The 72,089-nt window shown below is 45.0% G+C and overlaps 1 protein-coding gene across 1 annotated transcript; it reads right to left on the reverse strand.

Moving 5' to 3' along the window:
- Positions 1-35,876: 35,876 nt before the first annotated feature.
- On the reverse strand, positions 35,877-51,668 carry LOC134910804 (olfactory receptor 2B6-like). The gene is made up of 3 exons (XM_063919187.1): positions 51,470-51,668; positions 50,491-50,638; positions 35,877-36,573 (listed from the first exon to the last, which is right to left on the reverse strand). Exons 1-3 carry the CDS (start codon positions 51,666-51,668, stop codon positions 35,877-35,879), a joined length of 1,044 nt encoding a protein of 347 aa, XP_063775257.1.
- Between the last annotated feature and the right edge of the window lie 20,421 nt (positions 51,669-72,089).

The following is a 72,089-nucleotide window of genomic DNA, read 5'->3' on the forward strand; positions in this document are numbered from 1 at the left end:
AGACGTAATACTGATGGTAGATTTGAACTATCTGGAGATTAATTAGCAAATGTTACATGTGATACTGCCAGGTGAAATAGGGTTTTAAACACACTAAATGATCACTACTTACTTCAACTAATCGAGAAACTAGGTACAATGTAATCTTAGACCTGGTATTAACAAACAATGGGGAAATGATATCAGATATTATAGTAAGGGAGCCCATGGGAAACAGAGACCACAATATGGTCACTTTCAATATCAGTTTTCACAAGTAGCCCTATATAGGCTCAACTACAACTCTAAACTTTAGCAAAGCCAACTTTGCCATGATGAGGGAAGCTTTAAGGGACATTGACTGGGAAATTTTGTTTCTAGGCAAGAATACTACAGAGAAATGTGAGGTATTAAAAGCATTGCTCGCTAGCTATACTCATAAATTAATTCCAATGGGCAGTAAACGAAGGAGTAATAACTCTAAACCAATGTGGCTTAACAAAAAGATTAAGAAATTAATGGCCAAAAAGAGGCGATCATTCAAAAAGTATAAATCAGATGGGAAAGCTGAGTCATTCCAGTACTATAAGAATTGCGACAAAATATGCAAAAAGAAATCAGAGCGTCTAAATAGAAACGGAAATGCTAATAGCAAAGGAAAGTAAATCAAACCCCAAAAGGTTTTTTTTTAAATACATCAATAGCAAAAGATTAAAAAAGGAGAGTATAGGCAATTTAAAAGGTGAGTTGGGCTTCCTAATAAAAGCCGATAATAACATACCCGAAAAATTTAATTAATTTTTCTCATCTGTATTCACAAGAGAGGACCAGATGGAGGGATTAACGCAAAACCTCAGCAATGATAATGTCCCACTGCTAAATGCTCATTTAAGTGAGGAAGTAGACTGTGGCCGATTAAAAAAAAATAAGATTAATAACTTAAGTCACCTGGTCCCAACGGAATTCACCCAATGGTTCTCATGAAGCTACACTCTGAATTAGCAAGACCCCTATATTTGATTTTCACTTACTCACTTGCATCAGGCATGGTTCCCAAAGACTGGCGTATAGCGGAAGTAGTGCCAATATTTAAAAAGGGAAGTAAATCTCAACCAGGTAATTATAGACCAGTAAGCCTTACATCTGTAGTGGGGAAAGTATAGAAAGGTATTTTAAGGGATAGAATACAGGAGTGACTTGAAGCCAATAAGGTTATTAATAGGAACCAACATGGATTTGTGAAGGATAGATCATGTGAAACTAACTTAATAGGCTTTTATAAAACAGTTAGTGCGAACCTAGATCAGGGTAATGAGGTGGATGTAATCTTTTTAGACTTTGCTAAAGCTTTCAATACAGTACCTCACATGAGAGTTACCTATAAATTAAGAGAACTGGGGCTAAGAAGCACAATATGCACTTTCGTTTGAAATTGGTTGAAAAATAGGGTGTAGCAAGTGGTGGTACTGTAAATGGATTTTTTTGTTAATGGACTGAAGTACTAAGTGGTGTACCACAAGGGTCTGTACTTGGACCACTATTGTTCAACATTTTCATAAATGATCTAGAAGTAGGTCTAGAGAGCATGGTGTAAATTTTTGCAGACGATACCAAACTGTGTAAGGTTATAAATTTGGAGTCTCTTCAGAATGACTTATATAAACTGGAAGCATGGGCATCAAAATGGAGAATGAGGTTCAATATAGACAAATGTAAGTTAATGCACTTTGGTAGCAAGAACAATAATACTACCTACAGTACATACTAAATGAGGAAAAACTAGGGGATTCTGTACTGGAAAAAGATTTAGGTGTTCACATAGATAACAAACTTAGCAGTAGTACCCAAAGTAGGAATGCAGCAAATAAGGTAAACAAGGTATTAGCATGCATAAAGCGGGGAATTGATGCAAGGGATGAGAGTGTTATACTCCCATCATATAAATCGCTAGTAAGGCCATATCACAATTATGGGCACCATACAGTACTACAAAAAGGATATCCTGGAACTAGAAAAGGTTCAGAGATGTGCGACCAAATTGATTAAGGGGATGGAGACGCTCGAATACGAGGAAAGGCTTGCTAGGCTAGGCATGTTTACACTGGAAAAAGGAGATTAAGAGGGTACATGATTAACATTTACAAATATATAAGGGGACAATACACAGAGCTAGCAGGGATTTGTTTTTGGTAATATCAATACAAAGGACACATTGGGGGTCATTCCGAGTTGATCGCAGGCTGTTTTCGGTCGCTGCAATGAGGCAAAAAATCGGCACTTCTGCGCATGCGTATGCGCGCAATGCGCACGCGCATCGTACTATTACAATGAACGATGTAGTTTCACACAAGGTCTTGCGAAGCATTTCAGTCGCACTGCTGGCTGCAGAGTGATTGAAAGGAAGAGGGCGTTTCTGGGTGGCAACTGACCGTCTTCAGGGAGTGTTAAAAAAAGACGCAGGCGTGTCAGGAAAAATGCAGGCATGGCTGGGAGAACGCAGGGCGTGTCTGTGACATCAAAACAGGAACTGAATGGTCTGAAGTGATCGCAAGCGCTGAGTATGTCTGAAGCTACTCTGAAACTGCACAATTTTTTTTGTAGCCGCTCTGCGATCCTTTTGTTCACACTTTTGGTAAGCTAAAATACACTCCCAGAGAGCGGCGGCATAGCGTTTGCACAGCTGCTAAAAACTGCTAGCGAGCGAACAACTCGGAATGACCCCCATGGACACCTGCTTAGGTTAGCAGAGAGGAAATTTCGCACACAGAGTCGGAAAGGTTTCTTCACAGTAAAGGCAATGGGGGTAATTCAGACTTGATCGCAGCAGCAAATTTGTTAGCAGTTGGGCAAAACCAAGGGCCTAATTCAGAGTTGATCACAGCAGCAAATTTGTTAGCAGTTGGGCAAAACCATGTGCACTGCAGGGGGGGGGGGGGCAGATATAACATGTGCAGTGAGATTTAGATTTGGGTGGGGTGTGTATAAACTGAAATCTAAATTGCAGTGTAAAAATAAAGCAGCCAGTATTTACCCTGCACAGAAAGAAAATAACCCACCCAAATCTAACTCTCTCTCTGCAAATGTTATATCTGCCACACCTGCAGTGCACATGGTTTTGCCCAACTGCTAACACATTTGCTGCTGCGATCAACTCTGAATGACCCCCCATGTGCACTGCAGGTGGGGCAGATGTAAACGAGATATATATATATGGATAACGATATATATATATATATATATATATATATATGGATAACGATATATATATCTATATCTATCTATCTATCTATCTATCTATCTATCTATCTATCTATCTATCTATCTATCTATCTATACACATACTCAAAAGTCGCAGTACGCCCTTTTGTTTAAAAAACTGTGCAGGAAATGGGAAAATTGAATACTCTAGAAAGGTATGGGTGAGTTTTTAAGTTTTTGAAATGGAAAGGGTGTTGTGTAACATGTCAACTCAGAATTTGCTGAAAAGTTTATTGCTGCAAACAGATTTGAAATAGCAGTTATGGTTCAAAAGTTACAACACTTTTTTTGTTGGAATTTCAGGCTGAACTGTTCTCCATAAAGGACAGTCATTTAATGTGTTCAACATGTTGTCCCTCTTGGTCACCACAAGTTTGAAGGCCAAACTACATGCGTCTGCCTGGGTCATCCTCTGCTAGGTACTGGAGTAGCTGGATCTTGAATGGAAGCCATCGATGGGCATGAAGTATGATTGATGACTGGCTGATTCCACATTCTGCTGACAAACGTTGTGTGCTGCGTTGTGGGCTCTTCACGAAGGATGCCAAAACCATTGTTGAGGTTGTCTCATCAGTAGCACTTTTTGCTCGACCACTCCGTGATTTGTCAGCCACAGTCTGAGTTTCTCGGAATTTGGAAATTAGGCACCTGACAGTGTTATGTGAAATTGGAGGTCTTTCTGGGTGCCGGTTGTTAAAATCTGCAGCTATGAGACGGAAACTTCGTTCTCCAGACATCAAAATGACCTCAATTCTCCTCTTTTGTCTAAGCCATCTTCAGTTAACTGCAACAAAAAAGTGTTGTAACTTTTGAACCATAACTGCTATTTCAAATCTGTTTGCAGCAATAAACTTTTTAGCAAATTCTGATGTTGTTTGACATGTTACACGACCCCCTTTCTATTTGAAAAACTGACTTAGATTCAAGATGGACAATTTCAAGATGGGCCCATGTTCGGTACATACCCTAAAACAGGGCAGGCCAAACCGGTCCTCAAGATCTACCAACAGTTCATGTTTTCCAGGTCTCCCGGGGATCTGTAGAATTGTCAGTTTGGAATGAATGCATCACATCTTAATTAGTAATGACTACACCTGTGCTAGGTGATCTGGAAAATGCGAACTGTTGGTAGATCTCGAGGACCGGTTTGGCCAGCCCTGCCCTAAAAGATAGCCCACCTCACCCATACCTTAATGGAGTATTCAAGTTTCCCATTTCCTGCACAGTTTTTTAAGCAACAGAGTGTACTGTGACTTTTGAATCACCCTGCACAGTATATATATATATATATATATATATATATAGGGTTACGGTGGATAAATCATGCACAATAGTATAAAAAATATTTTAAAAAAATATATATATATATTTTTTTATGAATAGACGTAACGGCTACACATTCACAGCAGTTAAAATTAGTATTCAAAATATTACAGTATAGGAGATCACTAACAGGTTGAACTCGATGGACAAATTGTCTTGTTTCAACCTCAGAAACTATGGGAATCATTCCGAGTTGATCGCTCGCTGCCGTTTTTCGCAGCATAGCGATCCGGCTAAAAACCACCTGTTCTGCGCATGCGTATGGGCCGCAGGGCGCACGCGCCAAGTAATTTCACACAAAACTAAGCAATTTTACACAGGGGCGAACGACGCTTTTCAGTCGCTCTGCGTGATTGACAGGAAAGGGGTGTTTCTGGGCGGAAACTCAGCGTTTTTAGGGAGTGTGCTAAAAAACGCAGGCGTGCCAGGTAAAAACGCAGGAGTGGCTGGAGAAACGGGGGAGTGGCTGGGCGAACGCAGGGCGTGTTTGTGACGTCAAAGCAGGAACTAAATGGACTGAGCTGATCGCAATCTAGTAGTAGGTCTGGAGATACTCAGAAACTGCAGGAAAAGATTTTCGAGCAATTCTGCTAATCTTTCGTTCGCTATTCTGCTAAGCTAAGATACACTCCCAGTGGGCGGCGGCCTAGCGTTTGCACTGCTGCTAAAAGCAGCTAGCGAGCTATCAACTCGGAATGAGGGCCTATGTTACTATGTTACTATGTATGTTACTATAATGGGCATGTGTTTGAGATATTGGAGGATATGTATTAATAGGTTTTTAAGGAACTAGCGGAATTTAGGTGAGTTTGCTGCTAGACTTAAAGCATTAGCTACAGTATAAGGCAAAACCAGCCTTATAACTAATTGCCCCTTTCAATTTATTAACAAGCTTGCCAAAATCTGTTAGAACCCATTAAAGGGACCGTGTGATCATACTTGCCTACTTTTGAAAACTAATTTCAGGGAGATTCCAGGCGTCAGCAGAATACGCCGCACAAAGCGTGGCGCGCCATTGAAGGGGGGTGTCATGCTGCGCCCAATGTGCGTGTTGAGGACTACCTATAGGAGTAATTATTGCCATTCAGGGGTGTGTCCTGCAATGGCGGGTGAAAATTAGTACTAAAAGCAGCACAGAAAAAAAAAAAGGGTAATACTATAGGTACACTAGAGTTATAATACAGGTGAACTAAATTATGATACCGTGTACATTTCTGAGAAGAAACGGACAGTATATTACACATTACACCCAGCATATAATACATTATATTATACACAGCCCCCGCCCCATATTGTACCCAGTACCATATTACATTACATTATACACAGCCCCACTCCCCTAAATTACAGCCAGTACACCCAGTACCACTTAACATTACATTATACACAGCCCCAGTCAGTGCCTTAACTAGACATTTTTTTTAGCACTGTGTGCAAGAAACAGCATCGGTGCCCCCCTATAAAAAACTGGGCAAGTGTGTGCCGTAGGCGAGTGCGCGCCAAAAGTTTAGGGGCGTGGCTTCATGGGGAATGGCGTGGCCACAGAGCTCCCTTTTGCAGATTACGGCAGGCAGAACTCCATTTTACACATTACGGCAGGCAAAGTCCCCATTTTTACACAGTGCGGCAGGCAGTCCCCTCCCCCCCCCCGCCTTTTTTTTTAACTTACACACTATGGTAGGCAGTCCACCTTATTTACACATTATGGCAGGCGGGAGAGAGAGAGAGAGAGAGAGAGAGAGACTCCCCTCTGACAAGCCGGCATGCCTCTCCTCTTCCCGCCCTATGCTGCACTCTTCGCAGAACAGGGCATTGGGGGTGGGCTGGGAGAGACGTAATCTCTCCCAGCACTTAGGAAGGGAGCGGAGGAGGAGCTGCAGCGCTGCCTGGCTACCTAGGTGAGAGTAGCAGTGATGGCGGGGGGAGGAGGGCCGGACCCCACAGTGCGACGGAGCGGCCAGGTGGGTGTTGCCGGTGGTCCTGCGCCTCCAGTGGCACACACCTTGCACAAGTACCATATTACATTACATTATACATAGCCCCAGTCCCCCATATTACAGCCAGTACACCCGGACCCATATTACATTAAATTATACACAACCCAGAGGCGGAACTACCGGCAGTGCAAGCAGTGCGTTGCACTGGGGCCCGCCTCTGTCCAGGGGCCCAAGCATGTAATGAGTCAAATTGACTCATTACATGCCGCTGTGCGCTGCAGGCAACCGCTGCCCGCAGCGCACAGCCGCCCGGAGAGGCGAGGAGCAGCGGCACGGACGGGGGAAGTGAAGGAGGGAGCCGCAGCAGCGCTTTGTTACTGGTGGAGGCGCTGCTGCTGCTGCCCCTCTGCTTCACTATAGGCTGTCTTCCGAGAACAGCCTATAGGGAAGCAGAGGGGCAGCAGCAGCAGCGCCTCCACCAGTAACAAAGCGCTGCTGCGGCTCCTTTCTTCACCTCCGTCCTCCACCTCCTCTACTGCCCGGGAATCGTCTGACGCGGCAGCACCGAGGAGCCTGAGCCGGCGGAGAGGGTAAGTATAATTCTTCTTTCTTTCTTTTTTTCTTTTTCTTTCTTTCTTTCTCTTTCTTTTTTCTTGTGCCTGCCTGCCGCTATGTGTAAAAATGGGGGACTGCCTGCCGCTATGTGTAAAAAGGGGAATCAGCCTGCCGCTATGTGTAAAAATGGGGGACTGCCTGCCGCTATGTGTAAAAAGGGGAATCAGCCTGCCGCTATGTGTAAAAATGGGGGACTGCCTGCCGCTATGTGTAAAAAGGGGAATCAGCCTGCAGCTATGTGTAAAAATGGGGGACTGCCTGCCGCTATGTGTAAAAAGGGGAATCAGCCTGCCGCTATGTGTAAAAATGGGGGACTGCCTGCCACTATGTGTAAAAAGGGGAATCAGCCTGCCGCTATGTGTAAAAATGGGGGACTGCCTGCTGCTATGTGTAAAAAGGGGAATCAGCTTGCCACAATGTGTAAAAAGGGGGGACTGCCTGACGTAATGTGTAAAAAGGGGGAATCAGCCTGCCGCAATGTGTAAAAAGGGGGGACTGCCTGACGTAATGTGTAAAAAGGGGGAATCAGCCTGCCGCAATGTGTAAAAATGGGGGACTGCCTGCCGCTATGTGTAAAAAGGGGTAATCTGCCTGCCGCTATGTGTAAAAAGGGGTAATCTGCCTGCCGCAATGTGTAAAAATGGGGAATCTGCCTGCCGTAATGTGTAAAAATGGGGATGCTGTCTGCCGTAATGTGTAACAAGGGCACGCTGTCTGCCGTAATGTGTAAAAAGGGGACGCTGTCTGCCGTTATGTGTAAAAAGGGGATGCTGTCTGACGTAATGTGTAACAAGGGCACGCTGTCTGCCGTTATGTGTAAAAAGTGTACGCTGTCTGCCGCTATGTGTAACAAGGGCACGCTGTCTGCCGTTATGTGTAAAAAGGGCACGCTGTCTGCCGTTATGTGTAAAAAGGGCACGCTGTCTGCCGTTATGTGTAAAAAGTGCACGCTGTCTGCTGTAATGTGTAAAAAGAGAAATCTGTTCGCTGTAAGGTGTAAAAGGGTCTCTACCTGGTGTAGTGGTGCTACTGTGCGGCGTAATTTGAATAATGGAGACTACTGTGTACAGTTTTATGAATTGGTATTATTTTGTGGCCACACCCCTTCCCCACGAAGCCACGCCACTATGTATTTTTGCGCGCGCCTACGGCGCGCACTGCCCCTGTTTAGCATGCAGGGGTGGGGCTCCGATGCCATTTCTTGCACACAGTGCTAAAATGTCTAGTTACGGCACTGTTGCTAGGTATCCATTTCTCTGGCCCTGAGCAGGTCCCCCTCACCAGATCCTCTCCAGGGGTGAGGGGGTGGACTTGGATGAGATGTGTGTGGGGGGGGATGTGTGTGTGTGGGGGGCCCAAAGCATTTTGTCGCACCTGGGCCCACCGCTCGCTAGCCACTGACACAACCTACACAGTCCCCACAATATTACACCTGGTAGCACATTACACTTCATACAGTCCTCCTCCCCCATATCACAGATCGTACACAGCACCATATTACATTATATTATATACAGTACAATCCCTCCCCCCCCCCCCAATATTACACCTGGTAGCACATTACATATCACACAGCCCCCTCCCCCTTATTACAGAAAGTATCATGTAACATTATATCATGCACAGCACACACACCCCTCCCCCGACCACATTATACACATCCCCCCTTTCTCATAAAACCCCCAGCACGTACAGCACCCACCTGGCTATTGCTGCTCCTTCCTGTGAAGAGCAGGAGGCGGGGCTGGGACAGTATGGTGGAGGGGGGAGGCAGCAGCACTGTGCAGGCACATGAGGAGGAGCAGAAAGAGGTAAGCTGGGCAGTGTGTTACACGCTGCCCTGTGAGTGTGGTGGGCGGGGCCAGCAGCAGGGAAGCAGAGCATTGGCTGTCAGTAGACCAGCTGCTCTGCTGATCATTCTCCTGCCTCCGTTCAGGCTGCCGGCTCTGTGTGCACAGCAGGAGGCAGGACGGCCACCACGGCTCTGACCTCTTACGTGCAGGCCCCGCCCCCCCGCATTTCCGGACTCGCGCATGCGCAGTCTGGATTTACAGGGATCTAATTAAAAAACCGTGAGGGCAGGCAAGGGCTGCGGGGCAGCGGGAGGCTCATTGAAAAATCGGGAGCCTCCCGCTGAATGCGGGAGGGTAGGCAAGTCTGCGTGTGATTCAGGATACTGTGGCCCAGAAATAGTCATCAGGTTATATGTGCTGTACAGCCCCTTTGTGCAGTGCATTTCATTTCAATGCCAATGGTTATCAGGAACTATTGTTAATGGCGCAGTGATTGGGATAAACTCAGTGATCAGCTGATTGGGAGCGGGCCAGTTGACGCAGTAAAGCTCCTTTATAGTCTGGTCCCACTGAGTCTTCAGCACCAGTGATGGTCTGAAGTACTCCTGTCTGGAAGCATAACCAAGAAATTAATGATCCTGCTCTTAGGGGCCAATTCAGTAAGGATAGCAAATTCTGCCCGCATGCTGGGGGCCGCACAGCACTGGGAAAGGCTGCCCAGCATGCTGACCGGTGCCTCCCCCCCCCCCCCCCCCCCCGCAACAAGCAGAAATTGCGAACGCCTCGCAATTTCTGCTTGTCAGCAGAAACTAAGGATGACTCCTGTCGGCGCAGCTTAGCTGCGGACGCAGGAGTCCCAGCACCATCTTACCTGTCGCGACGGCTGCGTGTGATGTCACGCAGCCGCCGTGACCATGCCCCCAACACGCCCTCGACACACCCTCTTTCGCCCCGTACCGCCTACCATTAGGAACGCCCCGACCCCGCAACGCACCGTTTCCTCCCTGGATGCGGAGCGCTGCCGCCCCGCGACCGCCTCTGCCTGATTGACAGGCAGAGGAGATCGCATTTTCTGCGGCCCCCCTCGCAGAAAGTGCGAGCGCATGCGCAGTATGGCCCACTGCGCATGCACCCGCGGCCCCTCCGCAAAAGTTCCGGTTGGATCACGATTTGCGATCCAACCTGAATTTGCCCCCTAGTCTTGTCTGATTTAACCTTGTCTACAATCAAAGACTTATATATTGGTCACAGTTTCTTGTTGAGAACCATGTTTGGATTTACCTTGTCTGTCACGACTTCTGAACCTGCTTATTACCTCTGAATGGGGTAAATGTATGAAGCAGTGATAAGAGTGGAGAAGTGAGCCAGTGGAGAAGTTGCCCATGGCAACCAATCAGCATTGAAGTAACATTTATAATTTGCATACTATAAAATTATACATTATACATTGGTTGCCATGGGCAACTTCTCCACTGGCTCACTTCTCCACTTTTATCACTGCTTCATACTAGAGATGAGCGGGTTCGGATTTACTCGGTTCTTTTTGCCAGAATTATCGCCATTTCTTTTTTTCAGGATTTTTCTTATTGGCTAGCCAAAACACGTGATGTCTGATAGCCAATAAGGAGATTTCGAGTAAATCCGGGTAAACTAAAAACGAACCCGTTCATCTCTACTTCATACATTTACCCACATGTCTGCATGCTAATCTGGATTTCATGTCTGCTATTTGTCTCCGCACGTGAAACAATACTTTCTCCATCATCACAGACCGCTGCAGGTTTTCAGGGAATTCTGGTTAACCATCTCCCATCACAGCAAATACTACACAGTTTAACAAACCAAACACTTCAGCAACAGGGACAGACACTTTTGTGACCTTCTGAAGGAATACCAGTACTTCCTGGATGTCTTCAGTAAACAAGGGGCCGACGCCTTGCCTCCGCATCGAAGTTGGGACTGTCCCATTGACCTGGTACCTGGCAAGGCTCCACGCAGGGGTCTGACCTATCCTCTTTCACACCCTTAGACGCAAGCGATGTCTGAGTATATCCGGGAGAATTTGAAGAAGGGTTTCATTCGTCCTTCTATCTCTCCAGCTGGGGCAAGTTTCTTTTTTGTTAAAAACAAAGACGGGGGTCTGCGGCCCTGTATAGACTATAGAGGTCTCAATGAGATAACAATTAAGGACAGATATCCTTTGCCTTTGATCCCAGAACTATTTGACCAAGTGAAAGGGGCTACTGTATTCTCCAAATTGGACTTACAGGAGGCCTACAATCTGATACGCATTTGCTCAGGAGACGAATGGAAGACAGCGTTTAATACCCACGATGGGCATTCCGAATACCTGGTAATGGCCTTCGGTCTGTGTAATGCCCCAGCAGTCTTTAAAAATTTTGTTAATGAGAGTTTCAGAGACCTCCTTAACAAGTGTTGGTGGTATATTTGGACGATATTCTAATCTTCTCTAGGGATCTATAGACCCATCAAGAGCAAGTTAAGGAGGTTCTGACCCGTTTAAGGAGGAATCAGTTATTTTGCAAACTTGAGAAGTATACTTTTGTAAGTGTCCTCGATTTCATTTCTCGGTTATATCATCTCGGGATAGAAGTCACAGATGGACTCTGCTAAAGTCCAGGTGATCCAGGATTGGTCGCTACCTGCCACCCTTAAGGGGGTTCAGTGTTTTCTAGGATTTGCCAATGTCTACCGAAAATTAATTAAGAATTATTTGTCCATCATAGCACCCTTCACTGCATTGACTAGAAAAGGAGTAGATCCCACCAAGTGGTCTCCGGAGGCGTTAGAAGCCTTTTCATAATTAAAGAAAGCCTTCATAAGTGCCCCCGTCCTCCAACAACCTGATCTCGGTCGGCCATTCCTGGTCGAGGTTGATGCATGCTCTGTGGGTGTGGGAGCAGTTTTATCTCAGCTCTTTGAGAACCAGAAAGTCCATCCCTGTGCATTCTTCTCGCGAAGGTTTTCTCCCGCTGAACAGAACTATGCTATCGAAGAACAGGAACTGCTGGCAATTAAGTTAGCCTTCGGGGAATTGAGGTATCTGTTGGAGGGAGCTCAATATCCGATTTTGGTAACCACGGATCACAAAAATCTCTTATACTTACAATCAGCTCAATGTCTGAACCCACGCCAAGCAAGATGGGCTCTCTTCTTTACTCGCTTCAGGTTTAAACTCAGCTACCGGTCAGGTTCACTTAACAGGAAAGCCGATGTGCTCTCTCATTCTCTAAGTTCTGAAGAATCCACCGATCATTCAAGGGAACAGTTTATCTTGCAACCCACCTCTTTCTCAGCAACTCGTACGTCTCCACTTCCCCCACCTGGAAGAACTTTTGTTGCTCCGAATCTTCGAAAGAGACTCCTTACATGGGCTCAAACCTCACCCTTTATGGGCCATGCAGGAGGTCTAAAAACTCTCAAGTTCATTCAGCGCTCCTACTGGTGGCCTCACCTCCAAACTGATGTTCAAGAGTTCACAGCTGCCTGTCCCAAGTGTGCCCAACATCCAACATAAAAGTCCAAAAGGTTCTCCATCAGGTTTACTTCATCCACTATCTGTGCCACAAAGACCATGGACTCACATCTCTATGGACTTTATAACCGATGTACAGATGGGTCCACGGTTATCTTGACTAGTTTTCTGCACCTAGGCACAACATGACTTATTAGCATAAACCCTTCATCTATTGTTCTCAGCTGCAATACAATACAGAGAACAATACAGCAGGGGATTAAGTCATTACAGCAGGGGATTAAGTTCGACTGGCCAGTCTCAGTTAATCCTATTAAAGGTTAAGGTAAACGTGGACCAATCTGTAGCTGTCTCTGTAGGATGAAATACCGTTTGGGTCATAGTTGATCGGCTCTCTAAGATGGCACACTTTGTCAGTGCTTCAAGTTGCTTACTTGCGTAAGGTGCTCTAGTTCTGTGCCCCCAGGTTGCCTCAGGTTGCTCCAGGTGCCCTGGTTCTGGTTATTATCTTTTGCTGCAGCAGTCCCATTGTCCTCAGCCCGCCTCTTCTCGTAGAGTGCCCACTGGGACCCTAAACCGTAGAGGAACCCCGTGTGCTACGGTGACCTCCGCAGTCTTCAGTTCTTTAAAGGCAAAGTTCTTCAGCCTCGTCTTTCAAGCCACAGTTCACAAGTCCGCAGTTCATTATCTTCATCCTCGTCTTTCAAGCCACAGTTCACAAGCCTGCAGTTCTTTATCCTCAGTCATGTTTTCCTAACTACAACTCAGTGGCTTTTAGCTCTGCCTACGTCTTCCATTGATCTCTTGTCTCATGAGAAGGAACTATATCCAGCCCCCTCGTCTTCTTCATCCACAGGCAGACTCTTCCTCGGGCAAATCTCAGTCGCCGGATCCTCATCTCCAGGTGAGTGTGACACCATGACGTCCTGGAAATTCAGGTATTTACAGAAAGGAAGATGCAGGGAATAGTGTGCATTAAAACCATATCTACTATATCTCTCAGAATGTGCTAAACTCTCCGCGTGTTCCAGAGAAGAGGATTATCATGAAGGGTAATCGGGATATCATGATCTTGAATGTGAAGAAATCTAGAGGTGCCTATGTTATCTAGAAATTGAGATTCAAGTGAAGTATTTGTACACACATTTGTGCCATGGATCCAATCAATTAAATAGCATATCTGAGCTGCATGACTATAAAGTACTAGGTGATTCATCGCGCCCTACGGGCGCTCTTCACACCGTCGTTAAGGGCTACGCCCCGTTAACCTCTGCACGCCTTTGAACATACGCAGGGCGGTAGATAACAGAATCAGAAACGCAGGGCAGTATAGAGGGCATACAGAAATGGGTTCCGGTTGAGATAAAATAGAGAGGCGTAGGGGGAGAGAAAGGGAATGTACAGAAATGCTGTGCGATCGGTAAAGGATAGGGAGAGGCAGGGTGGTAGGGAGAGGATAAAGAGAGGGAAGGTGTTAGACAGAAAATACCGTTGCAAGGGGCTACGATTCATTATCCCCTGCACGGGCTTCAGCTGTGCTATAATTGTTATTATATGGAGTATTACCTGTTTTTTTTTATGGCAGTGGGTAAATATTGTAAGGGGGGAGGGCGTGCGATTGTCAAGGGGGCGTAGGCCTTTGTGAGGGCGTGCAGAGTGGCCGCAGGGCACAATGAATAACATAGTGTAGAGTGTAGTATATATTGCTAGTGTCTGCATTATGAAGTACCAGATGAGTAACAGCAAAGCACTGTAGATAAGATACGAAGGTGCTGTGGCCACAGGTAGCAGAGCTGCTTATACACACAATGGCCACAGGTAGCAGAGCCGCTTATACACTCAATACCCACAGGTAGCAGAACCGCTTATACACACAATGGCCACAGGTAGCAGAGCCGCTTATACACACAGTGGCCACAGGTAGCAGAGCCGCTTATACACACAATACCCACAGGGGGCAGAGGCGCTTATACACACAGTGCCCACAGATAGCAGAGCCGCTTATACACACAATACTCACAGGTAGCAGAACCGCTTATACACACAATACCCACAGGTAGCAGAACTGCTTATACTCACAATACCCACAGGGGGCAGAGCCGCTTATACACACAATACCCACAGGTAGCAGAGGCGTTTATACACACAGTGGCCACAGGTAGCAGAGCCGCTTATACACACAATGCCCACAGGTAGCAGAGCCGCTTATACACACAATACCCACAGGTAGCAGAACCGCTTATACACACAATACCCACAGGTAGCAGAGCCACTTATACACACATTACCCACAGGTAGCAGAACCGCTTATACACACAATACCCACAGGGGCAGAGGCGCTTATACACACAGTGACCACAGGTAGCAGAGGGGCTTATACATACAATGGGCACAGGTAGCAGAGCCACATGTACACACATTACCCACAGGTAGCAGAACCGCTTATACACACAATACCCACAGGGGGCAGAGACGCTTATACACACAGTGCCCACAGCTAGCTGAGCCGCTTATACACACAATACCCCCAGGTAGCAGAGGCGCTTATACACAGTGCCCACAGGTATCAGAGGTGCTTATACACACAATGGGCACAGGTAGCAGAGCCACGTGTACACACAATACCCACAGGTAGCAGAGCGGCGTATACACACAATACCCACAGGTAGCAAAGCCGCTTATACACACAGTGACCACAGGTAGCAGAGCCGCTTATACACACAGTGTGCACAGGTAGCAGCGCCACTTATACACAATGGGCACAGGTAGCAGTGTTGCTTATACACATAATGGCCACAGTATTAGTGTTTCTAATTAATCCAATGTCCATTGGTAGCAACTATACTCACAAAAGTTTGGGGGGTTTGGAAAGGGGGTGGGTTCAGTGAGGTTCCTATCCGTGGGAATCACTTGTAGCGGCTGTGGATGGTGATTCGAGGTGCTACGTGTGGTGGAGGGTTGGGTGTGGGAGGGGGTCCAGAGGTGTTGTGGGTGGCGGAGGGGTGGGTGCAGGGGCATGGATGGCGTAAAGGGTGCAGAGGTCCTGTGGGAGGGGGAGGTGTAGAGGGGGCGCGGATGGGGAGTGTAGTTGCTGTTGGTGGGGGAGGGGTGGGGGAGGGGGACTGTGGATGAAGGATGGGGTATGGAGGTGATGTGTGTGTGGGAGGGGCGATGTAGGGGTGTGCGTTTGGAGGTGCAGGGGGGGTGAGCTTAGGTGATGGGTTTCAGAAGTGCTGTGGGTGGGGGAGGTGTGGGATGGCACGGATGGGGGATGTAGATGTTGTGGATGGGGGAGGGGTGGATGCGGGGGAGCTGTGGATGGGGGAGGGAGTCCAGAGGTGGTTCGGGTGGTGGTCCAGAGGTGTTGCGGGTGGGAAAGGGGCAGGTGTGGGAGGTCCGCAGATGTGGAGGGTGCCTGTAGATAATGCGGGCGGGTAGGTGCTGTGGTTGTGGGAGTGGCGGGGGTGTTGCGGGTGGGGTACGTGATCTGGATGGGGTAGGTGATGTGGATGTGCGGTAGCTAGGGGAGGGGCGGGTGCGGGGATGGCACGGATGGGGGAGGGGGTCCGTGGGCGCTGTGGATGAGTGAGTGGTGGGTGTGGGGTTACGGTGGTTGTAGTGGGCCAGGTGTGCTGCTGCAGTGGGTGGGGGAGGGTGCCGGTGCAGGGGTACCGCAGTTGGGGTAGGGCGGTTGGTGCAGCTGCAGCGGGTGGGGGAGGGGCGGGGGGTGCTGCAGGTGTGGGAGCTACGGGTTGGGGCGTGAGTGCCGCGGGTGGGAGCGGATGTGGGGGATGCGTTGGGTGCCGCAGGGGGGGCCAGCGGGTGTTAGTGCTGTGGGTGGGGGAGGGGGCAGAGTGCCACGGGCGGTGCGGGTGTTGGTGCTGCGGGTGGGGGAGGGGGTGGAGTGCCACGGGTAAGTGACGGGTGGATGCCGCGGGTGGGGGGCAGATGCGGGTGGTTACCGCGGGTGGAAGGGGGGGCGAGTTGTGCCGAAAACGGGGGTCGGTACGCGAAGCCACGCCCCCTTCCACGAAGCCACACCCCCTTTTCACCCGCAACCGCGGGTAAGTGACGGGTGGATGCTGCGGGTGGGAGAGGGAGCGAGAGCAGCTGCCAGTGCTCAGCATGTCCCCCTGAACTCTGCAGCAGCCGCTAGGCTGTGAGGCGGGTAGTGTGAGTTCCGCTCACAGTCAGCGGCTGCGGTGTCACCAGAGAGAGTGTACAGGGAGAAGGGAGACAGGGGACTGGGCGGAGATGGGGAGGGGACTGGGCGGAGAGAGGGAGGGGACTGTTCCTGGCCAGATCTGTGCCTGTGACTCCGCCCAGCGTTACGGGCACAGAGTCACAGACTTGAGCAAATATATAGGAGATAATATCGGGGGAAATTAATTCCAGCATTTGATCTGGTTTGGCACAACTTAAATAAGCTGATATGAGACCGTTTCCCTTCCCAAATAAAGGAGCGAAATGAGCGTTAATCTGTTTAACATCTTTTTGGGTAAGTAAGAGAGGTTAGACAAATAGAGTAATCTGGGAAATGTCATCATTTTAATCAAATTTCCTCTGCCCAGATACAGTATGAAAGAGACAAATGCTGCCACCCCTTAAGCCCTAGTAATATTATACTTACAGTATATAAGTCCGCAGGGCTCCTACTGTAGTTAAAGTTATACCCAAATAAGTCAAAGAAAAGGAGACCAATATTATGGGAACTGAGCTCCTCTCTTGGGAATTAGAACTACCCGGCCCTAAAAACATACCTACTGATTTGTATGCATTAATCAGCAGACCAGAGATGCCACCATAATTGCTGATTTTATCCATAATAAGTGGTAATGAGTCCCGGGGGTTATTAATGTATAATAGTAAGTCATCCGCAAAGGTGGAAATTTTTAATTTGTGGGAACCAATGTGGATGCCCTGGAAGTCAGGCCAATACTGGAGAACCCTCAATAATGGATGGAGTGATACGTTGAAAAGTAAGGGAGAAAGAGAATTTCCCTGACGTGTGACTCTATACATACATTTACAAATACTCAAACCATTAACCAAAAGCAAAGTGGCTGGAGCACGATAAAAAAAAAAGAAATTCATCGAATGAAGTCTGAGTCTAAAGCTCTATATTCCAGTATAGAAAACATATGTGGCCAAAGAACTCTGTTGAATGATTTATGTGTATCTAGACTTAGTAGCATACTATTCAAATGAGAACATTGCACTGAGGATACCGTCACTGCAATCATTGACATAATAGCTAGTACTGAATGTCTAACAGCTACAAAGTCCAGTTGGCGGTTCGTTAGCAAACTCAGCAAGATTATTTGCAAACGATTGGCCATGATTTGAGATAAAATTTTGAAATCTACATTCAACAATGTAATTGGCCTATAGGAACCAAATAACTGTGGTTCACTGCCTGGTTTTGGTAATAATATTGTGTGCGACTCATTAAATGTGGGATAGTGAGGAGAGTCCCTGTATATTGTCTGATAAAGTGAAAGGATGTTATCATGTAATATTTAGGGGTGTGCGCCGAGCCAGTTTTTGGGTTTTGTGTTTTGGTTTTGGATGTGTATCTCCTTCGTGTTTTGGCTCTGTATTGTTTTTGCCAAAACCGCCCTTGCGGGTTTTGGTTTTTGGTTTTGGATCTGTATTTTAAAAAAAAAATCATAAAACTGCTAAAATTACAGAATTTGGGGGTGTTTTTGTTCCAACCGTATTATTAACCTCAATAACATTCATTTCCACTCATTTCCAGTCTATTCTGAACAGCTCACAATGTTGGGGGTCATTCCGAGTTGTTCGCTCGCAAGCTGCTTTTAGCAGCTTTGCACACGCTAAGCCGCCGCCTACTGGGAGTGAATCTTAGCTTATCAAAATTGCGAACGAAAGATTAGCAGAATAGCGAATAGACACCTCTTAGCAGTTTCTGAGTAGCTCCTCACTTACTCTGCATCTGCGATCAGTTCAGTGCTTGTCGTTCCTGGTTTGACGTCATAAACACTCCCAGCGTTCGGCCAGACACTCCTCCATTTCTCCAGCCACTCCCGCGTTTTTCCCAGAAACGGTAGCATTTTTTCACACACACCCATAAAACGGCCAGTTTCCGCCCAGAAACACCCACTTCCTGTCAATCACATTATGATCACCAGAACGAAGAAAAAACCTCGTAATGCCGTGAGTAAAATACCTAACTGCATAGCAAATTTACTTGGCGCAGTCGCACTGCGGACATTGCGCATGCGCATTAGCGACTAATCGCTCCGTTGCGAGAAAAAAATAACGAGCGAACAACTCGGAATGACCCCCATTGTTTTTATCCAGTTTAGGGCAAAAGGTTGCACCGAGGTAGCTGGATGACTAAGCTAAGTGAGAGAAGTGGGTGACACAAACACCTGGCACATCTAGGAGTGGCACTGCACCCTTATGTTGTATATTAAACAGGAAATGCAAAGTTTAACAAACCAATCATTTCAGCGATAGGGACTGTCACTTGTGACTGAAATTATTGGTTTGTTTGGAACCCACAAAACAAGCTGGCAATGGGCAGTGCACAAACTGACTTTAGTACTTTAGATAGGCACGCTGTCGTCATCGTCCTCCGATTCCTCACCACCCATCAGTGTTTACATCCTCTTCTTCACAGACTATTAATTCGTCCCCGCTGGAATCCACCATCACAGGTCCCTCTGTACTTTTTGGGGGTAATTGCTGGTAAAGGTCTTCCTCATGGAAGTTGTAATTTATTTTGATGAACATCATCTTTTCCACATTTTGGGGAAGTAACCTCCTACACTGATCGCTGACAAGGTTCTCGGCTTCGTTAAAAACTCTTTTTGAGTACACACTGGAGTGTGGACAACTTAAGTAAAATAAAGCCAGTTTGTGCAAGGGCATCAAAATTGCCTCTTTTTCCTGCCAGTATTGAAACGGACCGTTTGGATGCTAACACTGAAATAGTCGTCAACCATTCTTTCAATGGTGATAGCATCATATGCAGTGACAGTAGACATGCCAGTAATTATAGGCATCTCCTTCAGTCTGGACCAGATGTCAAAACTTGTTCCTGACTGATCTGCATCATTGCCAGCGGGTCTCTTAGGAAAATTTTGTTTTTTCCTCGCAGCCGCAGTTGCCGGAGAAAATGAAGAAGGAGATGTTGCCATGTCACATTCCGCTTGAGCTGACAATTTTCCCACCAAAAGCTCTTTGCATCTCTGCAGATTTGTGCCCATTGGAAGAAAGACACAACGTATGACTTAAACCTACAGTAGGATCAAGTATGGTCGCCAAAATATAGAGCTCTGATTTCAAGAGATTGACGACTCTTGAATCCTGGCAAAGTGAATGAAGATCTTCATCTATAAGTCCAACATACTTAGCGAAATCACTCCATTTAAGCTCCTCCTTCACTTTCTCCAGCCGCTTTTGCAAAAGCCTGATGAAGGAAATGACTGAACTAACTGGCAGTGTCTGAATTAACTTCACATGTGGGAACTTCAAAGGGTTTGAGAACCTTGCACAACATGGAAATTATTCTCCACTGCGCGTGACTCAGGTGCATTCCCACTCCTTTCACTATGTCATAGGTGGATGTGTAGACTTGCTGCTCCTCCATCCACTGAAGCATATAAAGGGTAGAATTCCACCTCGTTACTACCTCTTGCTTCAGCTGATGGCAGGACAAATTCAATAGTGTTTGCTGGTGCTCCAGTCTTCGACACACAGTTGCTGAATGTTGTAAATGTCCACAAATTTTTTTGGCTACCGACAGCATCTCCGGCATGCCCCTGTCATTTAAAAAAAATTCTGCACCACCAAATTAATTGTGTCAGCAAAACATGGGATGTGTTGGAATTGGCGCAGATGTAATGCTCTCACAATATTGGTGGCATTGTCAGATATCACGAATCCCGAGAAGAGTCCAAGTGAGGTAAGCCATTGTGCAATGATTTCCCTGAGTTTTTCTAAGAGGTTCTCAGCAGTGTGACTCTTACCGAAACTGGTGATACACAGAGTAGCCTACCTCTGAATGAGTTGGCATTTGTGAGATGCTGCTGCTGCTGTTGGTGCTGCTGAAGGCAATACATCTACCCAGTGGGCTGTACAGTCATATAGTTTTTAGTTTGCCCTGTTCCACTTGTCCACATATTCATGGTTAAGTGTACCGTGGGTACAACGGCATTTCTGAAGACACTAACAACACTTTTTTTAATGTCCAAGTACAGGCTGGGAATTGCTTGTCTAGTGAAGTGGAATCTAAATGGGATTTTGTACCGGGGACACAGTACGTCAATCAACTGTCTAAATCCCACTGCACTAATGGTGGATACTGATAGAGGAATGTCTAACACCAGCATAGTTGTTATGGCCTCAGTAATTCACTTTGCAACTGAGTGACTGATGTCATACTTCATCTTCCATGGATTGTTGAACAGTCAAGTGTTTTGTTAAACTACAAGTAGTCTTTCTGGTCCTCTTCTGCGATGAAGATCGACTCCCAGCAGCAACAGCAGCAGTAGGCTTAGCACTCAAGGATCCTCGGGAGAAATTGGATACAGGACTACTTCTGATCCTGATTGAGGAGGAAATTGACAATGAGGGTGTTGGTGGTGGGGATTGCAGGCGCTTGGATCCAACAGAGAAAAGGGAGCTAGGTGTCACTGGACTGGTTATGTTCTTATCCAAAGTTTCTGAATGTTTCAACAACTTGTGATGTATGTGCTACAAAAGTGGCATGACAGGGAATAGGTTCCTAGGTGGTTACGGTCCCTACCTCTACTTACTACGGCTTTACAAAGGCTACATATGGCTACACCGAAATTGTCCGGGTGTGGGGAGAAAATATTCCACACAGAAGAGGTTGATTTTTTTGTCTTTTGCCCATGCATGACAGTGGGCTTGGTTTTTATACCATGGGCAACAACTGTCTCCACTGGAGCCTTATTTAAACAAAGCACATCCCCATCATCAAAATCCTCATCGTCAATATTCTCATTAGCATAGGAAATAGAATAGAGAAGAAGACACTTTTTCTGGGCACTCTTTTATTGTGAATTAAAATATACATTTTATTGATGTGCATTAAAACATTTAGGGGGTCATTCCGACCTGATCGCATGCTAGCTATTTTTTGCAGCGGTGTGATCAGGTCAGAACTCTGCAAAACTGCACATGCGTATGCACCGCTATGCACAGGCGCGTCATACGGGTACAAAGCGGTTCGGTGCTGGGCAATGGATTTAAGGAAGAATCCATTCGCACAGCCCATCGCAAGAAGATTGACAGGAAGAAGGCGTTTGTGGGTGTCAACTGACCATTTTCTGGGGGTGGTAGGGAAAACGCAGGCGTGTCCAAGCGTTTGCAGGGCGGGTGTCTGACGTCAATTCCGGGACCGGACAGGCTGAAGTGATTGCAGCGGCTGAGTAAGTTCAGACCTACTCAGAAACTGCACAAAACTTTTTTGTAGTGCTCGGCGGCACAAGCTTTTGCACACTTGCAAAGCGAAAATACACTTACCCATAGGTGGCAACTATCTGATCGCAGCGCTGCAAAAAATAGCTAGCGAGCGATCAACTCGGAATGACCCCCTTATTACAGTATCATCTTCAGTAATTTGTACAAAGTAAAAGATGAAAAAACAATCAATGACAGACAGGTAGTGCAGGTAGTACAATCTGAAAATATATGTAGCTTATTCACAATAAGTTATGGATTGTACAAGTTGTGAAAAAATTGGTGAATATGTCAGCCAAGGATATCTATGATTTTCAATTATGGACAGTGTAAGTGTCCTGTTAATCATGTATTATATCCTGGCTGTATTGCTTGTCATAATGGTATCTTTATATGAAATCAAGCATCATAAAACATACATTGGCGAAAATATTATCTGGAAAATTTGTAACACCATGAAAAAATAGCCTTTTGGGTGATTGATAAACTCTCAAGACTAATTCTAATGACATCCTAAAGAGTCTGTGTCTTATACTTCAATTGGTACAAAGAAAGCTGGGTAATGGTTTAGCAATTACTAACATCACCTCCTATAACTATATAGCATTTTTCATAAACACATGTTAAAATAGAAAGGAGGTCTGAAAAAAGTCCCACATGGCTCATCCCCAATTCTGCTGTCCCCTTGTGTGTCACAATGGACAGTGAACAAGAGAATGAGAGTATGGGAAATGAGCCAGAGGTGAGTGAGTGCTTTTGTGCTGCAGCTCACACAGACAACCCTGTTGGTATAACTGCCAGCGCAAGGTGATCCGGTGGGTACAGCTCAATGAGAGTCCCTAAGGAAATAAGAGAAGATAGGTTATAGGTATAGGGGTGTGCACTGAATATGCAGTTTAGTTACAAGCAGATATACAGTAGATAGTATTTGGTTATATAGCAGACAGGGCACCCAGGGACTGATACAGCAGACAGAGCTCTCAGAGAGAGCACCCCTTTTAGATACAGCAGACAGGGCACCCCTTTTTCAGATACAGCAGACAGGGTACCCCAGGACTTATACAGCAGACAGGGTACCCCAGGACCTATACAGCAGACAGGGCATCACTGGACTTATACTGCAGACCGGTCACCCCAGGACTGATACAGCAGACAGATCACCACTTTCAAATACAGCAGAGAGAGTACCCCTTTTAGATACAGCAGACAAAACACCCGCCACACGCCACGTCAGACCCAGTACTGAGACGAACACGTCCGTCCGATACACTCTCCAATGCCGGAGTGAAGATTGCCTAGCTTGTTTATGGGATTTCAATGTATCATCTCCTGGAGCCAAAGAGTATGCAGCAAAACTAGTGGAAATACCTGCTCTAAGACAGTTATATCTAGCCACAGATGCCTTCCTTTATTTTTAGCTACAGAGCCTATTCTAAAGCCCCTCATACCGCGTTCAAAAGCTCCCAAAATATAAGGGGAGAGTCCCAATGTTCAATGATGTCGTCTACATATTCTGCCCATTATGCATTAATAAAAAGCTTAGGGGGACATTTACTAAGCAGTGATAAGAGCGGAGAAGTGAGCCAGTGGAGAAATTTCCCCATCAACCAATCAGCAGCTCTGTATCATTTTATAGTATGCAAATTATAGATGTTACTTCAGTGCTGATTGGTTGCCATGGGCAACTTCTCCACTGGCTCACTTCTCCGCTCTTATCACTGTTTAGTAAATGTACCCCTTAATCTCTTAAGAAGATAACATTGACGGGACTCTCCAGAGCTGGTCCGCAGAGGGGGCATGTGTGAAGATCAGTACCAGTGAGACTGAAGCATAGGGGGTAACTCAGACTGGATCACTGCAGTGGCAGCAATTGCAGTATGAAGCCCTTTGTGCGCCCTGCACATGCGCACGCCAGGAGGGCACAGTGAGACGCTGACAGCATCTCAGGTCTGTGATCGCCTTTGCCTGATTGACAGACATAGGAGGTCGCGGGCAGGAGGGGGCACTAGAACGCCATTGTTGGGGTGCGGTCTGGACAACGCAGGCGTGACTAGACCGTTGTGGGGGTGAGCAGCTGCTGCGACCCGGGACACGGTGGGTAATCACTTGCCAGCGTAGCTAGGCTGCACAGGCAGGGAGCTTCTCAGTTGGTGCAGAGGCATCACCACCGTACGATGCTTTTGTACCTGTGCAGTGGGGGGAGGGTCTGACATGCGGGGCGGACTAGCCCTGTGCTGGGCGTACCCCCGCATGTCAGAGTAACTGATCGTAGATGTGCTACATTTAGCACATCTTCGATCAGATCTGAATTACCCTCATAGTCAGAAATTATAATATTGTGTAACTTCGCGTTAAGGAGATTATTTATTAAGGTATCTGAAGTAATGAGACAAATCTATTCTCAAAAAAGTACGGTGTACTCCAGAATGAAAAGTGTAAGATTTGTCTGAGGATTTGAGTAATCGCCATGGGTCTGATGATAACCGTAGAACTGGAGTGAATGTTGAAATTACTTTCGCATACGTCCTAGAGGATGCTGGGGACGACATCAAGACCATGGGGCACAGACTGGATCCACAGGAGACATGGGCACTCCAAAGACTTTTCATTGGGTGTGAACTGGCTCCTCCCTCAATGCCCCTCCTCCAGACCTCAGTTTTAGAAATGTGCCCAGGTCGATGCACTCTGAGGAGCTCAACTGAGTTTCTCTGAAAAGACTTATGTTAGGTTTTTTATTTTCAGGGAGATCTGCTGGCATCAGACTCCCTGCTTCGTGGGACTGAGGGGGCAGAAGTAGGAACCAACTTCCTCAGAGTTTCATGGCTCTTCTTCTGGCTGACAGGACACCATTAGCTCCTGAAGGGAACTGAATACTAGCTGCGGCTATGTGCTCACTCCCACAGCACGCCGTCACCCCCGTCACAGAGCCAGAAGTCAGAAGACAGGTGAGCATGAGAAGAATGATCTTCATTCAAGTAAGTGACGGCTAAAGGTACCGCGCGGATGGCGGGAGCGTAGCGTGCCATGTTGCCCACACATACACAGGCACTGCAGGGTGCAGGGCGCTGGGGGGGGGGCACCCTGGGCAGCATGAAACCTATGGAAAATGGCATAAATAGGGGGCATAAGTTGCTGAGGCACAGTCCTACCCCCGCCAGTATAAAAAAATTACTTCAGAAAAGCTGAGGAGAAACACACCATGGAAGAGTGGAGCTTCCTCCTCAGTCAGCCAGCACACTGCTCAGCGCCATTTTCTCTCTCTCTCCTCAGGCTGCAGAGACAAGGCTGGTCCTCCTCCACTACTGAACAAGTATCAAGGTGCAAAACAGGGGGGGCCACAGTGAATTTGGTGCTATATAATTGTGTGATTAACATTATAAAAGTGCTGAATGTCAGTGGGCATTTTGTGTTCACAGACATTGTGAACTGGCAAATCCCATCTGTGTCCCTCTGACAGATTTTACTGTGGGTCTGTCCCCGTATAAGTCCCGGAGTGTCTGTGGTGTGTTCTGCACGTGTGTGACATGTCTGTGGCAGTGAACTCTGTGGAGACATGTTAGGGACACAGAGGTGTAATATGACACCAAGAGCCTTACTGGGTGAAAGGTTAAATGATAATGTGAATCATATCAGTAAGAGGTTGGTTGGACTGAATCTCATACAGAAAATGAAAATAATCTGTTGAAGATGTGATTTTTAATAGTTCTGCCTTTCATCCACAGGGACCTTTCTGGGTCACATACAAATTTGCATAAGTAGTACAAACTGATACCGACACGGACTCTGATTCCTGTGTCGACACTAGTGATTCCAGGGGAATAGGTCCTAAGTTAGCAAAAAAAGCATTCAAAACATGTTTTAGCTATAAAGGAGGTGTTAGAAGTTACGAAGCCCCCTCTTTTACCACAAGGAGAGGGTTTACTTTAGTAAAGAAATAATGTCATTTTCCCTCCACCTCAGGTCTGATTTAACCTGAAAGAATTTTCAGATTCCCAAAAGGAATTCAGGCAGCTTACCTTTTTCCAAAAAAGGTGGGAGTCACCCTGCATTTTAGACAGGTCCCTGTCATAAAAGAGAAAAGGTGTTTCTCCTTGAGCCTGGAATGGCTTCACTTAAGGAGCCAACATACCGCAAGTGAGTGAGGTGATTTATTGATGTGGCCAATGGGACACTACTTAGGCCTACCATTGTCTGTGAATGGGTGAGTAGTGCTATTGAAAAGTGGTCAGAAAACTTGTCATTAGACATTAACACAATAGATGTAGACGAGATACTCCTAACCTTAGGTCATATCAAAGACGCTGCTGCGTACGTACTAGAATCCATGAAATATATTGGTTTCTTGGGATCAAGAACCGTTACCATGGCAGTATCGGCTCGGAGGGCGTTGTGGATTCGCCAGTGGAATGCTGATGTAGATTCCAAAATTCAATATGGAGGCTCTCCCGTATAAAGGTGAGGCCTTGTTTGGTGATGGGCTGGATGCGTTAGTCTCGGCGGCTACCGCAGGTAAGTCGACATTCTTGCCTTATGCTCCTACACCGGCGAAAAAGACACATCACTCTCACATACAGTCCTTTCGGCCCAACAAATACAAAAAGGCCAAAGGTCTCCCCTTTTTTTGCAGGTAGGGGAAGGGGAAAAGGAAAGAAATCCGCAGCGTCTCCCGGATCGCAGGAGCAGAAGTCCACCCCTGCTTCTGCCAAATCTGCAGCATAACGCTGGGGCTCCCTTGCGGGAGTCCGCTCGGGTGGGAGCACATCTGAAACTTTTCAGCCAAATCTGGATTCAATCTGGCCTGGACCAATGGGTAATACAAATAGTGTCCCATGGGTACAAACTAGAGTTTCAAGACGTCCCCCCTTGCCGATTTTTCAAATCGACCTTGCCAGCTTCTCTTCCGGGAAGAGAGGCGGTAACAACGGCAATTCAAAAACTATGTCAGGATCAGGTCAGTGTCCTGGTACCCTTGGCACAGTAAGGAGAAGGTTTTTTTATTCAAGCCTCTTCGTAGTTCCGAAGCCGGACAGCTCGGTCAGACCGATTTTAAACCTGAAAATCTGAATCTCTACCTGAAAAGCTTCATGTTCAAGATGGAATCCCTGAGGGTAGTGATTTCCAGTCTGGAAGAGGGGGACTTCATGATGTCAGTAGACATAAAAGATGCTTACTTGCATGTTCCCATTTATCCTCCTCACCAAGCTTATCTGAGATTCGCAGTACAGGATTGCCATTACCAGTTTCAGAAATTGCCGTTCGGACTCTCCACGGCACCGAGGGTATTCACCAAGGTGATGGCGTAGATGATGGTCCTCCTTTGTTAAAAAGGAGTCAATATAATTCCTGATCTACTGATTAAAGCGAGATCCAGGGAACAGTTGGTGCAGAACATCGCACTCTCCCTGTCAATACTCCAACAACACGGTTGGATCATGAATTTTCCAAAGTCGCAGTTGGAACCGACGACAAGATTGTCCTTTTTAGGGATGATTCTGGACACAGAAGTACGGAGAGTATTTCTTCCAGTGGAAAAGGCTCCGGAAATCCAGAAAATAGTCAAACAAATATTGAAACCAACAAGCGTGTTGATCCATCAATGCATTCGGTTGTTGGGGAAAATGGTAGCGGCCTACGAGGCCATACAATTTGGCCGATTTCATGCCAGAGTATTCCAGTGGGACCTGTTGGACAAGTGGTCCGGATGCCACCTACACATACACCGGAAAATAATCCTGTCCCCCAAAGCCAGTATTTCGCTCCTGTGGTGGCTACACAGTTCTCACCTACTAGAGGGACGCAGGTTTGGGATTCACGACTGGGTCCTAATAACCACGGATGCAAGTCTCCGAGGCTGGAGAGCTGTCACACAGGGGGAAAGCTTCCAAAGAAAATGGTCAAGTCAGGAAACCTGCCTTCACATAAAGTTCTGGAATTGAGAGCCATTTAATCGGCCTTCTACAAGCGGTACATCTTCTTCAAGATCCCGTGCAGATCCAGTCGGACAATGTAACACAATATATATTTCCCTTTTTACAGGTACTATATATGCAGGTGGGTAATTATTCCAATCAATTATAATTTATACTTTTTAGATATATCCGCCTGTATATATAATTTCAGGTGCAATATAAAAAAAAATAAAAAAAAACACTCTTACTAAGAACTGGTCACTTAAAAAGGTTTATAGACTTATAAGCCGCTCCCACATGATACTCTGAAATTGTATCAATATAAAAGCTATAATCCTATTGAGCATATATATATATATATATATATATATATATCTCTGAGAGCGCTTTTGTCTTTTAACCATTTATTATACAATAAAATACAATTGACTTTGCATTAATCAATTACCATACATAAAATATCATAGGGCTAGTTTTGCCAATCTGTATATGGGCCTGTTTGAAGACACGCTCATATGGCCAGACATCCTTGGGGCGGGCTTGGTGCTCTATGGCAGATACATAGATGACATGTTTTTTATATGGGAGGGTGATACGAGTTCGGCAAGAAGATATGTGGAATCCTTGAACCAGAACTCATTTGGTTTAAAACTCACGAGCACAATTCACGAATCTAAAATTTCCTTTCTGGATATTGCTCTAGAGATAAAAAATAATAATATAATTACATCCACATATAAGAAGGAAGTAGATTGTAATAAATTCTTGAACTATTCAAGTTGTCATTATCAACCATGGCTCAAAAACATACCCAGAAGCCAGTATATGAGGCACAGACGAAAATGTTCAGAAATTATGGATTATAACCAACAAGCTCATAATCTGACCACGGCTCTTTTAGAACAAGATTATCCAAAAGATATTTTGGAAGAGGCAGAAGTACAAGTAAGAGCAACAGATAGGAAGTCCCTGCTATTGACTAGTAAAAGTAAATCTAATAGTTTGACTAATTCTAAACTAAACACTGAACTTCGGTTTATAACTAAATTTAATTCTAGCTCAAGAGAGATAAAACAAGTGTTTAAGAAAAATATGGCTATTTTGAGGGCTGATAAAATATTAGCACCTCTATTGGAAACAGAACCTCAGATAGTCTTTAAGAAAGCCAGAAATCTACAGAGTTTTCTAACACCCAGTCATTATGTAGGTCCAACTCTAGCTAGGAAAACAGATGAAACTTGGCTTAGTTCTATTCCCTTGAAAGATGGATGTTTTAGATGTGGTCGTCTAGGATGTATAACATGTAAATATATAGGACATAGAAGTACACAATTTCACTCTACTACATACGGTACGGATTTTGAAATCAGGGGACACATTGACTGTAATGCCACGTATGTGATTTACTTAATAACCTGCATATGTGGCATCCAGTATGTAGGTCGAACTACACGGAGATTAAACACAAGATTCTTAGAACATAGACAAAATATTAAGAAAGGCATAAGAACCCACAGCTTGTCTACACACATTAAATTTAAACATCAAGGGAATATGGATGGTCTCGTGATACACGGTATTGAGTTTATACCAGTCACCGCAAGAGGTGGTGATAGGTTCAATTGTCTCTGTAAAAGAGAGGCGTTTTGGATCTTTTCCCTTGGTTCACTATCGCCGTTAGGGCTTAATGACAATATAGAAATGAACAATATATGAGATATGCTTATTCATAGAAAAATGTGTTCTACCTGATAATATCTAAAAAAGAGTTCTGGTAAATAACTTGGACTGTATATAAAGTTTGTTTACTCTACTTACAAAAATCTTATTAGTGTAGAGGTCATAATAGATATGTTCATGACAGGAACAGCTAATAATTATAACCCTGTTAGATCCCTAGAAAATCGAGAAAGAAAAAACCTTTTGAGGGCCAAGTGTGAAACACACTCTGCTATATATGGCCATGAATATTATAATAATAGACTAAAGTGGATTGTTGGGTGTGATTTTAACCCGGGGCGGCGTGGTGAGAGCTGGTTGTTTGTCCGCTTGGCCACGCTCTTTCTAGTAGAATTATTAGTTAGTTATGTTCATCTATTTCTCCACCCTGATGATATTGTTTCTGTTCTGTTTTATTCAATCAATGGATCTGTATAGTTATGGAAAAATGTGATTCACTTGATAATATCTAAAAAAGAGTTTTGGTAAACAACTTGGAATTATATTAGTCTGTTTACTTTGCTTCTAAAAACGTATTAATATAGAAGCTACAATAGATCTGTTCTTGAGAGTAATAGTTAATAAATACAAATTTGTTAGATCCCTAGAAAATTGAGGAAGAAAAGTTCTGGAGGGTTAATTGTGAAATACACTCAGCTATATGCGGCGGTAAGACTAATACTATTATAATATAACAACAGATAAAAAGAGCTGCTGGGTGGGATTCGAACCAAGGCTGGCGGGGTGGGAGCCGGTGCTTCTGTCCGCTGGGCCACGCTCCCTCTGATAGATTTGTCAGTTTGCTATATTCATTTATCTCTTTACCCTGACGATATTGTTTCTTTTCACGTGTTGCCATTATATATATATATATATATATATATATATATATAAAATTAATTATTAAAATGTATATACTGATGGTTTTATTATGATTATAATTAATATATATTTTTTATTGTTCTGTAAATTTTATAAAAGTAAGTAAGAAATACAATAGGAAAAAAAAAACACCTATGTATATATAGGTATTATGGAGATTTGTCCCCTTTGAATTGTTGTAAAGAACATCCAGCTGGTCACTAATGAAGTGCATAAGATATCTACATACACCTGTCTCCTATAATTAACAAATTAAATCAAATGAAATCGATTGGAGGAGACTAGTTTAAATAGGATGGTGCCAAGCACTACTGGATACCTTCTGAGGAAACCGTTATAAGGACACAACGGAGAAACGCGTTAAGGATAATCCACTATTTGGGCTTTTGAAACACCTGCACACCTGGGACAGTGTCTTCACCTCTGAGCCGCAGTGGAAACACTGAATATTTTCCCAGTAAGAGAAAGAACTGAGCGGCACATAACGAGGAGAGGCTTGGCGGCGTGTAGCTGCAGCCGGACACCGCCGCGCATACCTAATACACCGCTGACCCCGGCTGGGGAATGAAAAGGTGACTGGTTCCGGAAAATAAGCGACTCCAGCAAAAGGTATATCCAGCGGCGTGCGACCGCAGCTGGGCACTGCTTTTTTCTGGATATATACATCCAAGTGTGTGACTGCGGTGAGGTGAGAATCTACTATCTATAAAACATCTATATTTGGACAGCTGTCCTAACAATTGTGCTATAACAAGGACTATAACCCTAGTTTCCACAATTTGATGAAGTGAAATGCACCATTGTTCCATAGTCTGCATATAATTTTTAAAAACAGAATCTAGGAACATCTACAGATTTTGGAATATATGGTACAAATATACTCATTCATATAAACAATCTACTGGAGAGACTTTCTAATTGTTCAATCTGATCTATTTGTTCAATCTGGACTTTTAACATCTCAAGTTACAGCAGTGGAAACTAAAAGGATTTAAAAGTATCTTTTCTCATTTAAGTAACAGCTGGCTATAGAATTGAAAGCAATGATTGCTTAATGAGAGGATACCATATATAGTCCTAGAATATAGTATATTATAGTGTTTCAAAATAGCCCTATGATATATTATGTATGGTAATTGATTAATGCAAAGTCAATTGTATTTTATTGTATAATAAATGGTTAAAAGACAAAAGCGCTCTCAGAGAGATGTATATATATATCCTCAATAGGATTATGGACAATGTAACAGCAGTCGCGTACATAAACCGGCAAGGCGGAATGAAAAGCAGAGCGGCAATGGCAGAGGTGGCAAGGATTCTCCACTGGGCAGAAAGACATGTTAGAGCTCTGTCAGCAATTTTCATTCCGGGAGTGGACAACTGGGAAGAAGACTTCCTCAGCAGACACGATCTCCATCCAGGAGAGTGGGGCCTCCACCAAGAAGTCTTCGCAGAGGTGACGAGTCTTTGGGGAGTTCCTCAAGTAGACATGATGGCATCTCGTCTAAATAAGAAGCTTCAGAGATATTTTTCCAGGTCGAGAGACCCTCAAGCAATAGCAGTGGATACACTGGTGACCCAGTGGGTGTTTCGATCGGTATATGTTTTCCCTCCACTTCCACTGATTCCAAAAGTTCTCAAAATAATAATAAGAACAAGAGTTTGAGCAATCTTCATTGCCACAGACTGGCCAAGGAGGGCTTGGTATCCAGATCTTCAGGAGTTGCTCATAGAAGATCCTCGGCTTCTTCCTCCTCGAGAGGACCTACTACATACAGCAGGGGCCGTGTGTGTATCAAGATTTACCGCGGCTACCTTTGACGGCATGGCTGTTGAGCGTCGGATCCTAGCCTGAAAGGGTATTCCCAAGGAAGTCATCCCCACTCTTATTCAGGCCAGGGAAGGAGTAAAGTCTAAACATTACCACAGTATTTGGAGAAAATATGTGTCGTGGTGTGAATCCAAGAAGGCTCCTACGGAAGAGTTTGAGTTGGGAAGTTTTCTCCATTTTCTGCAGGCTGGTGTGGATTCGGGTCTTAGATTGGGGTCAATCAAGGTCCAGATTTCGGCCTTACAAGTTTTCTTTCAAAAACAATTGGCCTCCTTTCCAGAAGTTCAGACGTTTGTGAAAGGGGTTCTGCACATCCAGCCTCCATTTGGGCCTCCAGTGGCACCATGGGACCTTAATGTGGTGTTGCAGTTCCTTCAATCGGGTTGGTTTGAGCCTCTACAAGAAATAGAGTTGAAGTTTCTCACTTGGAAAGTGGTGATGCTTTTGGCGTTGGCATGCGCAAGGCGGGTGTCTGAATTGGGGGCCTTCTCCCACAAGAGCCCTTACCTGATCTTCCATGAAGATAGGGCAGAGTTGAGAACTCGTCAATATTTTCTTCCAAAGGTGGTTTCCTCTTTCCACATAAACCAACCTATTGTGGTGCCAGTTGCTACTGACATGTTCGCTCAATCAAAGTCTCTAGATGTGGTTAGAGCTTTGAAGATTTATGTCGCTAGAACAGCTCGAATACGGAAAACAGAGGTTTTGTTTGTCCTGTATGCTCCCAACAAGCTTAGGTGTCCTGCTTCCAAGCAGACTATTGCACGCTGGATCAGAGGTACGACTCAGCAAGCTCATTCTACGTCTGGATTGCCGTTACCGATGTTGGTGAAGGCCCATTCTACTAGGAAGGTGGGCTCCTCCTGTGCGGCTGCCCGGGGGGTCTCGGCATTACAACTTTGCCGAGCAGCTACTTGGTCAGGGTCAAACACGTTTGCAAAATTCTACAAGTTTGACACCTTGGCCAATGAGGACCTAAAGTTTGGTCAATCGGATGTTGCAGGGTCTCCCGCCCATACTGGAGCTTTGGTATAGACCCCATGGTCTTGATGTCATCCCCAGCATCCTCTAGGACGTATGATAAAATAGGATTTTGATAACCTACCGGTAAATCTTTTTCTTCTAGTCCGTAGAGGATGCTGGGCGCCCGTCCCAGTGTGTATTTTACCTGCAGTTTAGTTATTACAGTTACACAAGTTGTGTTATCTTGGTTTCAGCATGTTACTGCAATTAGTTCATGCCTGTTGAATGCCATGTGTGCGGCATGGTTGAGGGTGTAAGTTGGTAGATATCTCACCACTAGTTAAGTAATTCCTTTCCTCGAAATGTCAGTCTCCCTGGGCACAGTTCCTACGGCTGGGGTCTGGAGGAGGGGCGTGGAGGGAGGAGCCAGTTCGCAACCAATGAAAAGTCTTTGGAGTGCCCATGTCTCTTGCGGATCCTGTCTGTACCCCATGGTCTTGATGTCATCCCCAGCATCCTCTATTGACTAGGAGAAAAGGATTTACCGGAAGGTTATCAAAATCCTATTTTTAAAAAAAAAACTTTTTGTGATGGGCATTGGACATATACATCGGCAGCACTGGAGTAGATGGACACAGTACAGCAGTCACTGGACACAGGGGCGTGGCTGGACACAGCACAGCAACCACTGGCACAGCAGTGCGGACAATGAGAAATGTTGCTGAGCCACCGCCGCTGCGTCTTTATATAGGTTCCAAAACCCATGGGAATGTGACACAGGGATGATGAAGTTTTGCTTCATTTTGGAATCCAAGTAAGGTGGGATTCCCTCGGATACCGGAAGTTGGGGTGGGCCCAGTTTTCTGATCTTGAATCTTTGGTAGTCATTTTGCATGGAAAGTTATGCCCAACTATCTGTATTAAAGTTCTGGGTAGTTCTGGGGTGGTCCCAGATTGAGTTAACTGTTCCGCCAGTCAGCATAGACATGGATGACCTCATCAGTGCCGTAACTAGACATTTTAGCGCTGTGTGCAAGAAACGGCATGGCACCCCCCACCCATGTAAAATAGGGGCAGTGCGCGCCGTAGGTGTGCGCCAATAATATAGGGGCATGGCTTCATGGGGAAGGGGTGTGGCCACAAAATAATACCAATTCATATAACATGCACAGTAGTCTCCATTATTCAAATTACGCCGCACAGTAGCACTACTACACCAGGTAGAGCCCCTTTTACACATTACGGCAGACAGCGTCCCCCTTTTTACACATTAGGGCAGACAGAGTCCACCTTTTTACACATCACGGCAGACAGCGTCCCCTTCTTACACATTACGGCAGACAGAGTCCCTTTTTTACACATTACGGCAGACAGCGTCCCCTTTTTACACATTACGGCAGACAGCATCCCCTTTTTACACATTACAGCAGACAGCGTCCCCTTTTTACACATTACGGCAGACAGTGCCCCCTTTTTACACATTACGGCAGACAGAGTCCCCTTTTTTACACATTACAGCAGGAGTGTCCCCATTTTTTTTACACATTAGGTAGGCAGAGTCCTCCTTTTATACTTTACAGCAACAGAGTCCCCCTTTTTTACACATTACAGCGGCAGAGTTCCCCTTTTTTACACATTACAGCGGCAGAGTTCCCTTTTTACACATTAGGCAGGCATAGTCCTCCTTTTTACACATTAGGCAGGGGGAGAGAGAGAGACTTGCCTGCTGTCGGGGGAGCCACCACTCTTCCGGTAAGCCCACGGCATGGAAGGAGTCAACGCTCCTAGAGCCCAGTGCCACTGGACAACAGCACGGGGGAAGCAGCTACTCCTGAAACAGCAAGTGAGACCAGCATAGAGACGACAAGCTACAGTGCCCGGTAACCAATATATATCACACGCTGACAAAGTTGTCGAGTGCTGCAGCTTTTCGGCTGCATGCTGGTCTCCCTTGTGCGGCGCAGCTTTATGTGGCATGTGTGTGCCAGCAGATTCGGCCACAGTGCAGAGGCGCTGTGGGCAACGCACCGCTGGCACACACCTAGTTATGGCTATGGACCTCATCTAGGTACAGACTTTGGGGATAAATGTAATTGAGATACTGTTCCAATATTGTCTGCTGAGCCCCCAGCGCAGAAATGGCTGCGGTTACTCTGTAAGTTTTTCCATTTTATTTGAAATTGCAACACATGTATGTGACATGTGACCTTTTCCTTTAATTAAGCATTGTGCATATTTTTGTAAATTAACTAATCCTTAATAGTCTAGGTAACAGTGTCGGACTGGGGCATGAAGTGCCCACCAGGGAAATGCAGTAGTAAGGGCCCATGTTTAGGGGTGTGGTCAGCCCCCCCCCCCCCCTCCCAGAGATTTTGGCTAGCCATTAGAGAGTGCATGGGCCCCTTAAAGCATATATCTGAAATACTGGTCGTGCATGCATGATAGACATATGTATAACTTGAATGCATAGTCTAGAATTTGATCCCAAAAGGAGAAGGTAGGCCCACAGGTAGTGGGGCCCACCGGGGGTTTCCCCCTGTACAAATGTGGGCCAGTCCAACCCTGCTAGGTCATATATGTTCCTGAACCCGGTCTTCAAGGAGGCTAATAGATTGCAAGGCTACACTATAAATTTTATTGATTCCCTAGAAGCAGGAGATTGATCAGCTAACTGCGTGGTATTTTCCAAGGTTCCTGGCGCTCCTCGTGTATTACTTATTGGGGTGGTAGCAGAACATTCTGAAAACATTTTTTAAATGAATTTCTCACTTCCCTGTTGTTTATGCTATAAATGAGAGGATTTAACATTGGGCAGATAATGACGTAAAAAATGGAGACGTATTTATCCTGATTTGACGAGTATTGCGATGAGGGACCAAAGTATGTGAACATCCCTGCCCCGAAAAACAAAGCTACAACAAGTATATGGGAGCTACATGTGGAAAACGCTTTGGATCTTCCCGCAGAGCGAATCTTTAACACGGAGGCTATAATACGAACATATGATATCATAATACACATAAAGGGGAAGAGAAGAGAGATAAAGCTGAGCGAAAATATTCCATTCTCGCTGAAATCGATATTGTCGCATGATAATTTTAAAACCGCCAAAAGCTCGCACATGAAATGGTTGATCTGGTTACGATTGCATAGCGGCAAAGGCACGGATAGGCAGGGGACAATATTTATCATAAAACTGAATATCCACACGAAGGCTGCCAGACGGTAACAAACGCTCCACCTCATGAGGACCGGATAATGCAGCGGGCGGCAAATGGCGACGTATCGATCGTACGCCATGAGGACAAGGAGCTGACACTCCGTCCCTCCCAGGAAAAGTATGACATAGAGCTGTATGGTGCAATGAGCGGCTGAAATTGTTCTACGATTAGAGAACAGGTCGGCCAATAGTCTGGGGACAGCAGTTGAAGAATAACAAAAGTCAATAAAGGATAAATTGCAGAGGAAGAAGTACATTGGGGTGTGTAAACTGGCATTCAGTAAGACTAGGCATATTATAAAAATATTTGCAATAATGGTTATTAAATAGATAACTGAAAATAGTATAAATAGTACAATGTTTATCTTTAGTTGTTTCGAGAAGCCCAACAAGATGAATTCAGTGACGACAGTCTGGTTCTCCATGTCCATCCTATAGAATCAGCCAGATTATATTCTGGTGGCACCTGTAAATAGGATCAACAAATATGGACTTGCAGTGAACACATAGGATGCATTGTAAATACGTATCTCAAATTAATCCAAGTATACATTGTGTGCATAACTTGGGTTCAGATAAATTCAACTATAACTTGGGCTCCAACGCAAGTGACGTCAACGCAGGATTTACTTTACGGAGTTACTAACCTAACTGTTGTGTTCGATGTACATTTGGGGTGGGAAATCTGAAGCCAGGAATGGCCAAGAGAATATACATATAACACTTTGGAATTTTTGTTGGTTCAACTACGTACAGTTGGCACGTAGGGGATATTCATGCCCCTATATTAGTATAGACCCTTCTCTCTGAGTGAAATGTTTAAATACTCTGTGTATTAGATAATAAATTGTCAGACTTTTGGGACTTCTATTGAACTGACAAATTATCCATTCTTCCAAGCCAAGGTTTGCGTTAAATGCAACATTTTTAGTCCATAGGAAATATAATGTACATATATGCTCTTCCTCAATTACAAACATTCATTACATTGCAGTGGGTAACATACAGCACAATACAAGAAGATTAGCCAGTGACTGAAGACACAACAGACAGTTTACTATTGTATGTATACACATGGAAAAAACAGAGGATAGGTAAAAACATAGGGCCTTCATCACTCCGGACACACAGGAACACAGTATAAAGCAGGTACTATATCAATTTTGCTTAATGATTGGGTAAATTATATTGTTACACCAGAAAGTTGAGTTTTCATTATCCCAGGCTTGGCTAAAATATATGTACACCTGTGTAACAAAGACAAAAAAAAAGCAATATATTGTGTGAGAATTGCTGTTTTAAAGAGTGTATTGGTAAAAATATACAATATTAACCTCATATTTCCATATTATTCTATTCTATTAATTCAGTCACTGCAGTTACTTTTACATTTAAAAATATGCCACATTTGATAACCTTTGATTTCATATCTATGATTATAATGTACTGCAACAACTAGTAATTAAGGTGGTCATTCCGAGTTGTTCGCTTGGTAATTTTCTTCGCATCGCAGCGATTTTCCGCTAATTGTGCATGCGCAATGTTCGCACTGCGACTGCGCCAAGTAAATTTGCTATGTAGTTTGGTATTTTACTCACGGCATTACAAGGTTTTTTCTTCGTTCTGGAGATCGGAGTGTGATTGACAGGAAGTGGGTGTTTCTGGGCGGAAACTGCCCGTTTTATGGGTGTGTGTGAAAAAACGCTACAGTTTCTGGGAAAAACGCGGGAGTGGCTGGAGAAATGGAGGAGTGTCTGGGCGAACGCTGGGCGTGTTTGTGATGTCAAACCAGGAACGACAAGCACTGAACTGATCGCACTGGCAGAGTAAGTCTCGAGCTTCTCAGAAACTGCACAGAGAAGTCTTTTCGCAATATTGCGAATCTTTCGGTCGCAATTTTGATAAGCTAAGATTCACTCCCAGTAGGAGGCAGCTTAGCGTGTGCAATGCTGCTAAAAGCAGCTTGCGAGCAAACAACTCGGAATGAGGGCCATTGTGAGGTATTCAGAATAGACTGGAAATTAGTGGAAATTGTGGTTATTGAGGTTAATAATACTATGGGTTCAAAATTACCCCCCAATTCTATGATTGAAGCTGTTTTTGAGGGGTTTTTGAAAAAAAAACCCACCCGAATCCAAAACACACCCGAATCTGACAAAAATTTTTCAAGGAGGTTTTGCCAAAATGCGTCCGAATCCAAAACACGGCCACGGAACCGAATCCAAAACCAAAACACAAAACACGAAAAATTTTCGGTGCACATCTCTAGTTTCCATGGAAACCGAACCGCACATCTCTAATGTCGATGTACTGTGATTTAAAGCATTTTAACCATGTTGGCATTATAACCACAAACATGATGTCTTACCATCATGTATAAGCTATAATTCTGACACTTTTAAAATGCATTGAATCACATTACCGCCACGTTGGCATTATGAGGTCAATATGACACTGTAAAAAAAAATAATTTGTATTTAAAATGCAAAAAAATCCTACAGTAGCTCAACTCCTGCTTGGTTAAATAAATAATAGTAAACGTATATATTTTTATACCAGTAATAAAAAAATTAGCGTTTGCACCCTATAGCTAGTGTTGCTCAGAACTCTAAATGACACCCTACCTCTATGGTTCTTGTAAGATGGATAACAATTTTTTAGACCGTTTCGGACACAGATTTGCTAGACTTGATGTAATATTTCAAAATTTGTGAGAAATTCTCAAATTTAGAATCAGAATAAAAACTTGATTGAAAATGAGCAAAACGAATAGGTCCAACCATGGGGATCATTCCGAGTTGATCGTTAGCTACATTCGTTCGCTGTGCAGCGATGAGGCAAAAAAAGACACTTCTGCGCATGCGTATGTGGCGCAATGCGCACGCACAACTTACTATTACAATGAACTATGTCGTTTCACACAGCTAGCGAAGCTTTCAGTCGCACTGGCCGCCGCAGAGTGATTGACAGGAAGGGGGCATTTCTGGGTGTCAACTGGCTGTTTTCAGGGAGTGTTCGGAAAAACGCAGGCGTGCCTGGAAAAATGCAGGCGTGGCTGGGCAAACGCTGGGCGTGTCTGTGACGTCAAATCCGGAACTGAACAGTCTGAAGTGATCGCAAGCGCTGAGTAGGTTTAGAGTTACTCTGAAACTGCACGAAAAATTTTTGTCGCCGCTCTGCGATCCTTTTCGTTCAGACTTCTGCTAAGCTAAAATACACTCCCAGTGGGAGGCGGCATAGCATTTGCACGGCTGCTAAAAACAGCTAGCGAGCGAACAACTCGGAGTGACCACCCATATCTGAGTACAATGGCCACGTTAAGTATTTTAGTGTGACCACTGAACAACATAGAAAATGTAAAAATAAAATGTAGCCATGTAATCCATTAGAGTGTATTTTAACATCTTTAAGAACAATGAACCCGTCGCTATGAGTGCTAGCTTGAGAGCCATGCTTCCGAGAGTAGGGCAGCAATGGCTGTTGTACCCTATCGAAACTTGCCTACTGTGCAGCAACATTCAAACAAACTTTAAACCCGTTTGAATGATTCAAGCATTCCGCTGGTAAGAGAGGCGGTTGTGCAGTACGTATAATAAAAGGAACAAACTCGTCTTTTATCAAAAACGATGCGACTGGTAACTTACAAGAAATAAAAAGTAGAGATGAGCGGGTTCGGTTTCTCTGAATCCGAACCCGCACGAACTTCATGTTTTTTTCACGGGTCCGAGCAGACTCGGATCCTCCCGCCTTGCTCGGTTAACCCGAGCGCGCCCGAACGTCATCATGACGCTGTCGGATTCTCGCGAGACTCGGATTCTATATAAGGAGCCGCGCGTCGCCGCCATTTTCACACGTGCATTGAGATTGATAGGGAGAGGACGTGGCTGGCGTCCTCTCCATTTAGATTAGGGTTGAGAGAGAGAGAGAGAGATTGACCTGAGGCTGTGATACTGTAGAAGAGAGTGCAGAGTTTAGTGACTGATGACCACAGTGACCACCAGACAGTGCAGTTGTTTGTTTTATTTAATATATCCGTTCTCTGCCTGAAAAAAACGATACACACAGTGACTCAGTCACATACCATATCTGTGTGCACTGCTCAGCCCAGTGTGCTGCATCAATGTATATATATATCTGACTGTGCTCAGCTCACACAGCTTATAATTGTGGGGGAGACTGGGGAGCACTGCAGTGCCAGTTATAGGTTATAGCAGGAGCCAGGAGTACATAATATTATATTAAAATTAAACAGTGCACACTTTTGCTGCAGGAGTGCCACTGCCAGTGTGACTAGTGACCAGTGACCTGACCACCAGTATATATAATATTAGTAGTATACTATCTCTTTATCAACCAGTCTATATTAGCAGCAGACACAGTACAGTGCGGTAGTTCACGGCTGTGGCTACCTCTGTGTCGGCACTCGGCAGCCCGTCCATAATTGTATATACCACCTAACCGTGGTTTTTTTTTCTTTCTTTATAGTCATACTAGTTACGAGTATACTATCTCTTTATCAACCAGTCTATATTAGCAGCAGACACAGTACAGTGCGGTAGTTCACGGCTGTGGCTACCTCTGTGTCGGCACTCGGCAGCCCGTCCATAATTGTATATACCACCTAACCGTGGTTTTTTTTTCTTTCTTTATACATACATACTAGTTACGAGTATACTATCTCTTTATCAACCAGTCTATATATTAGCAGCAGACACAGTACAGTGCGGTAGTTCACGGCTGTGGCTACCTCTGTGTCGGCACTCGGCAGCCCGTCCATAATTGTATATACCACCTAACCGTGGTTTTTTCTTCTTTCTTTATACATACATACTAGTTACGAGTATACTATCTCTTTATCAACCAGTCTATATATTAGCAGCAGACACAGTACAGTGCGGTAGTTCACGGCTGTGGCTACCTCTGTGTCGGCACTCGGCAGCCCGTCCATAATTGTATATACCACCTAACCGTGGTTTTTTTTTCTTTCTTTATACATACATACTAGTTACGAGTATACTATCTCTTTATCAACCAGTCTATATTAGCAGCAGACACAGTACAGTGCGGTAGTTCACGGCTGTGGCTACCTCTGTGTCGGCACTCGGCAGCCCGTCCATAATTGTATATACCACCTAACCGTGGTTTTTTTTTCTTTCTTTATACATACATACTAGTTACGAGTATACTATCTCTTTATCAACCAGTCTATATATTAGCAGCAGACACAGTACAGTGCGGTAGTTCACGGCTGTGGCTACCTCTGTGTCGGCACTCGGCAGCCCGTCCATAATTGTATATACCACCTAACCGTGGTTTTTTTTTCTTTCTTTATACATACATACTAGTTACGAGTATACTATCTCTTTATCAACCAGTCTATATATTAGCAGCAGACACAGTACAGTGCGGTAGTTCACGGCTGTGGCTACCTCTGTGTCGGCACTCGGCAGCCCGTCCATAATTGTATATACCACCTAACCGTGGTTTTTTTTTCTTTCTTTATACATACATACTAGTTACGAGTATACTATCTCTTTATCAACCAGTCTATATATTAGCAGCAGACACAGTACAGTGCGGTAGTTCACGGCTGTGGCTACCTCTGTGTCGGCACTCGGCAGCCCGTCCATAATTGTATATACCACCTAACCGTGGTTTTTTTTTCTTTCTTTATACATACATACTAGTTACGAGTATACTATCTCTTTATCAACCAGTCTATATTAGCAGCAGACACAGTACAGTGCGATAGTTCACGGCTGTGGCTACCTCTGAGTCGGCACTCGGCAGCCCGTCCATAATTGTATATACCACCTAACCGTGGTTTTTTTTTCTTTCTTTATACATACATACTAGTTACGAGTATACTATCTCTTTATCAACCAGTCTATATATTAGCAGCAGACACAGTACAGTGCGGTAGTTCACGGCTGTGGCTACCTCTGTGTCGGCACTCGGCAGCCCGTCCATAATTGTATATACCACCTAACCGTGGTTTTTTTTTCTTCTTTATACATACATACTACTACGACATCTCTTTATCAACCAGTCTATATTAGCAGCAGACACAGTACAGTACGGTAGTTCACGGCTGTGGCTACCTCTGTGTCTGCACTCGGCAGGCAGTCCGTCCATAATTGTATACCACCTAACCGTGGTTTTTTTTTCTTTCTTCTTTATACATACATAGTTACATAGACATCTCTTTATCAACCAGTCTATATTAGCAGCAGACACAGTACAGTACGGTAGTTCACGGCTGTGGCTACCTCTGTGTCTGCACTCGGCAGGCAGTCCGTCCATAATTGTATACCACCTAACCGTGGTTTTTTTTTCTTTCTTCTTTATACATACATAGTTACATAGACATCTCTTTATCAACCAGTCTATATTAGCAGCAGACACAGTACAGTACGGTAGTTCACGGCTGTGGCTACCTCTGTGTCTGCACTCGGCAGGCAGTCCATAATTGTATACTAGTATCCATCTCCATTGTTTACCTGAGGTGCCTTTTAGTTGTGCCTATTAAAATATGGAGAACAAAAATGTTGAGGTTCCAAAATTAGGGAAAGATCAAGATCCACTTCCACCTCGTGCTGAAGCTGCTGCCACTAGTCATGGCCGAGACGATGAAATGCCAGCAACGTCGTCTGCCAAGGCCGATGCCCAATGTCATAGTACAGAGCATGTCAAATCCAAAACACCAAATATCAGAAAAAAAAGGACTCCAAAACCTAAAATAAAATTGTCGGAGGAGAAGCGTAAACTTGCCAATATGCCATTTACGACACGGAGTGGCAAGGAACGGCTGAGGCCCTGGCCTATGTTCATGGCTAGTGGTTCAGCTTCACATGAGGATGGAAGCACTCAGCCTCTCGCTAGAAAAATTAAAAGACTCAAGCTGGCAAAAGCAGCACAGCATAGAACTGTGCATTCTTCGAAATCCCAAATCCACAAGGAGAGTCCAATTGTGTCGGTTGTGATGCCTGACCTTCCCAACACTGGACGTGAAGAGCATGCGCCTTCCACCATTTGCACGCCCCCTGCAAGTGCTGGAAGGAGCACCCGCAGTCCAGTTCCTGATAGTCAGATTGAAGATGTCAGTGTTGAAGTACACCAGGATGAGGAGGATATGGGTGTTGCTGGCGCTGGGGAGGAAATTGACCAGGAGGATTCTGATGGTGAGGTGGTTTGTTTAAGTCAGGCACCCGGGGAGACACCTGTTGTCCGTGGGAGGAATATGGCCGTTGACATGCCAGGTGAAAATACCAAAAAAATCAGCTCTTCGGTGTGGAGGTATTTCACCAGAAATGCGGACAACAGGTGTCAAGCCGTGTGTTCCCTTTGTCAAGCTGTAATAAGTAGGGGTAAGGACGTTAACCACCTCGGAACATCCTCCCTTATACGTCACCTGCAGCGCATTCATAATAAGTCAGTGACAAGTTCAAAAACTTTGGGTGACAGCGGAAGCAGTCCACTGACCAGTAAATCCCTTCCTCTTGTAACCAAGCTCACGCAAACCACCCCACCAACTCCCTCAGTGTCAATTTCCTCCTTCCCCAGGAATGCCAATAGTCCTGCAGGCCATGTCACTGGCAATTCTGACGATTCCTCTCCTGCCTGGGATTCCTCCGATGCATCCTTGCGTGTAACGCCTACTGCTGCTGGCGCTGCTGTTGTTGCTGCTGGGAGTCGATGGTCATCCCAGAGGGGAAGTCGTAAGCCCACTTGTACTACTTCCAGTAAGCAATTGACTGTTCAACAGTCCTTTGCGAGGAAGATGAAATATCACAGCAGTCATCCTGCTGCAAAGCGGATAACTGAGGCCTTGACAACTATGTTGGTGTTAGACGTGCATCCGGTATCCGCCGTTAGTTCACAGGGAACTAGACAATTTATTGAGGCAGTGTGCCCCCGTTACCAAATACCATCTAGGTTCCACTTCTCTAGGCAGGCGATACCGAGAATGTACACGGACGTCAGAAAAAGACTCACCAGTGTCCTAAAAAATGCAGTTGTACCCAATGTCCACTTAACCACGGACATGTGGACAAGTGGAGCAGGGCAGGGTCAGGACTATATGACTGTGACAGCCCACTGGGTAGATGTATGGACTCCCGCCGCAAGAACAGCAGCGGCGGCACCAGTAGCAGCATCTCGCAAACGCCAACTCTTTCCTAGGCAGGCTACGCTTTGTATCACCGGTTTCCAGAATACGCACACAGCTGAAAACCTCTTACGGCAACTGAGGAAGATCATCGCGGAATGGCTTACCCCAATTGGACTCTCCTGTGGATTTGTGGCATCGGAAAACGCCAGCAATATTGTGTGTGCATTAAATATGGGCAAATTCCAGCACGTCCCATGTTTTGCACATACCTTGAATTTGGTGGTGCAGAATTTTTTAAAAACCGACAGGGGCGTGCAAGAGATGCTGTCGGTGGCCAGAAGAATTGCGGGACACTTTCGGCGTACAGGCACCACGTACAGAAGACTGGAGCACCACCAAAAACTACTGAACCTGCCCTGCCATCATCTGAAGCAAGAAGTGGTAACGAGGTGGAATTCAACCCTCTATATGCTTCAGAGGTTGGAGGAGCAGCAAAAGGCCATTCAAGCCTATACAATTGAGCACGATATAGTAGGTGGAATGCACCTATCTCAGGCGCAGTGGAGAATGATTTCAACGTTGTGCAAGGTTCTGATGCCCTTTGAACTTGCCACACGTGAAGTCAGTTCAGACACTGCCAGCCTGAGTCAGGTCATTCCCCTCATCAGGCTTTTGCAGAAGAAGCTGGAGACATTGAAGGAGGAGCTAACACGGAGCGATTCCGCTAGGCATGTGGGACTTGTGGATGGAGCCCTTAATTCGCTTAACAAGGATTCACGGGTGGTCAATCTGTTGAAATCAGAGCACTACATTTTGGCCACCGTGCTCGATCCTAGATTTAAAGCCTACCTTGGATCTCTCTTTCCGGCAGACACAAGTCTGCTGGGGTTGAAAGACCTGCTGGTGACAAAATTGTCAAGTCAAGCGGAACGCGACCTGTCAACATCTCCTCCTTCACATTCTCCCGCAACTGGGGGTGCGAGGAAAAGGCTCAGAATTCCGAGCCCACCCGCTGGCGGTGATGCAGGGCAGTCTGGAGCGACTGCTGATGCTGACATCTGGTCCGGACTGAAGGACCTGACAACGATTACGGACATGTCGTCTACTGTCACTGCATATGATTCTCTCAACATTGATAGAATGGTGGAGGATTATATGAGTGACCGCATCCAAGTAGGCACGTCACACAGTCCGTACTTATACTGGCAGGAAAAAGAGGCAATTTGGAGGCCCTTGCACAAACTGGCTTTATTCTACCTAAGTTGCCCTCCCACAAGTGTGTACTCCGAAAGAGTGTTTAGTGCCGCCGCTCACCTTGTCAGCAATCGGCGTACGAGGTTACATCCAGAAAATGTGGAGAAGATGATGTTCATTAAAATGAATTATAATCAATTCCTCCGCGGAGACATTGACCAGCAGCAATTGCCTCCACAAAGTACACAGGGAGCTGAGATGGTGGATTCCAGTGGGGACGAATTGATAATCTGTGAGGAGGGGGATGTACACGGTGATATATCGGAGGGTGATGATGAGGTGGACATCTTGCCTCTGTAGAGCCAGTTTGTGCAAGGAGAGATTAATTGCTTCTTTTTTGGGGGGGGTCCTAACCAACCCGTCATATAAGTCACAGTCGTGTGGCAGACCCTGTCACTGAAATGATGGGTTGGTTAAAGTGTGCATGTCCTGTTTTGTTTATACAACATAAGGGTGGGTGGGAGGGCCCAAGGACAATTCCATCTTGCACCTCTTTTTTCTTTTCTTTTTCTTTGCATCATGTGCTGATTGGGGAGGGTTTTTTGGAAGGGACATCCTGCGTGACACTGCAGTGCCACTCCTAAATGGGCCCGGTGTTTGTGTCGGCCACTAGGGTCGCTAATCTTACTCACACAGTCAGCTACCTCATTGCGCCTCTTTTTTTCTTTGCGTCATGTGCTGTTTGGGGAGGGTTTTTTGGAAGGGACATCCTGCGTGACACTGCAGTGACACTCCTAGATGGGCCCGGTGTTTGTGTCGGCCACTAGGGTCGCTAATCTTACTCACACAGCTACCTCATTGCGCCTCTTTTTTTCTTTGCGTCATGTGCTGTTTGGGGAGGGTTTTTTGGAAGGGACATCCTGCGTGACACTGCAGTGCCACTCCTAGATGGGCCCGGTGTTTGTGTCGGCCACTAGGGTCGCTAATCTTACTCACACAGCTACCTCATTGCGCCTCTTTTTTTCTTTGCGTCATGTGCTGTTTGGGGAGGGTTTTTTGGAAGGGCCATCCTGCGTGACACTGCAGTGCCACTCCTAGATGGGCCCGGTGTTTGTGTCGGCCACTAGGGTCGCTAATCTTACTCACACAGCTACCTCATTGCGCCTCTTTTTTTCTTTGCGTCATGTGCTGTTTGGGGAGGGTTTTTTGGAAGGGACATCCTGCGTGACACTGCAGTGCCACTCCTAGATGGGCCCGGTGTTTGTGTCGGCCACTAGGGTCGCTTATCTTACTCACACAGCGACCTCGGTGCAAATTTTAGGACTAAAAATAATATTGTGAGGTGTGAGGTATTCAGAATAGACTGAAAATGAGTGTAAATTATGGTTTTTGAGGTTAATAATACTTTGGGATCAAAATGACCCCCAAATTCTATGATTTAAGCTGTTTTTTAGTGTTTTTTGAAAAAAACACCCGAATCCAAAACACACCCGAATCCGACAAAAAAAATTCGGTGAGGTTTTGCCAAAACGCGTTCGAACCCAAAACACGGCCGCGGAACCGAACCCAAAACCAAAACACAAAACCCGAAAAATTTCAGGCGCTCATCTCTAATAAAAAGGTGATAGAATGTTTTAAGAAAGGAATTATAAGACTACCGATACACTTACCTCTCTAGTGACCTGAAGATGTCCCTGTTCCAAATATTTAGACTGATTCCTTTAGCAATTTATCTATTGTATTTAAAGGTCTATTTAGCAACATTATTTTAGTAACACCTGAATATATTTGGAGCGGTTTTCATGAAAAACGGCTCCAAACCCCTTTAATTTACTTTTTTTTTTAGTAACCCACATCGCATTCCCCATACTTATAATAGGAAATGTGATCTGACCAGATTTACTAAAACAAAAATGTGAAAAAATACCGCAGTGTGCCCTGTGATAATCTCACTAGCTCAGGCTGGCGAGATCACAGGGCAGCACTGCGATAGGCAGGCATTTGCCCCTGGCAGAGAAAGCTGAGCGGGGACCCGGCCCCAGTGATCAGCTCTGTGTGTGTCCGATGGACACAAGCTGATCACAGTGTAAAAACAAAAGCAAAAAAGTTTCAAACAAAAAACAAAAACATACTCACCTGTCCATGGCGCCGGTGTCCGCTGCTCAGGTGAGTGCTGACAGTCGCCGGGTCCCCCATGTGCTGCAATTTGACCCCGGTGCAGTAAAGTGATGCTGCAAAGCGGCAGGGCACTTAACAGCACCGGGGGTCATGGCATCATACAGGATCCGGTGTCCGGCAGCCCAGGAGGAGCAGCGCGGACCGGCTCCTTGGACAGGTGAGTATATTATCCTGCTGGTGAGGGTCTGCGGCGCGCGGGGGTAGTCATGACGGGGGTGGGGGTCGACCGGGCATCGGCGGTAGCGGCGATGTTGACGGGGGCGGCGCATGAGCAGCAGGACATCGGGTATTTTTTACAAAATATACCCCGATGATGCTGCGAAGAGGCATCGCAGGGACAGAGCCTGACAGCAAGCTCTGTCCCTGCTTGCGATAATTGATACATCCCTGCAATTTAGTCAATTATCGCACTGCGATTTGGGGCGATTTTATCACCTGTCATCCGCATCATGGATGCGGATGGTGATACATAGGCCACTTAGAAAGCAGTAGTATAGTTAATGGAATTGTCTCCATGACCTACAGTACAAGTATTATTGGGGATTTTCCAGCAAATATCAGTAAGTGGGTAGTACCTCTATTCAGGGGCAAATGCAGGATTTCTGTAGGTCAGGGGGTGGGGGGGAGGGGGGGGGGGTACAAATGTTTGTTTTTAGAGAGATTGTCATCAGCCCATGAAGGATGCATTATTAGCATGTAACAAGCTACAGTCTGCCCCAAGCAAAGTGCAGTTTATGTAGTACAGTATGTCAGACATATGCAGGTCCAATGATCACGGCAAACCACTTACCAGATTGGGCACTCAGATCCACAGACACACACACAGCAGGCTTGGTAATAAAATCTGCTGACACTGGGTATGGGCAGCTTTAAACTGCATGTAGTGGTTGCTGGCAGGCTGTGGGGAAAAGAGGTTTCTGGGCAACTGGAAACCCTCCTGCATTTGCCTATTCCATTACTGCTCACGTCACACACTTGCAGTTTAATGAGATTTAAATATATATATATATATATATATATTTATTAAAAAAAGTATCAAATTGTATGTTACATGAAATCAAAACACAGATAATGGACAATAACAAATTATTTATATTTGCTGGGAATATATATTTTTCCTGTATTCTTGGATGGGTCATAAATGAAGCAAAGTAGAAAACAGATAAAAGTTAAGCACATCTAATCTCATCTAATAATCTTCTGCCATTATCAGTTGCCGTCCCCACTCGCTACCTTATAAAGCATTACAAGAAAATACATTCATCCTTTATCATCTCTTGAGATTCATTATTTTTTGTAAAAAGAAGAGGCAAACAAATCTAATTATTACAAGCGAGGGACTCTTAATTAAACAGCAATATTTTCACATAGTGACACTGATCACGGCAAAATGTTAAATATAATTTTTAGTAGTGCTTAATTTTTTTTTATAAACAGTCATGTCGATTAAATGAATGATATCCACTGACAAACCACACGAATCCCCATGTCTCAATGACCCAACCTCTTGTCTTCTGACCCAAGGCGATTATAGGGCGTTACATTATCAATGCTATAATGCAAGACGTTTTCTAATTTACCAATCAGAAAAGTATTCTAGTTCTTGCAAGTGCAGAACTTTCATGCTTTCATCCAAACCTGTATGAGATATTGGCCATCTATTAATCACGACTGAAGCCCTAAGTATAGGGAGATAATGAGCAAAGGTCTAGTATTTTCATTATATGGGGAAATTAATAAAATTGGACTGGCCACAGTAGACTCTCATGAGAGGGCTTGGGAGAGGGCTCTGAGACAGACCAACTATGAAAAGTGTGAAGGACTAAGATAAACAGAGTAAATTACTTTGACAGATAGTTTTAGCATCCACTTGTCAAAAAAGATTCTTAGTAGAATTAGGAGGAGATGTAGTAAGCAGTGAAAAGTAGAAGTGAGTCAGCAGAGAAGTTTCCCATGGCAACCAATCAGCTGCTCTGTATAATTTTATAGTATGCAAATTCTAAATGTTACTTCAATGCTAATTGGTTGCTATGGGCCAGAGCCGTAATTAGACTTTTTGGTGCACTGTGCCAGAGACAGAATTGGCGCCACCCCATCCCCCTATTTTTCCAATAGGGACATAAGGCGCATACCTCGTGGGGAAGAGGCATAACAAGATTGATCCCAGAAAGAGCTCATGCTACGATATCCTTCCCACATTTTATATATATATATATATATATATATCCACCAGATCCGGCACTCGTATTATCCCACGGTGAACCTTGCCAGGTGCCCTCCGTAACGACCGTATTGCAGCGGCCCACAATATTCTCACACCACTTGGTGGCACTCTGGACGAATAAAAGGAGACTACAGAGTCATCTTGGATTAAGATGACTCTGTAGTCTCCTTTTATTCGTCCAGAGTGCCGCCGAGTGGTGTGAGAATATATGTATATATATATACATATATATGCTCCAAGATACGGCGGCACTCATCAGACTTGCCGGCATAGGTGAAAGACGTGTCGATATATCGACCATTGCGGCCAACATGTTTCGGGGATTTACCCCCTCCTTAGGGCCAAACAGCAGTGAAAACATATTATACAGAAAAGCACACCTAAATACAAGTACACCAATTACCTTAAGTGAACAAACATACTCACATGTCCGCGCGGCGTTGCCGCCCGCCAACCCGCTCTGCTAACTTCCGCATTGCTGGGTGATGTAAGGAACAGGAGAGTTACCATAGCAACTGGAGACGCATCCTCTCTGGTGCCGCGACGGTACTCTATAAATGCAGAAAACAAAACACAAAAAATAAAACAATTTAGTAATGTCAAGTAACATACACATACAAATTAAAGACTAGGGATATGACATCAGGCACTCTCCACAATACCCTATGGAAATCTAAACTTCCCACTAAGGGGAAACTGTATTAATATTATAATCTATCTAAATCATGCAGAACTGCGCCATATAGGCATGATGTCATGTTACATCAGCGAAAACATTGCAGTCCCAAATTTTCATTCAAACCTTTGGGAGATAGAGTCCCCAAAGTAGAAATCCAACGAGACTCTTTCTGTAGTAAGGTTCTATCTCTGTTCCCTCCCCTCAATGACGGAGGTACATGGTCAATGAGTGTTGCTCTGATGCTCGCAACTCCATGTCTGGCTTGGAGACAGTGTCATGCAAAAAGTTGGTCACTAGAGTCCTTTTTGTATGCTTTCTTAATGGCGCCATTCTTTCACGAAACTGTCTGATGGTCTTGCCCCCATAGGCAAGACCACAGGGGCAGGTTAGCAAATAGACCACATACGTAAAGGTTCATCTATATCTGATGCTGTACTTTTTGCCAGTAAGAGGATGATATAAAGACCAACGTGGCCAATGTGTTGCAAGTTGCACAGCCCAAGCATCTAAAACATCCTTGCTTTTGTCGCAAGAAGTGTGTATCCTGACTTTTGGTGATGTTAGTGACATTCAGTTTCATTACATGATCCCCTATGTTTCTACTTCGTGCAACTAGGGAGAAGTCGAGTCCCTGATAGATCTGAAAGGGCAGTATCCATTTGTATCACTGGCCAAAGCTGTTTGGCCTTCTTTACTGTCCTACCTGAAGCTGTTGTGTATAAATTAACCCAGGGCAATATTTTCCTCTCCTTAGCCTTGGTCTTAGTACTCAAAGTTTGAGTTCTTGTTAGTTTCAAAAACTTAGACTTGGCAGCTTCCAGCTCTCTAATGGGATATCCCCGTTGTGCAAATTTGAGGAACATATCATCAAGGGCTTTCACAGTCTCCCCAGGATCTGACATTATTCGCTGCACCCATAGGAACTACGAATAAGGTAATCCGCGCCATAGAGGGGATGGGTTAAAACTATGGTAATTCAACAGTGTGTTCCTATCTGTAGGCTTAATGTAAAGGGATCTTGATAGGACATAATTTATACGTCTAATTGTTTCGTTGAGGAAGTTAATGGTTTATTCATCCATTGTATATGTGAATTTAACAGCCTGTTCTGGAGCATTATGGTGGTCCCAAAGACTAGTAAGTTCCCCATGAGGTCCCTGCCAGAACAATAACAGGTCATCTATGTAACGTTTGTAATACCACAGACGAGCTGAAACTGTAGGATTCAGATAAAACATACTTTTCTCAATCTGATACATATAGGCGTTGGCATACGATGGGGCCACGGCCAACCCCATCGCACACCCCACCACTTGTAGGTAATAATGACCATTAAACATAAAATATTTCCTATTGAGAACCATATGCAAAAGTTGTAAAAATATAGTTGGTTCAGGGCCTTTGTAATTATCATTACCAAATATCAATAGTCTTAACGCCTCTACACCTGTATCATGCAGGATGCAGGTGTAGAGACTGGTTACATCTGCACTACAGAGGAGTAACTCCTCTGGTAATGGCCCCAATTCCTGGAGTTGGACTAACAGAGATGTAGTGTCCTTCAAATAAGATGGCAATGCCTGAATGCAGGGATTGAGATATGCATCTAGGTAAACTGAGACTGGATGATATATGGACCCCCTGGCTGAAACAATTGGGTGTCCTGGTGGGTTCACTAATGATTTGTGTACTTTGGGCACTGTGCAAAATAACAGGGCCCTGGGAAACGCCACCAAGAGGGCCTCACCTACTTCCGGGGAAATAAACTTATGTTCCCTGGCCGTCGTTAGTATATCATCCAACTCCGTTTTATACTCCCTGGTGGGGTCTCTAGTGAGCAACTTATAAGTAGTGATGAGCGGGTTCGGTTTCTCGGAAACCGAACCCCCCCGAACTCCACCCTTTTTACACGGGTCCGAGCCATACTCGGATTCTCCCGTATGGCTCGGTTAACCCGAGCGCGCCCAAACGTCATCATCCTGCTGTCGGATTCTCGCGAGATTCGGATTCTATATAAGCAGCCACGCGTCGCCGCCATTTTCACACGTGCATTGAGATTGATAGGGAGAGGACGTGGCTGGCGTCCTCTCCATTATACGAGACAGTTGATTGCTTTTGCTCTGTTTATTTTACTATTGTGGGGAGGATTGGGGAGCAGCTGTTAGGAGGAGTACAGTGCAGAGTTTTTCTGATAGTGACCACCAGTTTTTTTTATCCGTTCTCTGCCTGAAAAAAATGCTCCATACCATATCTGTGCTCAGTGTGCTGCATGATATACATGTATATCTGTGCTGAGTGCTCACACTGCCTAATTGTGGGGACTGGGGAGCAGTTATAGCAGGAGTACAGTGCACAGTTTTGTTGACAGTGACCACCAGTATACGTTTGTCTGCCTGAAAAACACTCCTGTGGTGGCTTTTTTTTATACTAGTTTAGCAGTCTGCTGACAGTGTCCACCAGGTCCATTATACTGTATATAGCATTACGGTAGGCCACTGCTGTACCTACCTCTGTGTCGTCAGTCACTCGTCCATAAGTATACTATCCATCCATCCACATTGTATACCTGTGGTGGCTTTTTTTCTTTATACTAGTAGTACTAGTTTAGCAGTCTGCTGACAGTGTCCACCAGGTCCATTATACTGTATATAGCACAGTACGGTAGGCCACTGCTATACCTACCTCTGTGTCATCAGTCACTCATCATCCATTAATAATAATAAGTATACTATCCATCCATCTACATTGTATACCTGTGGTGTCTTTTTTTCTTTATACTAGTTTAGCAGTTTGCTGACAGTGTCCACCAGGTCCATTTATTATACTGTATACTATATAGCAGTATGGTAGGCCACTGCTGTACCTACCTCTGTGTCGTCACTCGTCGTCCATAAGTATACTATCCATCCATCTACATTGTATACATGTGGTGTCTTTTTTTCTTTATACTAGTAGTACTAGTTTAGCAGTCTGCTGACAGTGTCCATCAGGTCCATTATACTGTATATAGCAGTATGGTAGGCCACTGCTGTACCTACCTCTGTGTCGTCACTCGTCGTCCATAAGTATACTATCCATCCATCTACATTGTATACCTGTGGTGTTTTTTTTTCTTTATACTAGTAGTACTAGTTTAGCAGTCTGCTGACAGTGTCCAGCAGGTCCATTTATTATACTGTATATAGCAGTACGGTAGGCCACTGCTGTACCTACCTCTGTGTCGTCACTCGTCGTCCATAAGTATACTATCCATCCATCTACATTGTATACCTGTGGTGTCTTTTTTTCTTTATACTAGTAGTACTGGTTTAGCAGTCTGCTGACAGTGTCCACCAGGTCCATTATACTGTATATAGCAGTACGGTAGGCCACTGCTGTACCTACCTCTGTGTCGTCACTCGTCGTCCATAAGTATACTATCCATCCATCTACATTGTATACCTGTGGTGTTTTTTTTCTTTATACTAGTAGTACTAGTTTAGCAGTCTGCTGACAGTGTCCACCAGGTCCATTTATTACACTGTATATAGCAGTACGGTAGGCCACTGCTGTACCTACCTCTGTGTCGTCACTCATCATCCATAAGTATACTATCCATCCATCTACATTGTATACCTGTGGTGTCTTTTTTTCTTTATACAAGTAGTACTAGTTTAGCAGTCTGCTGACAGTGTCCAGCAGGTCCATTTATTATACTGTATATAGCAGTACGGTAGGCCACTGCTGTACCTACCTCTGTGTCGTCACTCGTCGTCCATAAGTATACTATCCATCCATCTACATTGTATACCTGTGGTGCCTTTTAGTTGTGCGCATTAAAATATGGAGAACAAAAATGTGGAGGTTAAAAAAATAGGGAAAGATCAAGATACACTTCCACCTCGTGCTGAAGCTGCTGCCACTAGTCATGGCCGAGACGATGAAATGCCATCAACGTCGTCTGCCAAGGCCGATGCCCAATGTCATAGTACAGAGCATGTAAAATCCAAAACACAAAAGATCAGTAAAATGACCCAAAAATCAAAATTAAAAGCGTCTGAGGAGAGCGTAAACTTGCCAATATGCAATTTACGACACGGAGTGGCAAGGAACGGCTGTGGCCCGGGCCTATGTTCATGGCTAGTGGTTCAGCTTCACAGGAGGATGGAAGCACTCATCCTCTCGCTAAAAAAAAGAAAAGACTTAAGCTGGCAAAAGCACAGCAAAGAACTGTGCATTCTTCAAAATCTCAAATCCCCAAGGAGAGTCCAATTGTGTCGGTTGCGATGCCTGACCTTCCCAACACTGGACGGGAAGAGCTTGCGCCTTCCACCATTTGGATATGGGTGTTGCTGGCGCTGGGGAGGAAATAGACAAGGAGGATTCTGATGGTGAGGTGGTTTGTTTAAGTCAGGCACCCGGGGAGACGCCTGTTGTCCGTGGGAGGAATATGGCCATTGACATGCCTGGTCAAAATACAAAAAAAAAATCAGCTCTTCGGTGTGGAAGTATTTCAACACAAATGCGGACAACAGGTGTCAAGCCGTGTGTTGCCTTTGTCAAGCTGTAATAAGTAGGGGTAAGGACGTTAACCACCTCGGAACATCCTCCCTTATACGTCACCTGCAGCGCATTCATCATAAGTCAGTGACAAGTTCAAACACTTTGGGCGACAGCGGAAGCAGTCCACTGACCAGTAAATCTCTTCCTCTTGTAACCAAGCTCCTGCAAACCACACCACCAACTCCCTCAGTGTCAATTTCCTCCTTACCCAGGAAAGCCAATAGTCCTGCAGGCCATGTCACTGGCAAGTCTGACGAGTCCTCTCCTGCCTGGGATTCCTCCGATGCATCCTTGAGTGCAACGCCTACTGCTGCTGGCGCTGCTGTTGTAGCTGCTGGGAGTCGATTGTCATCCCAGAGGGGAAGTCGGAAGACCACTTGTACTACTTCCAGTAAGCAATTGACTGTACAACAGTCCTTTGCGAGGAAGATGAAATATCACAGCAGTTATCCTGCTGCAAAGCGGATAACTGAGGCCTTGGCAGCCTGGGCGGTGAGAAACGTGGTTCCGGTATCCATCGTTAATTCAGAGCCAACTATAGACTTGATTGAGGTACTGTGTCCCCGGTACCAAATACCATCTAGGTTCCATTTCTCTAGGCAGGCGATACCGAAAATGTACACAGACCTCAGAAAAAGACTCACCAGTCTCCTAAAAAATGCAGTTGTACCCAATGTCCACTTAACCACGGACATGTGGACAAGTGGAGCAGGGCAGACTCAGGACTATATGACTGTGACAGCCCACTGGGTAGATGTATTGCCTCCCGCTGAAAGAACAGCAGCGGCGGCACCAGTAGCAGCATCTCGCAAACGCCAACTCGTTCCTAGGCAGGCTACGCTTTGTATCACCGCTTTCCAGAATACGCACACAACTAAAAACCTCTTAAGGCAACTGAGGAAGATCATCGCAGATTGGCTTACCCCAATTGGACTCTCCTGGGGATTTGTGACATCGGACAACGCCAGCAATATTGTGCGTGCATTACATCTGGGCAAATTCCAGCATGTCCCATGTTTTGCACATACCTTGAATTTGGTTGTGCAGAATTATTTAAAAAACGACAGGGGCGTGCAAGAGATGCTGTCGGTGGCCCGAAGAATTGCGGGCCACTTTCGGCATTCAGGCACCGCGTACAGAAGACTGGAGCACCACCAAAAATTCCTGAACCTGCCCTGCCATCATCTGAAGCAAGAGGTGGTAATGAGGTGGAATTCAACCCTCTATATGCTTCAGAGGATGGAGGAGCAGCAAAAGGCCATTCAAGCCTATACATCTGACCATGATATAGGCAAAGGAGGGGGAATGCACCTGTCTCAAGCGCAGTGGAGAATGATTTCAACGTTGTGCAAGGTTCTGCAACCCTTTTAACTTGCCACACGTGAAAGTCAGTTCAGACACTGCCAGCCTGAGTCAGGTCATTCCCCTCATCAGGCTTTTGCAGAAGAAGCTGGAGACATTGAAGGAGGAGCTAAAACAGAGCGATTCCGCTAGGCATGTAGGACTTGTGGATGGAGCCCTTAATTCGCTTAACCAGGATTCACGGGTGGTCAATCTGTTGAAATCAGAGCACTACATTTTGGCCACCGTGCTCGATCCTAGATTTAAAACCTACATTGTATCCCTCTTTCCAGCAGATACAAGTCTGCAGGTGTTCAAAGACCTGCTGGTGAGAAAATTGTCAAGTCAAGTGGAACGTGACCAGTCAACAGCTCCTCCTTCACATTCTCCCGCAACTGGGGGTGCGAGGAAAAGGCTAAGAATTCCGAGCCCACCTGCTGGCGGTGATGCGCGGCAGTCTGGAGCGAGTACTGACATCTGGTCCGGACTGAGGGACCTGCCAACGATTACTGACATGTCGTCTACTGTCACTGCATATGATTCTCTCACCATTGAAAGAATGGTGGAGGATTATATGAGTGACCGCATCCAAGTAGGCACGTCAGACAGTCCGTACGTATACTGGAAGGAAAAAGAGGCAATTTGGAGGCCCTTGCAGAAACTGGCTTTATTCTACCTAAGTTGCCCTCCCACAAGTGTGTACTCCGAAAGAGTGTTTAGTGCAGCCGCTCACCTTGTCAGCAATCGGCGTACGAGGTTACTTCCAGAAAATGTGGAGAAGATGATGTTCATTAAAATGAATTATAATCAATTCCTCCGTGGAGACATTCACCAGCAGCAATTGCCTCCAGAAAGTACACGGGGACCTGAGATGGTGGATTCCAGTGGGGACGAATTAATAATCTGTGAGAAAGGGGGATGTACACAGTGAAAGGGGTGATGAATCGGATGATGATGATGAGGTGGACATCTTGCCTCTGTAGAGTCAGTTTGTGCAAGGAGAGATTGATTGCTTCTTTTTTGGTGGGGGCCCAAACCAACCAGTCATTTCAGTCACAGTCATGTGGCAGACCCTGTCGCTGAAATGATGGGTTCGTTAAAGTGTGCATGTCCTGTTTATACAACATAAGGGTGGGTGGGAGGGCCCAAGGACAATTCCATCTTGCACCTCTTTTTTCTTTCATTTTTCTTTGCATCATGTGCTGTTTGGGGACAATTTTTTTGAAGTGCCATCCTGTCTGACACTGCAGTGCCACTCCTAGATGGGCCAGGTGTTTGTGTCGGCCACTTGTGTCGCTTAGCTTAGTCACACAGTGACCTTGGTGCGCCTCTTTTTTTCTTTGCATCATGTACTGTTAGGGGACTATTTTTTTGAAGTGCCATCCTGCCTGACACTGCAGTGCCACTCCTAGATGGGCCAGGTGTTTGTGTCGGCCACTTGGGTCGCTTAGCTTAGTCACACAGCTACCTCATTGCGCCTTTTTTTTTCTTTGCATCATGTGCTGTTTGGGGACTATTTTTTTGAAGTGCCATCCTGTCTGACACTGTCAGTGCCACTCCTAGATGGGCCAGGTGTTTGTGTCGGCCACTTGTGTCGCTTAGCTTAGCCATCCAGCGACCTCGGTGCAAATTTTAGGACTAAAAATAATATTGTGAGGTGTGAGGTGTTCAGAATAGACTGAAAATGAGTGGAAATTATGGTTATTGAGGTTAATAATACTATGGAATAAAAATGACCCCCAAATTCTATGATTGAAGCTGTTTGTTAGGGTTTTTTTAAAAAACACCCGAATCCAAAACACACCCGAATCCGACAAAAAAATTTTCGTTGAGTTTTTGCCAAAACGCATCCGAACCCAAAACACGGCCGCAGAACCGAACCCAAAGCCAAAACACAAAACCCGAAAAATTTCCGGTGCACATCTCTACTTATAAGTAGATGTATAATTGATACCCCTTTTCCACTAGCTCCTTAAAACACGGGTAAATGCGCGGGTGCGAGCATTTACCAGTGTTTTTCCCTTAGTGGAAAAGGGTCCCCCTGCAAATTCCCGGATCAAGTGATTCGGGAATTCTACCCGGGTAGCTTGCCGGGTTGAACACGTGTTCAACCCGGTAAGCTGTCTAGTGTGATCGGGAGCCGTGTCGAGGTGACACAGCTCCAGTTCACAGTGTATGGGAGGGCGGCGCTGTGATTCACACTTATTTACTTGGACTCCAATTGCAGCATTTATTTGTTTTTATCTATTCAAGTAACATTAATATAACAGTCACAAAATTTCAGCATCAATCATCGACACTTTTATTTTATGCAGGATGGCAGAATTAAATCCTCTACTGGAAGCGACATTGGACCTAGTACACAAAGATGCTAGTGAATGTTTGAGTTTCTCAGATGTGGAAGCACAGGCCATCTTGATACAACGCTGTATGGTTGATGAACCTGCTAAAAGCTCCAATGAGGAAATCTACAGGTCCTGGCTAGGGATGAAACAGAAAGAGTGTGATTACATCTATCACGGGATATCGTTGTTGGACTATTACCACAGCAACTTAATACCACGGGGGTTCAGGATACACAACTCACCTACCATAGGCAGATATAATGCTCAATTCTGCTGTAGGTGGGTTGCGATCCTGAACAAATGTTCTATGGATTTGATCCTGCTTGTAGTGGAAGAATCCACAAGGGAATTAACAGCGGTTAAAGAACAATTGTCTACATTTGAATTCCAACATAAAACAACTCTAAGCCAGGACACGAAGACCGATTGGGTTAACAAGTTCACTACTCACATGGACCAATATCGACATTATTTCATACGATTTAAAAGTGAAAAGTTAACCAAGGTCAAGAAGGATTATGAGCAAAGGCAGGTGTACTCATGGTTGGGCAACACCCTACCCGCTCAGGAATATAGGCCATACTTTAGACGCAATCAATACCGTAAGAGGAGGGAGCTACAAACAGGCACAAGTACATCAGCCAGTGAGTCAGAAAATGTTTCATCACAGTCACCATCAGTGGACGGCTCACTCCCTTTAGGGCAACCTCCAACAGGAGTAACAACACGTTCCAACCGCACTCCTATGATCACTCGAGGCAGAGGACACGGAGGGCAAGGCAGAGCCAGAGGATCATACGTACCCAAACAGCCTCAACCCTAAAGGAACTGGTCTTTCATTTATCTTCTACTCCTCTCACTGATCAGGAATACCGCCTTTTGGCCAAGGGCCTATTGTTCATCCCTACTCATACTTTGGAAGGTTGATGTTTACCTCCTCAACCGTACATTGAAAAGAAAATAATTCTCTAATGGCAAATCTACATTGAGCACTCAATCGGACGTTCCAGTTCAACTTCAGAGGATTGCTCAACGGTCTCAATTTGACGCTCCTTCATTAAACCCCTCGATACGTACTTTTACCAGAATGTTGGACTATGAGGGACTGCAAGCTGCACAGGACCCCATATACAGTATTCCAATATTTCTAAACAGGAACATATTACTCTTAAGCGTTTATCTGATAGGGAAGATATAGTTATCCGCAAAGCTGACAAGGGCGGGTCAGTAGTGATATTGGATACAGTAAATTATGTTGAGGAATGTTTATGGCAACTAAATTATACATCTACTTATAAGTTGCTCACTAGAGACCCCACCAGGGAGTATAAAACGGAGTTGGATGATATACTAACGACGGCCAGGGAACATACGTTTATTTTCCTGGAGGTAGGTGAGGCCCTCATGGTGGCGTTTCCCAGGGCCCGGTTATTTTACACGGTGCCCAAAGTACACAAATCATTAGTGAACCCACCAGGACTCCCCATTGTTTCGGCCAGGGGGTCCCTATATCATCCAATCTCAGTTTACCTAGATGCATATCTCAATCCCTGCATTCAGGTATTGCTATCTTATTTGAAGGACACTACATCTCTGTTAGTCCAACTCCAGGAATTGGGGCCATTACCAGAGGAGTTACTCCTCTGTAGTGCAGCTGTAACCAGTCTCTACACCTGCATCCCGCATGATGCAGGTGTAGAGGCGGTAAGACTATTGATAGGTGGTAATAATAATTACAAAGGCCCTGAACCCACTATATTTTTACAACTTTTGCATATGGTTCTCAATAGGAAATATTTTATGTTTAATGGTCACTTTTACCTACAAGTGGTGGGGTGTGCGATGGGATCGGCCGCGGCTCCATCGTACGCCAAAGCCTATATGTATCAGATTGAGAAAAGTATGTTTTATCTGAATCCCACAGTTTCAGCTCATCTGTGGTATTACAAACATTACATAGATGACCTGTTATTGTTCTGGCAGGGACCTCGTGGGGAACTTACTAGTCTTTGGGACCACCATAATGCCACAGAACAGGCTGTTAAATTCACATATACAATAGATGAATTAACCATTAACTTCCTGGAAGTAACAATTAAACGTATAAATTATGTCCTGTCAACATCCCTTTACATTAAGCCTAGAGACAGGAACACACTGTTGAATTATCATAGTTTTCACCCATCCCCTCTATGCTGGGGATTACCTTATTCGCAGTTCCTACGTGTGCGGCGAATAACGTCAGATCCTGGGGAGACTGTGAAGTGAAAGCCCTTGATGATATGGTCCTCAAATTTGTCCAACGGGGATATCCCATTAGAGAGCTGGAAGCTGCCAGGTCTACAGTGGCGCACGCAGGGGGGTTTCTGAGTACCCAGAACCCCCCCCCGTTAGGGCAAATTCTTGTTTTCAGAGACGGAGACAGCTTTGTCTCCGTCTCAATACAAACCGCGATCGTGATCGCGCCACCGCGATCGTGCTATCGCGATCGTGCTATCGCGATCACAGCTTCTGCTGCTGCAGGGAGCTCTATTCGTCAGAGCTCTCTGCACAGAACACTGTATCACGACCGGGAGCTGCTATGCATGCTCAGAGAGACAGCAGCTTCTTCTCTATTGTGCATGATCACCTGATATACAAGGACCAGGCGGCCACCAGTCTCCTCCTCTCAGCCTGGGGTATAGTATGTGTGTGTGTTTGTCTGTGTGTTTATATGTATGTACAGTGTGTGTGGTGTGTTATGTATGTATATTTGTGGGTCATACTGTATATAGATTTTTTTTTACACACACACACACACACACACACACACACACACACACACACACACACACACACACACTATATGTGTATTTATATCCAATCCATTTTCTGGGCACTCTCTATTTTAAAGACGCCATGTGCATGCGATACATGTGTGTGTATGTGTATGTGTGTGTGTATATATATATATATATGCTGTGTGTGTATATATATATATATATATATATATATATTAATGATGAGCGGGTTTGGTTTCCGATAAACCGAACCCACCTGAATTTTACCTTTTTTACACGGGTCCGAGCCATGCTCGGATTCTCCCGTATGGCTCGGTTAACCCGAGCGCGCCCGAACGTCATCATCCCGCTGTCGGATTCTCGCGAGATTCGGATTCTATATAAGCAGCCGCGCGTCGCCGCCATTTTCACACGTGCATTGGAGATGATAGGGAGAGGACGTGGCTGGCGTCCTCTTCGTTTATAATGTAGAAGAGACAGTTGATTTGATTGCAGTTGTTTATTACTAATTGTGTGGAGGATTGGGGAGCAGCTGTTAGGAGTACAGTGCAGAGTTTTGCTGATAGTGACCACCAGTTTTTTTTATCCGTTCTCTGCCTGAAAAAAACGCTCCATACCATATCTGTGCTCAGTGTGCTGCATGATATATCTGTGCTGAGTGCTCACACTGCTTAATTGTGGGGACTGGGGAGCAGCAGCAGCTATAGCAGGAGTACAGTGCAGACTAGAGTTTTGCTGACTGTGACCACCAGTATACGTTTGTCTGCCTGAAAAACACTCCATATCTGTGCTCACAGTGTGCTGCTTTATTGTGGGGAGTGGACTGGGGACCACCAGTATAATTAATAATATTATATAGGACGGAGGAGTACAGTGCAGAGTGCACTGCTGTACCTACCTACCTACCTCTTTGTCGTCATCCATTAAGTATACTATCGATCTACATTCCTATACCTGTGGTGCATTTTAGTTTAGCAGTTTGCTGACAGTGTCCACCAGGTCCAGTATACTGTATATAGCAGTACGGTAGGCCACTGCTGTACCTACCTCTGTGTCGTCACTCGTCATCCATTAAGTATACTATCCATCCATCAACATTGTATACCTGTGGTGGCTTTTTTTTTAGACTAGTTTAGCAGTTTGCTGACAGTGTCCACCAGGTCCAGTATACTGTATATAGCAGTACGGTAGGCCACTGCTGTACCTACCTCTGTGTCGTCACTCATCATCCATTAAGTATACTATCCATCCATCTACATTGTATACCTGTGGTGGTTTTTTTTTAGACTAGTTTAGCAGTTTGCTGACAGTGTCCACCAGGTCCAGTATACTGTATATAGCAGTACGGTAGGCCACTGCTGTACCTACCTCTGTGTCGTCACTCGTCATCCATTAAGTATACTATCCATCCATCTACATTGTATACCTGTGGTGGCTTTTTTAAGACTAGTTTAGCAGTTTGCTGACAGTGTCCACCAGGTCCAGTATACTGTATATAGCAGTACGGTAGGCCACTGCTGTACCTACCTCTGTGTCGTCACTCGTCATCCATTAAGTATACTATCCATCCATCTACATTGTATACCTGTGGTGGTTTTTTGTTAGACTAGTTTAGCAGTTTGCTGACAGTGTCCACAAGGTCCAGTATACTGTATATAGCAGTACGGTAGGCCACTGATGTACCTACCTCTGTGTCGTCACTCGTCATCCATTAAGTATACTATCCATCCATCTACATTTTATACCTGTGGTGGCTTTTTTTTAGACTAGTTTAGCAGTTTGCTGACAGTGTCCACCAGGTCCAGTATACTGTATATAGCAGTACGGTAGGCCACTGCTGTACCTACCTCTGTGTCGTCACTCGTCATCCATTAAGTATACTATCCATCCATCTACATTTTATACCTGTGGTGGCTTTTTTTTAGACTAGTTTAGCAGTTTGCTGACAGTGTCCACCAGGTCCAGTATACTGTATATAGCAGTACGGTAGGCCACTGCTGTACCTACCTCTGTGTCGTCACTCGTCATCCATTAAGTATACTATCCATCCATCTACATTGTATACCTGTGGTGGTTTTTTTTTAGACTAGTTTAGCAGTTTGCTGACAGTGTCCACCAGGTCCAGTATACTGTATATAGCAGTACGGTAGGCCACAGCTGTACCTACCTCTGTGTCGTCACTCGTCATCCATTAAGTACACTATCCATCCATCTACATTGTATACCTGTGGTGGCTTTTTTTTTAGACTAGTTTAGCAGTTTGCTGACAGTGTCCACCAGGTCCAGTATACTGTATATAGCAGTACGGTAGGCCACTGCTGTACCTACCTCTGTGTCGTCACTCATCATCCATTAAGTATACTATCCATCCATCTACATTGTATACCTGTGGTGGCTTTTTTTAAGACTAGTTTAGCAGTTTGCTGACAGTGTCCACCAGGTCCAGTATACTGTATATAGCAGTACGGTAGGCCACTGCTGTACCTACCTCTGTGTCGTCACTCGTCATCCATTAAGTATACTATCCATCCATCTACATTGTATACCTGTGGTGGCTTTTTTTAAGACTAGTTTAGCAGTTTGCTGACAGTGTCCACCAGGTCCAGTATACTGTATATAGCAGTACGGTAGGCCACTGCTGTACCTACCTCTGTGTCGTCACTCGTCATCCATTAAGTATACTATCCATCCATCTACATTGTATACCTGTGGTGGTTTTTTTTTAGACTAGTTTAGCAGTTTGCTGACAGTGTCCACCAGGTCCAGTATACTGTATATAGCAGTACGGTAGGCCACTGCTGTACCTACCTCTGTGTCGTCACTCGTCATCCATTAAGTATACTATCCATCCATCTACATTTTATACCTGTGGTGGCTTTTTTTTAGACTAGTTTAGCAGTTTGCTGACAGTGTCCACCAGGTCCAGTATACTGTATATAGCAGTACGGTAGGCCACTGCTGTACCTACCTCTGTGTCGTCACTCGTCATCCATTAAGTATACTATCCATCCATCTACATTGTATACCTGTGGTGGCTTTTTTTTAGACTAGTTTAACAGTTTGCTGACAGTGTCCACCAGGTCCAGTATACTGTATATAGCAGTACGGTAGGCCACTGCTGTACCTACCTCTGTGTGGTCACTTGTCATCCATTAAGTATACTATCCTTCCATCTACATTGTATACCTGTGGTGGTTTTTTTTTAGACTAGTTTAGCAGTTTGCTGACAGTGTCCACCAGGTCCAGTATACTGTATATAGCAGTACGGTAGGCCACAGCTGTACCTACCTCTGTGTCGTCACTCGTCATCCATTAAGTATACTATCCATCCATCTACATTGTATACCTGTGGTGGCTTTTTTTTTAGACTAGTTTAGCAGTTTGCTGACAGTGTCCACCAGGTCCAGTATACTGTATATAGCAGTACGGTAGGCCACAGCTGTACCTACCTCTGTGTCGTCACTCGTCATCCATTAAGTATACTATCCATCCATCTACATTGTATACCTGTGGTGGCTTTTTTTTTAGACTAGTTTAGCAGTTTGCTGACAGTGTCCACCAGGTCCAGTATACTGTATATAGCAGTACGGTAGGCCACTGCTGTACCTACCTCTGTGTCGTCACTCATCATCCATTAAGTATACTATCCATCCATCTACATTGTATACCTGTGGTGGTTTTTTTTTAGACTAGTTTAGCAGTTTGCTGACAGTGTCCACCAGGTCCAGTATACTGTATATAGCAGTACGGTAGGCCACTGCTGTACCTACCTCTGCATCGTCACTCGTCATCCATTAAGTATACTATCCATCCATCTACATTGTATACCTGTGGTTGCTTTTTTTAAGACTAGTTTAGCAGTTTGCTGACAGTGTCCACCAGGTCCAGTATACTGTATATAGCAGTACGGTAGGCCACTGCTGTACCTACCTCTGTGCCGTCACTCGTCATCCATTAAGTATACTATCCATCCATCTACATTGTATACCTGTGGTGGTTTTTTTTTAGACTAGTTTAGCAGTTTGCTGACAGTGTCCACAAGGTCCAGTACACTGTATATAGCAGTACGGTAGGCCACTGCTGTACCTACCTCTGTGTCATCACTCGTCATCCATTAAGTATACTATCCATCCATCTACATTTTATACCTGTGGTGGCTTTTTTTTAGACTAGTTTAGCAGTTTGCTGACAGTGTCCACCAGGTCCAGTATACTGTATATAGCAGTACGGTAGGCCACTGCTGTACCTACCTCTGTGTCGTCACTCGTCATCCATTAAGTATACTATCCATCCATCTACATTGTATACCTGTGGTGGTTTTTTTTTAGACTAGCTTAGCAGTTTGCTGACAGTGTCCACCAGGTCCAGTATACTGTATATAGCAGTACGGTAGGCCACAGCTGTACCTACCTCTGTGTCGTCACTCGTCATCTATTAAGTATACTATCCATCCATCTACATTGTATACCTGTGGTGGTTTTTTTTTTAGACTAGTTTAGCAGTTTGCTGACAGTGTCCACCAGGTCCAGTATACTGTATATAGCAGTTCGGAAGGCCACTGCTGTACCTACCTCTGCATCGTCACTCGTCATCCATTAAGTATACTATCCATCCATCTACATTGTATACCTGTGGTGGCTTTTTTTAAGACTAGTTTAGCAGTTTGCTGACAGTGTCCACCAGGTCCAGTATACTGTATATAGCAGTACGGTAGGCCACTGCTGTACCTACCTCTGTGTCGTCACTCGTCATCCATTAAGTATACTATCCATCCATCTACATTGTATACCTGTGGTTGCTTTTTTTAAGACTAGTTTAGCAGTTTGCTGACAGTGTCCACCAGGTCCAGTATACTGTATATAGCAGTACGGTAGGCCACTGCTGTACCTACCTCTGTGTCGTCACTCGTCATCCATTAAGTATACTATCCATCCATCTACATTGTATACCTGTGGTGGCTTTTTTTTAGACTAGTTTAGCAGTTTGCTGTCAGTGTCCACCAGGTCCAGTATACTGTATATAGCAGTACGGTAGGCCACTGCTGTACCTACCTCTGTGTCGTCACTCGTCATCCATTAAGTATACTATCCATCCATCTACATTGTATACCTGTGGTGTGTTTTTTTTTAGACTAGTTTAGCAGTTTGCTGACAGTGTCCACCAGGTCCAGTATACTGTATATAGCAGTACGGTAGGCCACTGCTGTACCTACCTCTGTGTCGTCACTCGTCATCCATTAAGTATACTATCCATCCATCTACATTGTATACCTGTGGTGGCTTTTTTTAGACTGGTTTAGCAGTTTGCTGACAGTGTCCACCAGGTCCAGTATACTGTATATAGCAGTACGGTAGGCAACTGCTGTACCTACATCTGTGTCATCACTCGTCATCCATTAAGTATACTATCCATCCATCTACATTTTATACCTGTGGTGGCTTTTTTTTAGACTAGTTTAGCAGTTTGCTGACAGTGTCCACCAGGTCCAGTATACTGTATATAGCAGTATGGTAGGCCACTGCTGTACCTACCTCTGTGTCGTCACTCGTCATCCATTAAGTATACTATCCATCCATCTACATTGTATACCTGTGGTGGCTTTTTTTTAGACTAGTTTAGCAGTTTGCTGACAGTGTCCACAAGGTCCAGTATACTGTATATAGCAGTACAGTAGGCCACTGCTGTACCTACCTCTGTGTCGTCACTCGTCATCCATTAAGTATACTATCCATCCATCTAAATTTTATACCTGTGGTGGCTTTTTTTTTAGACTAGTTTAGCAGTTTGCTGACAGTGTCCACCAGGTCCAGTATACTGTATATAGCAGTATGGTAGGCCACTGCTGTACCTACCTCTGTGTCGTCACTCGTCATCCATTAAGTATACTATCCATCCATCTACATTGTATACCTGTGGTGGTTTTTTTTTAGACAAGCTTAGCAGTTTGCTGACAGTGTCCACCAGGTCCAGTATACTGTATATAGCAGTACGGTAGGCAACAGCTGTACCTACCTCAGTGTCGTCACTTGTCATCCATTAAGTATACTATCCATCCATCTACATTGTATACCTGTGGTGGCTTTTTTTTTAGACTAGTTTAGCAGTTTGCTGACAGTGTCCACCAGGTCCAGTATACTGTATATAGCAGTACGGTAGGCCACTGCTGTACCTACCTCTGTGTCGTCACTCATCATCCATTAAGTATACTATCCATCCATCTACATTGTATACCTGTGGTGGGTTTTTTTTAGACTAGTTTAGCAGTTTGCTGACAGTGTCCACCAGGTCCAGTATACTGTATATAGCAGTACGGTAGGCCACTGCTGTACCTACCTCTGCATCGTCACTCGTCATCCATTAAGTATACTATCCATCCATCTACATTGTATACCTGTGGTGGCTTTTTTTAAGACTAGTTTAGCAGTTTGCTGACAGTGTCCACCAGGTCCAGTATACTGTATATAGCAGTACGGTAGGCCACTGCTGTACCTACCTCTGTGTCGTCACTCATCATCCATTAAGTATACTATCCATCCATCTACATTGTATACCTGTGGTGGCTTTTTTTAAGACTAGTTTAGCAGTTTGCTGACAGTGTCCACCAGGTCCAGTATACTGTATATAGCAGTACGGTAGGCCACTGCTGTACCTACCTCTGTGTCGTCACTCGTCATCCATTAAGTATACTATCCATCCATCTACATTGTATACCTGTGGTGTTTTTTTTTAGACTAGTTTAGCAGTTTGCTGACAGTGTCCACCAGGTCCAGTATACTGTATATAGCAGTACGGTAGGCCACTGCTGTACCTACCTCTGTGTCGTCACTCGTCATCCATTAAGTATACTATCCATCCATCTACATTGTATACCTGTGGTGGCTTTTTTTTAGACTAGTTTAGCAGTTTGCTGACAGTGTCCACCAGGTCCAGTATACTGTATATAGCAGTACGGTAGGCCACTGCTGTACCTACCTCTGTGTCGTCACTCGTCATCCATTAAGTATACTATCCATCCATCTACATTTTATACCTGTGGTGGCTTTTTTTTAGACTAGTTTAGCAGTTTGCTGACAGTGTCCACCAGGTCCAGTATACTGTATATAGCAGTACGGTAGGCCACTGCTGTACCTACCTCTGTGTCGTCACTCGTCATCCATTAAGTATACTATCCATCCATCTACATTGTATACCTGTGGTGGTTTTTTTTTAGACTAGTTTAGCAGTTTGCTGACAGTGTCCACCAGGTCCAGTATACTGTATATAGCAGTACGGTAGGCCACTGCTGTACCTACCTCTGTGTCGTCACTCGTCATCCATTAAGTATACTATCCATCCATCTACATTGTATACCTGTGGTGGCTTTTTTTTAGACTAGTTTAGCAGTTTGCTGACAGTGTCCACCAGGTCCAGTATACTGTATATAGCAGTACGGTAGGCCACTGCTGTACCTACCTCTGTGTCGTCACTCGTCATCCATTAAGTATACTATCCATCCATCTACATTGTATACCTGTGGCGGCTTTTTTTTAGACTAGTTTAGCAGTTTGCTGACAGTGTCCACCAGGTCCAGTATACTGTATATAGCAGTACGGTAGGCCACTGCTGTACCTACCTCTGTGTCGTCACTCGTCATCCATTAAGTATACTATCCATCCATCTACATTGTATACCTGTGGTGGCTTTTTTTTAGACTAGTTTAGCAGTTTGCTGACAGTGTCCACAAGGTCCAGTATACTGTATATAGCAGTACGGTAGGCCACTGCTGTACCTACCTCTGTGTCGTCACTCGTCATCCATTAAGTATACTATCCATCCATCTACATTGTATACCTGTGGTGGTTTTTTTTTAGACTAGTTTAGCAGTTTGCTGACAGTGTCCACCAGGTCCAGTATACTGTATATAGCAGTACGGTAGGCCACTGCTGTACCTACCTCTGTGTCGTCACTCGTCATCCATTAAGTATACTATCCATCCATCTACATTGTATACCTGTGGTGGCTTTTTTTTAGACTATTTTGGACTATTTTAGACTATTGATACTGGCATATAATTCCACACATTCAAATATGGAGAACAAAAATGTGGAGGTAAAAAAAATAGGGAAAGATCAAGATCCACTTCCACCTCATGCTGAAGCTGCTGCCACTAGTCATGGCTGAGACAATGAAATGCCATCAACGTCGTCTGCCAAGGCCGATGCCCAATGTCATAGTAGAGAGCATGTAAAATCCAAAACACAAAAGTTCAGTAAAATGACCCAAAAATCAAAATTAAAAGCATCTGAGGAGAAGCTTAAACTTGCCAATATGCCATTTACGACACGGAGTGGCAAGGAACGGCTGAGGCCCTGGCCTATGTTCATGGCTAGTGGTTCAGCTTCACATGAGGATGGAAGCACTCATCCTCTCGCTAGAAAAAAGAAAAGACTTAAGCTGGCAAAAGCACAGCAAAGAACTGTGCGTTCTTCGAAATCACAAATCCCCAAGGAGAGTCCAATTGTGTCGGTTGTGATGCCTGACCTTCCCAACACTGGACGGGAAGAGCTTGTGCCTTCCACTATTTGCACGCCCCCTGCAAGTGCTGGAAGGAGCACCCGCAGTCCAGTTCCTGATAGTCAAATTGAAGATGTCAGTGTTGAAGTACACCAGGATGAGGATATGGGTGTTGCTGGCGCTGGGGAGGAAATTGACAAGGAGGAATCTGATGGCGAGGTGGTTTGTTTAAGTCAGGCACCCGGGGAGATACCTGTTGTCCGTGGGACGAATATGGCCATTGACATGCCTGGTCAAAATACAAAAAAAATCAGCTCTTCGGTGTGGAATAATTTCAACAGAAATGCGGACAACAGGTGTCAAGCCGTGTGTTGCCTTTGTCAAGCTGTAATAAGTAGGGGTAAGGACGTTAACCACCTCGGAACATCCTTCCTTATACGTCACCTGCAGCGCATTCATCATAAGTCAGTGACAAGTTCAAAAACTTTGGGTGACAGCGGAAGCAGTCCACTGACCACTAAACCCCTTCCTCTTGTAACCAAGCTCCTGCAAACCACACTACCAACTCCCTCAGTGTCAATTTCCTCCTTACCCGGGAAAGCCAATACTCCTTCAGGCCATGTCACTGTCAAGTCTGACGAGTCCTCTCCTGCCTGGGATTCCTCCGATGCATCCTTGAGTGTAACGCCTACTGCTGCTGGCGCTGCTGTTGTTGCTGCTAGGAGGCGATCGTCATCCCAGAGGGGAAGTCGGAAGACCACTTGTACTACTTCCAGTAAGCAATTGACTGTACAACAGTCCTTTGCGAGGAAGATGAAATATCACAGCAGTCATCCTGCTGCAAAGCGGATAACTGAGGCCTTGGCAGCCTGGGCGGTGAGAAACGTGGTTCCGGTATCCATCGTTAATTCAGAGCCAACTATAGACTTGATTGAGGTACTGTGTCCCCGGTACCAAATACCATCTAGGTTCCATTTCTCTAGGCAGGCGATACCGAAAATGTACACAGACCTCAGAAAAAGACTCACCAGTGTCCTAAAAAATGCAGTTGTACCCAATGTCCACTAACCACGGACATGTGGACAAGTGGAGCAGGGCAGACTCAGAACTATATGACTGTGACAGCCCACTGGGTAGATGTATTGCCTCCCGCTGCAAGAACAGCAGCGGCGGCACCAGTAGCAGCATCTCACAAATGCCAACTCGTTCCTAGGCAGGCTACGCTTTGTATCACCGCTTTCCAGAATAGGCACACAGCTGAAAACCTCTTACGGCAACTGAGGAAGATCATCGCAGAATGGCTTACCCCAATTGGACTCTCCTGTGGATTTGTGACATCGGACAACGCCACCAATATTGTGCGTGCATTACATCTGGGCAAATTACAGCACATCCCATGTATTGCACATACCTTGAATTTGGTGGTGCAGAATTTTTAAAAAAACGACAGGGGCGTGCAAGAGATACTGTCGGTGGCCCGAAGAATTGCGGACCACTTTCGGCGTTCAGGCACCGCGTACAGAAGACTGGAGCACCACCAAAAATACCTGAACCTGCCCTGCCATCATCTGAAGCAAGAGGTGGTAACGAGGTGGAATTCAACCCTCTATATGCTTCAGAGGATGGAGGAGCAGCAAAAGGCCATTCAAGCCTATACATCTGGCCATGATATAGGCAAAGGAGGTGGAATGCACCTGTCTCAAGCGCAGTGGAGAATGATTTCAACGTTGTGCAAGGTTCTGCAACCCTTTGTACTTGCCACACGTGAAGTCAGTTCAGACACTGCAAGCCTGAGTAGGGTCATTCCCCTCATCAGGCTTTT

This window comes from Pseudophryne corroboree, chromosome 4, assembly GCF_028390025.1.
Source record: "Pseudophryne corroboree isolate aPseCor3 chromosome 4, aPseCor3.hap2, whole genome shotgun sequence".
In the NCBI taxonomy this organism is placed as follows: domain Eukaryota; kingdom Metazoa; phylum Chordata; class Amphibia; order Anura; family Myobatrachidae; genus Pseudophryne; species Pseudophryne corroboree.

Bases quoted from the DNA above. Each gene is read 5' to 3' on its own strand.
- LOC134910804 (XM_063919187.1), bottom strand. From the start codon at position 51,668: ATGTCAGATCCTGGGGAGACTGTGAAAGCCCTTGATGATATGTTCCTC. The intron at 50,639-51,469 runs GTAGGACAGTAA...CTGCATTTATAG, and splicing joins TTTATACACAACAGCTTCAG to AGTACCGTCGCGGCACCAGA. The intron at 36,574-50,490 runs GTAATTGGTGTA...TGCTGTCCCCAG, and splicing joins AGTATGTTTGTTCACTTAAG to ACTATTGGCCGACCTGTTCT.